Source organism: Myodes glareolus, chromosome 1 (genome assembly GCF_982192425.1).
Source record: "Myodes glareolus chromosome 1, mMyoGla1.1, whole genome shotgun sequence".
NCBI lineage: Eukaryota > Metazoa > Chordata > Mammalia > Rodentia > Cricetidae > Myodes > Myodes glareolus.
The window spans coordinates 62806258-62877393 of NC_142026.1; the positions used below are offsets into that span (position 1 = coordinate 62806258).

General features: G+C 44.3%; 2 protein-coding genes and 1 pseudogene across 5 annotated transcripts; 2 read left to right on the forward strand and 1 right to left on the reverse strand.

Annotated features, from left to right (window-relative positions):
* Positions 1 to 1302: 1302 nt before the first annotated feature.
* Positions 1303 to 6961, reverse strand: LOC146896024 (uncharacterized). 3 transcript variants are annotated; one of them, XM_087908214.1, is made up of 3 exons: positions 6796 to 6961; positions 4425 to 4587; positions 1303 to 2420 (listed from the first exon to the last, which is right to left on the reverse strand). In XM_087908214.1, exons 1-3 carry the CDS (start codon positions 6834 to 6836, stop codon positions 2229 to 2231), a joined length of 396 nt encoding a protein of 131 aa, XP_087764340.1. In that variant the 5' UTR covers positions 6837 to 6961; the 3' UTR covers positions 1303 to 2228. The 3 variants fall into 3 exon arrangements, with proteins under 3 accessions (XP_087764340.1, XP_085550869.1, XP_085550864.1); XM_085694743.2 differs by having other exon boundaries at positions 4425 to 4606; XM_085694738.2 differs by having other exon boundaries at positions 4425 to 4609; positions 6796 to 6957.
* A 56-nt stretch (positions 6962 to 7017) lies between these two features.
* Positions 7018 to 34486, forward strand: LOC125404583 (cytochrome P450 2B1). Its single transcript, XM_085696165.2, has 9 exons — positions 7018 to 7231; positions 21825 to 21987; positions 22137 to 22286; positions 24076 to 24236; positions 24961 to 25137; positions 25580 to 25721; positions 27172 to 27359; positions 27559 to 27700; positions 33925 to 34486. Exons 1-9 carry the CDS (start codon positions 7061 to 7063, stop codon positions 34104 to 34106), a joined length of 1476 nt encoding a protein of 491 aa, XP_085552291.2. The 5' UTR covers positions 7018 to 7060; the 3' UTR covers positions 34107 to 34486.
* A 15350-nt stretch (positions 34487 to 49836) lies between these two features.
* On the forward strand, positions 49837 to 59900 carry LOC148123404 (cytochrome P450 2B1-like; annotated as a pseudogene). Its single transcript, XR_015739016.1, has 6 exons — positions 49837 to 49911; positions 51990 to 52152; positions 52288 to 52438; positions 54376 to 54536; positions 55785 to 55961; positions 56414 to 59900. The product of XR_015739016.1 is annotated as a cytochrome P450 2B1-like (transcript).
* Positions 59901 to 71136: the final 11236 nt, after the last annotated feature.

Here is a 71136-nt window from a genome sequence, read left to right on the forward strand (position 1 = left end):
TGTGTGTGTGTGTGTGTGTGTTCATGCTTATGTTTAGAGGTTAGATGGTGATGCTAGCATCTTCTTCAGTTGTTGCTCCATTTAATTAATTAGTTTAATTAATTAGTTAATTAGTTTGAGACAGAGGTTTTCACTGTACCTGTAGTTCGCCATTTCTGCTAGACTGGTTGATTGGTCGATGAGACTTGTCTCTACCTGACCCACCCTGCAAATGCTGGGGTTCCATGTATATGCTCCATGTTCATGCTTAGCTTTATGTGGGTAATGGGGATCCAAATTTCAGTTCTTGTGCTTGTGAGGCAGGTACATTTCTGACTGAGCTATTTCCCCATTTAGAGACATAGTCTCTAAAAGAAGACATTATGGTGCAAGATTAGACCTGTTGATCTATCAGGAGGGCCATGTGTGGAATCATCCTTAGTCACTCAGTCATGATAATGTTGATGGTTTCTGGTCCTGGATAATTGAAATTTCTTTTGCTGAAAACACTTGGGGAAAACCATTATTTCTGTATGCATTTTTATGAATTATGTATTTTTAAATGAATTATGTATTTTTAAAGGATCCATTTCCAGAGTGATGGAGTTGTAGGTATGTGCCATCACATCCACTGTGTCCCATGCTGAGGATGAAATTCAGAACTTGGTGAATTCTGGGAAAAGACTCTGTCATCTTAGCCACATCCTCAGCTAATTTTGTCCTATAATGTCCTGTAATGAGCTCATGTAGTGTGATGCTCACACTCACTTTATGCAATGCTGAAGATTAAACCCAGAACTCTGTGCGTGCTAGGCAGGCATTCTACCAACTGAGCTACATCTCCAGCCAATATTGTCCTATGATGCCTCCTTAATTTGAAAGATTCTGTAAATGATAGTGTTATTTATGTGGTTCTTGCTCAGTTTCTATCCCCCTCTTCCTCTGCAGATGAGTCAATGTGACCTCCAATTCTTCATTTGTAATCAATTCTTTTGTAGATATCAGGATAAGAAACAAGTTACAACAGAGAAGATAAAATTCTCATCGGAGGCATACACATATGTACAAGCTCCCATGATCCATATACATGAACTACACAAGTTTATCCCAGTTTCTGTTTTCCTAGGTGAATGATGAATAACAAAGTACAGAAGTAAATGGTTGTGTGAAGGATTGTCAGAAAAAATAAAATTTGGGGCTTATTGGTATGGAATGAACGTATTTTATGTGTGAAAAAACATGAAGGTTGTATGTGTGTCTGTGTGTATATGTCTATGTCCCACGCTACCGTCTCGCCAGCAAGAACCACGCGGGACACTAGGATTCTTCTGCAGAAAAGCTTTAATGCTTCTTGAGAGAGAGAGAGCATAAGCTTACATGGCGGAGACCCCGAAATGAGGGAACCCATCCCTTATATAGGAAACAATCCTCGCTTCAGACTTGTCACTCTTGGATTGGTCCGCTGCCCATTATCCCAGATGATGCCTCGGGAGTAGGCAGGGATGCAGCCGTGGAAAGTTACCAAGCACATGTGCGTTCACCTGGCGGTGAAACCGGATGCCAGCGCCATCTTGTAATGGAATATGTGGTTGCGGTCCTCCACATCTCCCCCTTTTTTACTTCTTTGCAGAAAGGCAACTCCCTCAGAAGGCAAAGATAGAGGTCGCACTTCCCAAAGTGGAAACATTATGATGGACTTGCACGGAATCTGCCCCTAGGTTCATGACACCTGGAACTTATCCGGCCTGCCCTCTGCCATTTTTCTGGGAAAGGGAATATGCGGCAGGAAACCCTTATGCAGGGCGACATATCTCTCAGAGAGGGCCATTCTCTGTGCGATGCTCTTCAGCTCGACAACCTTCAGGGCTAGCTAAGCCAAGCACTCCACCCTGTGCCATGGACCACTGTCCTAGGGGTGCAGGAGCTGGTTGGCATAAACCTTACTGCTTCAACATAGATAACCACATATCAGTAGAGACCCCCTGTTCCAGGGCAGCCAGAGCTTGTGCAATAACTATTTTGTCCCTACAACTTTGGGATTTGAGTCAGCAGACCATCCAGAGGAGAAACACTATTCTACAGCATAGGGCTGTTCCAAACATTTCCACTCCCACCCATTCTTTAAAGTAGGAGATAAAGAACACAACCCAGGACTGGAATTCTTCGGTTAAGCTTATAAATCATCTCTAGGAAGGTAGGGGAGCCCCAGAGTCTTATTGGTTGTAAAAAACCGAGGAAACACTGCCACTCTATGGCTGACTGGTGTCGGCTTCGGGAAGGCTGAGAGTATCCCCCATCGCTGCTCCATCATAACCGTTGTCATCCATCCGCAAAATGGCAGGAGGAACAGAAGCCAAATCTTCAGGCGAGTCCGCATGTTGTGGGTCACTTTTCACCGTTTGGGTCAGTCTCTCTGGCACCCAGAATGGGTTTTCTTGATCCTGTGGGAACACACAAACAGCTCCCCTGGATCTCAATAGAATGGGATCCGGGCCTTTCCATTCATTAGAAAGCACATCTTTCAATTTAACCAAATCCTTGGGCCTCTGCAGATCCAAACAATGTTGTGTTGCAGCATTTTGGCCATTATCATCCAGATTTAAAAAATTTATAGTGAACAGAGCCATGGCAATGGCCAATCTTAGCGTTGGGGGCAACTCCTTCAATATTCCCCCTTTTTTTGTTTTTAACAAGAATTGGTATCCGTATAGGCCATGCCCTTGTCATTGTTTAGAGGGTCATCCTTGTTACTTCCTCATCAGGTTCTCCAGTCCAATTACCTAGAAGATAACTAGACAATTGCTTAATAATCTGGGATCGCAGGGGCGCAATTCTCCAGCTGCATCAAGAAGTCTACCAGAGGCATGTTGGAAACTATGGGCTTTTTTCCCCTAGGCCGCACTCGGCAGGTGTAAACCTCGTTGGACATTGCCCCTTCAGGGAAGCCTCGCCGCCCGCCCTGGGCTCCGTGTATGGGGATGTGGCTTGCCAGCCTCTGTTGAGACCGTCCCCCGGGTACGGTGGCCTCGGGCTCCAGAGCCCGCCCTGCCACCCGAGGGCTGCGCGCGGCCCTGGGCCTGCTCGCTGTGCGGCTCCGGCTCCGCGTGTCCCGGGGCCAGGAAGTGGCGGCTCCACCTCCAGGCGCCCCTGCCTTCCCCGCGGGGCTAGCCTAGTTCTCCGAGGCTGTGTTGGTGGCCGACACCCGGACGGACCGGTAATCGAGGCGGCACAGGCCTCAAGGTCCACGCCGGAGCCGCTACAGCTCACGGGGCAGATGGGAAAGGCACCATAGTCACAGATTTAGCCAATGACCCTATCACCTTAAAAATCCAAGGGCTTTTCACATCTACCTCCCTGCGAATCCTGTAACATTAGATAAACCAAGTGTATATACAGCAATCTTTCGGGAGGACATGAGTTCTTAAAATGCTAAGCAGTTCTTAAAAACTTAAGTACTGCCTGTTTACTGCAGCTAAACCTTGATTGCGCTTTTATTATGATAATTACTACCAGTCCTGCCTGAAGTCAGCACAGTTCAGCTTAGCCAAGTGGAGCAGAAGCCACTCCAGCCTCAGAGCCCCTCCCAGTTCCAGGCACACTGCATTGCTGTGGCATCCGCCAGGCTAGGCACCGACTGGGCTGGGGCAATGTGCCTTTTACCACAGCTACCTAGCAAAGCTCTGCTCCAGCTGCCTTCTAGCCGCAGCTGTATTCACTCTGAGTCCAAACTGGTGCACGGAGTAAAGCAGAATTCAGAGAAGCAGGCTTGCTGCTCTGCAACCATTGAAAGGACCCCATTTAAACAATCTTTTAGGGAATTTGGGCATTGTTAGTCTCTCTGGCTACTTCCTGCTGAATTGGGAGGTTGTATTTTAGGGGTATTCACTACAACATTTCAGGAGGTCTCGGTGATTCAAACCACATAAATCTCAAGTACACCCTTAGGCTCTCATTTTCTGTGGAGACGAAAACAAAACCTCTTTTCCAAAACATCATATCCTTAGGCCCATATTTTAAATTTAAAATACCTTTTTTAGCAGTTCCTAAATTCAAATATCTTTCTCCTGTCCAGTACACAAAAGATAACACAAACAACATAACATACATCTGTCCTTTTTTCTTATTGTTGGTATCAGAAAGCTTTTGACCTTGTAGGTCAGTCTTCTCCCCCATTCTAATTTTCTTAGAACCAACGGGGGGTTGTCCTTTTTTCTTATTTGGGACTGTCCTTTTTTTGCGTGCGCGCCCAACCTCTCACTGCACTCAGTTTCTGATATGCTATCCAGGACTTCCTCTGCTTCTGCAACAACCGCCTGGCAGGATTCATCTTCTAAGCACTTTCAAAGTGATAAGAGACTTGCTAAGAAGTACCAAGGCCTCTATGAAACCTTTCCAAGGCGGGGACAAGTCAAGCCCCAAATAGAAAAGTCCAGGAATAGTCATACCTCTCTGAGCATGCAGACCTGCAGTTCTGAATCCTCCTTGTGTCCAAGGGGTCTCCGGAGGTGCGAGTAGTGGTCAGGGTCTCCCGGCGTCCCAGGTTTCAAGCACCAGGTATCCCACGCTACCGTCTCGCCAGCAAGAACCAAGCAGGACACTAGGATCCTTCTGCAGAAAAGCTTTAATGCTTCTTGAGAGAGAGAGCATAAGCTTACATGGCGGAGACCCCGAAATGAGGGAACCCATCCCTTATATAGGAAACAGTCCTCACTTTAGACGTGTCACTCTTGGATTGGTCTGCTGCCCATTATCCCAGATGATGCCTTGGCAGGGATGCAGCTGTGGAAAGTTACCAAGCACATGTGCGTTCACCTGGCGGTGAAACCGGATGCCAGCGCCATCTTGTAATGGAGTATGTGGTTGCGGTCCTCCACATGTCTATGTGTGCATTCATGTGTGTGTGTGTGCATGCATGCATGTATGTGTTCATGTATGTGTGTTTGGGGGGAGTAAGGTTTAAAGCATCGGTTTGGATGTCATCTCTACAACCCATGTTGAAATTTAAATGTCAATATAACAGTGTTAAGAAGTGAGATCCTCAACGTGTGACAAGGCCCTAAAGCTTTTGCCTTTATGTTACAGGTTGGTTGTGAATGTTGCCCAAAATGTGTGCTTGAGCATTTGGTCCACAGCAGGCAGCTTTGTTTGGAGAATTGTTGGACAGAGGTTTCTGTCCTGCCCAGTCCCACAGCTGTTCAGTCCCAAAGGAATATACAGAGGCCTACATTAGTTATAAACTGGTTGGCCTATTAGCTCAGGCTTCATATTAACTAATTCTTATATTTTAAATTAATCCATAATTCTTATCTGTGTTAGCCATGTGGCTTGGTACCTTTTATCAGTGAGGCATTCTCGTCTTGCTTCCTCTGCGTCTTGGTGATGACTGCAGGCTGAGCTCTTCCTCTTCTCAGAATTCTCCTATTCTGGTTGTCCTGCCTACATTTCCTGACTGGTTACTAGCCAATCAGTGTTTTATTAAACCAATACAGGTGACACATCTTTACAGGGTACAAGGGCATTGTCCCACAGTATTTCCTTTTTTTTCTTTTTAAAACAAAAACTCTAAATCTAATCTCCTTCATTTAGTTTTTTTTTTTTGACCATTATATATGACAACTTGAAATCAACACTCTAAACAAAGACAAATGTCTATAATCTATTTTTTGGGAATGTAGGCATAGTTTTTTTTGGCTACTTTTTGTTGATTGGGGGTGCTGATAATCTTATGGGGCTGTAAAGAAAGTTGAGGATTGTGGTCAAGCTTTGACTGGAGTATTCTGTGAGGCTTGATCATCTTAGCCAGCAGTCTTTAGGCTGTTCTGGATGTAGAACTCAGAGGAAACTCCAACAGAGAGGTTCTCTGAAGCATTGGATTATCTGGACCATCGGCCCCTATTGGAGATTCTTCAGGGAGTCTTCCTTGATCAGACCTGACAAAGTACCATGACTGGAAGCCACTTGAGGAGGAAAGGGTTTATTTTGCCTGCATTCCCACTTTACAGTTCATTGTCCTGGGAGGTCAGGGCCGGAACTTGGAGGCAGGAGCCGATGCAGAGACCATGGAGGGGGCTGCTTACTGCCTTGCTCCTCATGGCTTGCTCAATCCACCTTCTTATAGAACCCAGGACCACCAGCTCAGGGGTGACACCACCTATAGTGGATTGGGCCCTCCATGACAATCAGTAATTAAGAAATTGACAGGCTTCCCATAGTGTGATTTTTATGGATGCATTTTCTCAGCTGAAGTTCCTTCCTCTCAAATGACACAAGCTTGTATCAAGTTCATATAAAAGCTTGCCAGCCCAGACACCTATAGGCCCCAACTGCTCCTCTGCCAGGTGTAAGCCTCTCTCTCTTCCTCATTCCTGAGCCTCACTCCTGAATCTCTTGCCTCTTTTTCCCTCTCCTTCTTTTTCTCCCATCTGTGGCTGTCATGGGCCAGAGAATGCAATGGAGACTCTGGAGAAATCACATCTGCAGCCCCTCAAAGACTCAGGCTGGTGACTGCAGAGACACACAGAGACACACAGAGACACACATAGGACCAAGCAACACTAGTCACTTAAATGTGAACACATTCACATATGAAGCTAAGAACATACAGAAAGGGCTCAATAACTGAAGATTATACATGCAAACACACCTTGTACATGCAAGAATAGACTACCAAGCACATCTAGACTCAAACACAAACTCACAGCTGCACATTCATATTAGAAGTGACCTTTAAGATATAAAAATATGCATAGTGCACACACACAGGTTCACGCCTGAGTAAATAAGCAGACAGAACTGAACTGACATGTGTATACTCACCCTCTGAAATTGAGACACATTGTTCCCAATGTTCCGTGCATCTATTTTCCATGATGTCCTTGCCAACATCTAGGGTAGGAGTAAGGGAATAGGGAGTGATCAGGTCATCGACAGCCCAAGTAGGAAGTATGGGTGTTCACACTGGGGACAATGATGAGACAGGAGGCGGGAACAGCTGAGGTTACATAACTGGGTGGAAGGCCAGGCTCAGCATAAAAGTCCTGCTGGAGTGTGCAGTGAAGTGGACTGTGCTCAGACCAGGACCATGGAGTCCAGTGTCCTGCTCCTCCTCATTGTCCTTGTGGGTTTCTTTCTACTCCTGGTCAGGGGTCACCCAAAGGCCCGTGGTCACCTCCCACCAGGACCCCGTCCCCTGCCCCTCTTGGGAAACCTTCTGCAGATGAACAGAGGAGGCCTCCTCAACTCCTTCATGCAGGTGAGACATGCGCAGGGCCTGTGCACTATGGCTTAGCCCTGTGTTTGCTCCTGGAGATCACTCAGTGTGATGAGCAAGGGACTCCTTCCAGGCCATAACCTCAGGTGGGAAGGTTGCTGAGTGAAAGGTGAGATGCTGATTGGTGATGGATGGTGCTCAGATCGACAGGTGTGCCCTCGCTATGTTGGAATTGTGTGGGGCACTGTGCTTGAAGTGTGAAAGGAGTTTGGGTGTTGAGATGTAAGCGTGTAGAATTTCACTCTGTGGGGCTTATCTGTTCCAGAACAGAAAGTACAATATCAGAGGTGTCAACAACAGACTTTGCTCCTGCCAACAAAAGAGAAGAAAGATTAGCTTGAGGTGTTTGAGGACAAAGGGAAGGAGAGGTAGGGTGAGGGTAGGGGCAGGTAGGGAGAGCTTGTCAGTTTATCCCAGCAGCTAGCACTGTATTCACCAGGCTCCACATTGATGTTTCCCACTCAGGATTCCATGTGTAATTAATCACCACTTGCGGACTAATAATGAGTCGGCGTCTGTGGTTGTTCAGAGGGAGCTGAAGCAGTGACTGTAAATCCCATTCTTTTGCCCCTCCCCACGGCTGTAGAGATCTCCCTCTTGAACCTGTGTTTGTTACCCCCTGACTTCTAAAACAACCCCCCATCGATGGCAAATTTAGTTATTTTAATTTATGTTTTGAGACATGGTCTCTCTGGGTCTTTCAGGTTGGCATCCAACTCATATTTTCCTGCCTTAGTCTCCTGAATGGAATGGCAAGTGTGTATCACCCTACCCTGACATGCGTGCTTGAGTCAACACTCTATTGATTTTGTTTTAAAAATCCTTTGACAATTTAACATATGCATAAGCCGGATCTCTGTCATTTGTGGCCCCCTCCCCACTCTCCTCCCTCTTTCTCCCACAGGAACCCTTCACTTTGCCAACAAGACCCTTCCTGCTTTGATATCCTTCTGTTCTTCCCCACTGAGTTTAATTAGGGCCATTCAGAACGGTCTCATGTGTGACTTATTGCTTGGAGATCACTTAGCATGAAGAGGCAGATGCTTTCTAGGCTCTCGGTTTATTTGAGAAGGTTGGTGTGGAAAAGGCAAGATGCTGACCCTGCCTAAGCATGGGTGGGGCCTATTTACTGGACCATGAGCATCTCATGAGTGACCACAACACTAACGAAATTGACACCCATCCCCAGTACCACTAACTGCCCCCAAACCTGCAGTGAGGTGCGGTAGCATCCTGTCACAGTGTGACCATGCTGCATTTATTTCCTGCAGAGACAGGGGTTTCTTTTTCTCAATGATTTATTATTATGTGTATAGTGTTCTGTGCCTGCCTGCATGCCTGCAGGCCAGAAGAGAGCACCAGATCTCATTATAGATAGTTGTGAGCCACCATGTGCCTTCTGGGAACCAAACCCAGGCCTTCTAGAAGAGCAGCCAGTGCTCTTAATCTCTGGGCCATCTCTTCAGCTGCATGGGGTCAGTTAACATCATTAAGATACAAATACATGTGACAGACCTTGTTGACTCCCGATGGGAGGCCTCACCTTCTCTGCAGAGTGGATGAGGGGTGGGGTGGGGAGAAGATGGGGGGGAGTAGGAGGATGGGAGAGAGAGGGAACTGGGATTGGTATGTAAAAATAAGATTATTTTAAAAATTAAAAGAAGGTGAAAACATACGATCATACAGGGTCTAAAAATGTGCAATTGGGATCCCGGGTAACCCGATAGCTGAGGGTGCCATGGAGAACTTCACGGCGCTGTTCGGAGCTCAAGCCGACCCCCCACCGCCCCCGAGCGCCCTGGGCTTCGGGCCCGGGAAGCCGCCCCCGCCACCTCCGCCTCCTCCGGGAGGGGGTCCTGGCGCGGCCCCGCGAGCTCGGCCCCCGCGGGCGCAGACAAGTCGGCTGCTGGGAGCGGCCCCTTCTACCTGATGCGGGAGTTGCCGGGCAGCACAGAGCTGACGGGCAGCACCAAGTTAATCACACATTACAACCTGGAACAGGCCTATAATAAGTTCTGTGGGAAGAAGGTGAAGGAGAAGCTAAGTAACTTCCTGCCTGACCTGCCAGGGATGATCGACCTCCCTGGCTCCCATGAGAACAGCAGCCTCCGCTCCCTCATCGAGAAGCCTCCTATTCTTAGTAGCTCCTTTAATCCAATCACAGGGACCATGCTGTCTGGCTTCCGCCTCCATACTGGCCCGTTGCCAGAGCGGTGTCGTCTGATGCACATCCAGCCTCCCAAGAAGAAGAACAAGCATAAGCATAAACAGAGCCGTACCCAGGATCCTGTCCCCCCAGAAACGCCATCTGATTCAGATCACAAAAAGAAGAAAAAGAAAAAAGAAGAGGATCCTGAACGGAAAAGGAAAAAGAAAGAAAAGAAGAAGAAGAAGAACCGACATAGTCCAGATCACCCAGGTATGGGCAGCTCCCAGGCCAGCAGCAGCAGCAGCAGCCTCCACTAACAGGACCTTTGAACTCTGCCACATTGAACCTGCTGACAAAAATTGTCTTCCAGGCATTTGGGCACTGCCTTGGGGCATCAACAGCTAGACAGAAGCCAGCTCCTGCTGTGCTAATGATGAATACACTTTTAAAAAGGGCTGTGCTTTTTTATTTGGCTTTTTTCATGGACATCTCTTCTCACAAAAAGCTCTTTTATTTTTTTCTCCCCTTCTTTTGTGCAATTTAGTTTTAGGACTTCATTTGTTAGGGTTTTTCTTTTCTTTCTAAAACAAAAAAACAAACAAACAAAAAAAACCAGCGTGTTTACCAGACTAGCTAGTATGGCTACTTTTTAAGAGGCAAGTGCCATTTGCCATCACATTATTTCCTTAGGTTGGGAAATCAAAATGAGAAAAGAGAACATGGTTGAAAAGCAACACTGATTGCTAGTATTTTGCCCATAATGTTCAGAGCTAAGTGCCTGGATGATCTTCAACCCGTCAGGAAAGCTGGCCCAAATAAGGCTTATGCCTGTGTTGATATACAACAGGGGACTACAAAGAAACACCCATAATCACCAGTATATTTTAGCAGGAAAAAAATGCTGGTGTTTGTTTCATTATGCTCCACCCTTTCTTCTGGGCACTGACTCAAGCCTTGTGTGTGCTAGGTGAACCTCTGGAAGAAATATAATGCTTCTCTATTCTTTAGTTTTTAAAAATGGATTTGGTTGTTTGGGAAAAACAAAGTTTTAGGTTGTGGTTGTTGAGACAGTGTCTCACTTTGTAACCCTGGCAGGCTATAAAGACCTCAAGCTTAGGAGACTTACCTGCCTTTACTTCCCAAGTTCTGGGATCAAAGGCATACAAAAACATCTAGCTTTTTATTTTCTTAAAAAATATAATTTATTAGCCAGGCAGTGGTTGTACATGCCTTTGATCCCAGCACTCGGGAGGCAGAGGCAGGTGAATCTCTGAGTTCGAGGTCAGCCTGGTCTACAAGAGCTACTTCCGGGACAGGCTCCAAAGTTGCAGAGAGACCCTGTCTCAAAAAAAAAAAAAAAGGAAAAATAATAATTTATTTACTTTAAAAAAAATGTGCAGTTGGCAGGAAATTGGGGCCTCTACCAGCTGTAATGTGATGGTTGATTTCCTTTCTAACTGTATATTTTAAATGGTAAGATGTCCCATGATTCAACACATAGCATCATTGTGGTAGGGTTGGGGAGTAGAGCTGCATCCCTGATACCTGATGGCCTGGTTTGAGATAGTTAATTAGATAAATCACCTGTTCATGTGGGTGATATAGAACACTGCCAAAGCAAAATGGTTTGCCTCTTTAAGTTTTATTTTATGTTTATGGGTATTGTTTGCATATATACATATGTACCATGTGCATAGTTGGTGCTCTAAATGGTATTGGATGCCCGGAAATGAGTTACAGATGGTATGAGTGCCATGTGGGTGCTGGGAACCGAACCCTGGTCCTCTGCAAGAAAAGCACGTGCTTTTAAATAACAAGTCATCGTTCCTGCCCTACCCCCAATTGAGTTTTAAGATCATCTGAGGGTCTATAAAGGTCTACATAAAAGATAGGATCTGATGAGATTTCTGAAGACTCTCTGGAAGGAGAATAAATGGGGAAAGAAGCTGTTCTGAGGGGCAAAGGGGGACAGGAGAGGAAGAAATAGTCCCTGGTGAATGAGAACATGATGTAATGGAGGAGAGGTAGGTGCTGAATTCTGGGGTCATGGGGAGGAATGGCTTGACTGAAACCAAGAATGGTACGCTGGGAAATGGTCTACCTAAGCCAGCAAGAAAGATTCTCCTTGTGGGGTTTTTTGTTGTTATCGTTGTTATAACAATAGAAAAGAGGCTCAGTCTTTTATAAAATAATGAGATTTATGTGTCTGGAATAATGGCTCAGTGGTTAAGAATGCTTGCTGCTTTTCCAGAGGACCCAGTTTGATTCCCTGAACCCATGTTTGAGAGCTAACAATTGCCTTTCACTCCAGCTCTCAAGAGGATTTGATGTTTTCCACTAACCTCTGAGAGTACCACCCTGCCCACATACACAGACATACACAGACACACACATACACATACATACACACACATAACACACACACACACAGACTGACACAGACATACACACACACACAAACAGAGAGACACACAGAATCACACAGAGATACAGACACATTCACAGACACACACACATCACACAAGACACACAGACTCACACAGATTCTCACACAGACACAGACACACACAAACTGACACACATTCACACAGACATATACACAGACACACACAGATATACACACACAATGAAAATTAAGTGAAAATTAAAAGCAAGGTGGTTTATTTAGCATATAATCATGACCAGACATTCCAAGATCAAGCACTTCTTTTATCCAGTCTCCAGTGGGAACTGTTCTTATGTGTCACAACATGGTAGAGAGGAGAAAAGAGAATCTGTCACTTGCAGAAGAGGCTAACCACATGTAGTGGCCTTGTTTTATAATAATCCATTCTCCAAGAATCCAGCCCTTTCTATGAGACCAGCATTAACCTATTCTGTGGATCTGCCCTGACGACCCAATGCCTCTCACTAGACTCCAGCTCCCGAGGGCTCTGCCACCTTTCAACACAACCACATTGGGGACCAAGCTTCCAGCAGAGAGTGCACAGAAGACACTTTAACCATGCTCAAGGCATATAACATGGAAACGGCAAGAAGAAAAGGGCAGCTCCAGATAGATGGCTCTGGAAGCCAAGTGGTAGTGATATTCCATGGCGAACCGCAGATGCAACCCGCTCAGCTCTCTCAAATGGGTTGTAGATGAGTTTTGAGCCTGACTCAAATTCAGGTGCTAAAGGCCATGCCAGCTCCGTGAGTTCCAGTTCAATTCCAAATTGCTTGTTTTTGCTGGGTTTGCTGGTATGCAATCTGGAATGTTCTCTGGAAGCTTTAGTTACTCTCCCAGGCAGCTGTGTTGCTGGAAGTGAGTGTGGGCTTTTATCACGAGTATTACTGAGATTGACATCTTAAGTATGATGAAATACTCTTGGCCAGGAGTAGAGAAACAAACCCAGGCTGTGGCCTCCAGTAACTGCCAACATTCGGACTAAATATTCAACTGCCTTTCTAAGTCTTTATTTTTTAAAATTGTTTTGAAGCTCAAGGACAATTTTATTAGCATTTGAGAGGGAAACAGCAAGACAGGCAAGTTGTGAATCTTGGCAGCTGCCAGAGGTGGAAGATGGGTAGGAAGAGGAAGGTCATGCTGTTTGTAGGCTGCCACATAGTGAAAGAGGGTAGGGCAGAATAGCATCAGGGAGAGAGAGAGCAGGCTCAGGGTGCCAGGGAAGGCACACCCAGCCTTTGGTAGAGATCCAGAAAAAGAGATTAAAAAGAAAAGAGAAGGATGAGTGCGACTCTCTTTCTCTCTTGGGGATCGTTGGCTGCTGGTCTACAAAGTGGGAGGGAGCAGAAGTGAGTGAGCAGGGTCGGACAGTTTGAGAGCTCTTGGGGAGATGGTTTAGGTGTTGTCATGAAGCTCCTAATGCAAGTCCTAGTTATCATATGTGGAGTATGGTCCTATGGCAAAGCTCCCGCACAGTGTCTGGTTACCATATGGTCAGCAGGCAGGAGGGCTCTAGCAGGGAACTATGCCAAGGGTCACACTAGAGGTAGATCGAACATCCAGACCTAGAGCCCTTCTCCAGATAAGGGCAGGTGGAGAGCAGGAAGTCTCATTGGAAAGTTACCAAGCTTGGAGAGAGCTGCCAGGCCATGGTAGACTGCAACCTCTGACCAGCAAGGCCTTCCAACAGTGAAGGTAGAGTTTTTCTGCGTGGGCAGCTGCTTCCAAATCACCACACAGTTATATTAACTAATTAAGTAATGCTTGGCCAATAGCTCAGACTTAATATTAACTAGCTCTTACATTTTAAGTTATCCCATGTTCCTTATTTATGCTCTACTCCATGGTGGTACCTTTATTAGCATGGCACATTCATCTTTGGTTCCCTCTGCATCTGGTGGCAACTCCTCTGACTCCGACCTTCCTCAGTCCATCATTCTCAGTCTGACTTTTCAGCTTAACTGTATCCTGTTCAGCTATTGGCCAGTCAGCTTTTGTGTTTATTAAACCAATCACAGCGACATATATTCACACAGTGTATACAGAAGGATTATTTCACAGCACAAGAAAAGAGGAATGATTTTCTGAGTAAGCGCTAGAAAAGCTGCTGATGGAAGTTCTGCAAGTGGCTGCACCAAGGTCAGGGAAGGAGAAGCACACTAGTGCAATAAGAGAATGATGAGTCCTCCCTAGTGAAATAAGGGAATGATGATTCCTCCCTTATCCTTATCATGGTTTATGAGTCAGCTTTTCCCAGAGCTTGTCTCTGTGCTGGGTGATTGATAGGCCCAAATGAATTAACTCTTAAGGAAGGAGTCAATATTTGGAGCAGGTAAGAACATCATGTCTCCTCTCAGGACCAGAGGGAGGAGGGAGGAGAGAGGAGGGAGGATGGATAAGGGATAAGGGTGGAGTCTATTTTAAACTGATTTTTAGGCTCCTTAACACTCTCTTCTTAGGAATAGTGTCTCTAAAATAATTTGGGAGATGGGCTGAAATTTGATGATGGAGCATTTCCAAAGCTGTTCCACAGGGATCAGTGAATCAGTGGATCAGGGATCAGTGACTGGTATCAGTCACATAGCTCCGGGAAAAAAAAAATGTTCATTTAGGAGAAGACATAAGGAGGACATGGGTGGTGGAAGTGGTGGTGGAGAGCTGGCTCAGCAGTTAAAAGCACTGACTGCTGCTTAGAGGAATTGCTTTTGATTCCTAGCACCCAAAAGAAATGGCTCACAACCATCTGTAACTCCAGTTCCAGGGGATCTGGCTCCCTCTTCTGCCCTGCCCTCTGAGGGCACTGAATTAATGTGATGCACTTACATGCAGGCATAGCACACATACAAAATCCATTATACTCCCTTGGTAGGTTCACAAGGACACTTATCTGTGTCTGCTTGCTGGGATCCTCAACAGGCTTTTAAGTGTGGCCTCTGAGGCCTGATTCAAGTGTGATGAACCTGGGATTTATTTTCAAGTGCTCTGATAGCTGTTGGGGTGGCTAGAGACACTGGATTTCCTCACTCCACCTGATTTATCCTAACAAGAACTTCTTTAGAGTCACATCTTATTCACATAAAACAGACTTGAGGGGGAACTCAAGTGCAGTCTTATTAGAGTTTGAGATTAAAAGCAGCAGGGCAGGCAAGTGGTAAATCTTGGCAACTGCTGAAAGAGGAAGATGGGTGAGAGAAATAGAGGAATCTATGCCATTTGTAAGCAGTCACATGGTGAAAAGTGAGTAGATAGGCTTCAGAAAAAGAGGGAAAGCTCAGAATGTTGGGGGAAACATGCCCAGTCTTTGCTTGGTATCTGAAAGAACAAGGGATAGTAAGGAATTTTCGGGAGAATCATGATTTTCTGAGTCAGGACTCAGAAGAGGAGGCAGGTCCTATGGTAGAGGAAGTTCTGAAAGTGACTGCCTAGGATTTGGAAATAAGTGTAAATTATTATTATTATTATTATTATTACTGTATGTCTGAGTGTATGTTTACTTTGTGTGTGGATGTCTGCACCTATTCCTTGGAGGGCAGATGGAGGCACTGGTTGTCCTCTATCATTCTCTGTCTATTCCTTTGAGACAGGGTCTCTCCCTTGACCTGGGTCTGGCATTCTCTCAGCTAGGCTGGAAACCAGCAAGCCCCACCATCCTCCTGTCTCCACCTCCACTTTGGAGCTGGGGTTGCAGGTGTGCTTGGGACACCAGGCTTATAACTGGATATAGTATAGCAGCAAGTGCTCCAGGACACCTCTCCAGCTTCAATTGCACCCTAAAAGGATTTCTTTTAGATTTATTTTTATTTTATGTGTGAGTGTTTCATCTGTACATATTATATGTCGGTGTACTATGTGTATGCCTGGTGCATGCAGGGGTCAAAAGAGGGTATTGGATTCCCTGGAACTGGAGTTAAAGATAGTTCTGAGCTACCATGTGGGTGCTGGGAACTAAACCCGTGTCTTCTGTATGAGATCTTAGCCCCCGAGCTATCTCTCCAGTCATCCCAGTTTTCACTTTTGAGCTACAATATTGTTGAAGTTGATCACTCTGAAACAGTGGTTCTCAACCTGTCTAGTCCCCGTTTTATTCCCCGTTGTTACTATCTTCTCACAATTCCGTCTCAGCATGTTGACGTCACCTGTGCTCCAACTTCATTGAGATAACAGCAGATGTAATCAGAAGTTGTTTTCATGCCAACATTAAGTTTGCGATGATTTCTATCACTGATCTGATAGGCAGATTTTTATTTCATCAGTGGACAAGATTACCTGGTGTGGGCTCATCACTGTTTGTTCTGTGTAACATTTTATTAAGAAGTCTTCCTTCTAGGAATAATCTGGTTCATTCATTTGGTGAATAAGTGTATGTAATTTTGCTGTTGTATAAGCATTTGGAGGTAAAGTTTCTCTGTATGCTTATACTCTGCTTCAAAAATTATAGCTGATTCTCGATAAAGGCAGAATTCCACTCACAGATTCAACCAGCTATGGATTGAAAATACTTAGAAGAAATGCATTCAGGTGTGGCTCACACCTGTCACTCCAGTACTTCTGAGGCAGGAGAATGACAAATTTGAGACAACTTAAGCTACATAGAGAGTCCCAGCTCAGCTTGGCCTACACAGCAAGATCCTGTCTCAAAACATAAACACCTGTAAATCACATATGTATAGAGTTTTTTCTTAGCATTATTTCATCAATAACATCAGGCACTGACCGTTTTCATAGCCTTTCATTTCTATTAGCTCCTGTGCAATCTTGAGAAAATAAAGTTTATAGGAGGACGAGGGAGGGTTATTTGCAAACACAACACCATGCTCCTCAAGGGCTCTCAGCTCTGGAGGGTTGTCATATTCCTGGAACCAATTCCCTGTAGATGCCCCGATGGTTGCATTGCTAGGTATTTTCCCAACAGTCCATACTGTAGTCATGTCTCACATTCAAGACCATCACCAGGGATCATTACTTCCCCTTCCCATGTACCCATTGAATGGGTCAACACTATCTCTTGAATGTTGTCAGGAAGTATTGAACAGGTTGAAGCTGGATCACAGGAAGCATGGTTCTTGATTAAGATTCCAGAGCTGTCCAGTCCGAAGATGTATGGGCAAGGATCTATATCTTTATTTATTGTCCCGCGCTACCGTCTCGCCAGCGAGAACGACGTGGCACACTTAGGATCCTTCTGCAGAAAAGCTTTAATGCGTCTTGAGAGAGAGAGCATAAGCTTCCAAAGCGGAGACCCAGAATGAGGGGAACCCATCCCTTATATAGGAAACAGGCCTCGCTTCAGACGTGTCATTCCTGGATTGGTCCGCTGCCCATTATCCCAGATGACGCCTCGGGAGTAGGCAGGGACGCAGCAGTGGAAAATTACCAATTACATGCGCATTATCTTGTTCACCTGGCGGTGAAACCGAATGCCAGCGCCATCCTGTAATGGAGAATGTGGTTGCGGCCCTCCACATCTCCCCCTTTTTTACTTCTTTGCAGAAAGGCAACTCCCTCAGAAGGCAAAGATAGAGGTCGCACTTCCCAGAGTGGAAACATTATAATGGGCTTGCACGGAATCTGCCCCTAGGTTCATGACACCTGGAACTTATCCAGCCTGCCCTCTGCCATTTTTCTGGGAAAGGGAATATTCGGCAGGAAACCCTTATGCAGGGCGACATTTCTCTCAGAGAGGGCCATTCTCTCTGCGATGCTCTTCAGCTCGACAACCTTCAGGGCTAGCTAAGCCAAGCACTCCACCCTGTGCAATGGACCACTGTCCTAGGGGTGCAGGAGCTGGTTGGCTTAAACCTTACTGCTTTAACATAGATAACCACACATCGGTAGAGGCCCCTGTTCCAGGGCAGCCAGCACTTGTGCAATAACCACTTTGTCCCTACGGCTTTGGGATTTGAGTCAGCAGACCATCCAGAGGAGAAACACTATTCCACAGCATAGGGCTTCTCCAAACATTCCCACCCCCACTCATTCTTTGAAGTAGGAGATGTAGGACACAATCCAGAACTGGAATCCTTCGGCCAAACTTATGTCCACTCGCGCGGAGTTGATTGTCACGATGGACCGTCTCAAGGAGGACAGCAAATCATCAAAATTCTCGGTCCAATTTCCTGCAAGATGCAAAGACAATTCTCGGGACAGGTTAGCCGCTTTTGTAAAGTTCTCATATGGTACACTGGTCACACATAAGGATGGAGTTTTCCATTCACAGTCCAATTGGGCAAGCCGCCATAAGATATCCACCTGTTCTTGCACTAGGTCAATTCTTTGATTAAGAACCATTATTTCACCTCTAATAGATGTATCTATGATAGCCTGCTGATCCAGGGCCATAGCCACTGTGGTAGATAACTGATTGAGGGTCTCTGTTTTCCATGGTATGGGCCGTGCTGCCCCAGTGGCACCTAGGAAAAACCCAGGCCCTGTTTGTTGATATTAGGTTTAGGATTTATTGGCTCCCATATTCCTTGCTTGGAGCGACCCAAGCCCTTTTCTGGCCTATGGCCCATTTTTATCATTATATCTTGGGCCTGAGATGAATAGAGGTAATATGGTACTGCCTGTTTACTGTGTCTAAACCTTAATTGCGCTTTTATTATGATAATTACGACCAGTCCTGCCTGAAGTCAGCACAGTTCAGCTTAGCCAAGTGGAGCAGAAGCCACTCCAGCCTCAGAGCCCCTCCCAGTTCCAGGCACACTGCATTGCTGTGGCATCCGCCAGGCTAGGCACCGACTGGGCTGGGGCAATGTGCCTTTTACCACAGCCACCTAGCAAAGCTCTGCTCCAGCTGCCTTCTAGCCGCAGCTGCATTCATTTTAGGTCCATACTGGTGCACAGGAGTAAAGCAGAATTCAGAGAAGCAGGCTTGCTGCTCTGCAACCATTGAAAGAACCCCATTTAAACAATCTTTCAGGGAATTTGGGCATTGTTAGTCTCTCTGGCTACTTCCTGCTGATTTGGGACGTTGTATTTTAGGGGTATTCACTACAACATTTCAGGAGGTCTTGGTGATTCAAACCACATAAATCTCCATTGTTGTTGTTCTGGAGTCAAGGCCTGAGCGTTAGCTCTGGCCTGTTCCTGGGCCGCCTCATGCCACAGGGATTTCCACTTCAAATATTGACCCATGCTGATTAGCGACGCTTTTATAATTGTCTCCCAGTCAGCCGGAGTCATGGCAGTCAAGGCCAATCTGTCCAATTGGGCTAAGGTAAAATTAGCAGTCACTCCATACTTTCTGACTGACTCTGCTAACTCTTTTATTTGGTTGTACTCCACAGGTGCATGCACCCGCCCGTTCTCCCCTTCGTAAATGGGGAAGGCCAGGTGCAACTTTCTCTTGACCTTGTCAGGGATAAATGAAAAAGTCTTTGGCTCAAGGCATTCCTCATAAGGAGGCGCCGGAGGGGTGGTTGGGGGAGGGCGTGGCTCATAAGGAGGCGGATGGGCCGTTAGAGATAACCTTCTCATGGCCCTACCGCTGGAAGACCGTGCCCCATTATGGGGATATCTTTCCCTCTCATATCTAGCCGCTTCTTCTTCTAATTCTGCCTCCTCCTCTGTATCTAGTTCTTCTACCTCTTCTCCAGAGCCAGAACTTTTGTTCTCATGCTCACTTTCATGGTCACTTTCAATTTGCAGAGCTTCGAGCTCCTGCAGAGAATATAAACTGCTGTTCTTTCCTTTTTTCTTATTGTTGGTATCAGAAAGGTTTTGACCTTGTAGGTCAGTCTTCTCCCCCATTCTTATTTTCTTAGAACCACCTGGGGGTCCTTTTTTCTTATCTGGGACTGTCCTTTTCTTGCGAGCGCCCAACCTCTCTGATATGCTATCCTGGACTTCCTCCCCTTCTGCAACAACCGCCTGGCAGGATTTATTTTCTAAGCAATTCCAAAGTAATCCCAAAAGAACTGCTAAAAGAAGTACCAAGGCCTCTACGAAACCTTCCCAAGGCAGAGACAAGTCAAGCCCCAAATCAAAAAGTCCAGGAATAGTCATACCTCTCTGAGCAAACAGACCTGCAGTTCTGAATCCTCCTTGTGTCCAAGGGGTCTCCGGTGGTGCAAGTAGTGGTTAGTGGTTTTCAGCACCAGATGTCCCGCGCTACTGTCTTGCCAGCAAGAACGACGTGGCACACTTAGGATCCTTCTGCAGAAAAGCTTTAATGCGTCTTGAGAGAGAGAGCATAAGCTTCCAAAGCGGAGACCCAGAATGAGGGGAACCCATCCCTTATATAGGAAATAGTCCTCGCTTCGGACATGTCACTCCTGGATTGGTCCGCTGCCCATCAAACCAGATGACGCCTCGGGAGTAGGCAGGGACGCAGCAGTGGAAAATTACCAATTAGATGCGCATTATCTTGTTCACCTGGCGGTGAAACCAGATGCCAGTGCCATCCTGTAAGGGAGAATGTGATTGCGGCCCTCCACAATTTATATCCATATCATATTCATATCTGTGTCTATACCTATATCTGTGTCTGAAGTAGCAGGTTAAGTTCCCTCTCCTCACCAGTGAGAATTTATTTCAAACACTTGAGAAATAAGGAAAAAAAGTTCTTTAGTAATGCAATAGCTGGTTCTTGCCAACATCCTAGAGAAACTCGCCTCGATGTGAAATTTTTAATAGCTTCTGTAGATCTTGGACACAAGCAATCTGCATGTGCTGTCATTTGTAAATATCTTTTAGGTTTCATCAGACTTTGAGCAGCTAAACATGTTTTACAGAGACAAGAACTGTAAATCTGGCGGTTTTGGATAAGTGAAGATTTATAGCAAAGATATTGTCACCACTTCTTTTAAAGCTGACCATTGTTGTTCCTTTGGAATCATGTTGCTTGTGTCTCAGTCACTGTTCTATTGCTGTGAAGAGACAGCATGACCAAGACAGCTCTTGTAAGAAAGCATTTATTGGGGCTTGATTATAGTCTCAGAGGTTTAGTTCATTATTATCATGGCAGGACCATGAAAGCAGTCATGGTTGATTCTGGATCAGTAGCTGAGAGCCGCATCCTGATCTGTAGGCAGAGAGAAACTCTGGGCTTAGCATGGGTTTTTAAAATCTTAAAGCCCACCCCCCAGTGACACACTTCCTCCAACAACGCCATACCTCCCAGCCCTTCCAATCTTTTCAAATAGTGACACTCCCTGGTGACCAAGCATCAAACATAGGAACCTATGGGGCCATTGTTATTCAAACCACCACACCCAGGTCATCTGTTCTCCTGGCAGAATTATACTCTTTCTGATAAAAGAACCAGGACTTAATGGTGGTTGTTAGCCAGCAGTATCCCCTTTGACCTGCCAAGCAGAACCTTGTTCTTTGATTTGGGAATGGAGCCTAATACCCAACATTCTTACCAAAGAAATATTAAAAATAATATATTCTCAGAAGCCTAAACTGCAGCAAACCTAAACTACAATTATATTCAAGGTACAACTATTTTTGTACCTTTTCTAACAAGTCTGGTTAGTTTAGCCACATATCACGGAGTCAACTTAGAGGCAGCAGCACTGCTTGAGTTAAACCCTACCTTCTGCAACTTAGTATTTCTTAACCAAGTTTATTGCTGAGTCTGCTATAGTGTCAGTTCATCACTCTCAATTTTCCTATACCATATCTTTATCTTGTTTATTTTTTTGAGACAAGATTTCATGTAGCCCCAGACTCAGCTCAACAGCAGCCAGAGATGATCTTGAATTCCTGATTCCCCTCATTTACTCCCCCAGTACTGAGCTTATAGCATGAGCCCCACACTCACAGTTATACTGTAATGTTGTACTGCTCAGAACACCCAACATCAATGCAGACCTTCATGGTGATGGATTAACCCTGAATTGCTAGGTCCTCAGAAGAGGAAGGGTGACCAGCAGAGGGGTACCTATTTACCAGTCTGTGTCTAGGTGTTTTCACCTTGTAACAATAATGTCTGCACTGACTAATCACAACCCTGGTGCCTTTATGTTTGGCAGCTTCGAGAAAAATATGGAGATGTGTTCACAGTGCACCTGGGGCCAAGGCCTGTGGTCATATTGTATGGGACAGAGGCCATAAGGGAGGCTCTGGTGGACCAAGCGGAGGCTTTCTCTGGCCGGGGGACAATTGCTGTGATTCAACCAGTCTTCAAGAACTATGGTAGGAGTCTCAAAGTTTGGGATGATATGGAATAGTGAATGGGCACAGAAAGAGGAGAATCTGATAGAAGGAAGGGCAAGGGGTAGGGAAGGACCCAGGTCTCTGTGAACTTCCTCTGTAACTCACTTATCCTTCCCCTACGTTCTTAGGTGTGATCTTTGCCAATGGGGAACGCTGGAAGGCCCTTCGGCGATTCTCTCTGGCCACCATGAGAGACTTTGGGATGGGAAAGCGGAGTGTGGAGGAGCGGATTCAGGAGGAGGCTCGATGTCTGGTGGAGGAGCTGAGGAAATCCCAGGGTGAGTCCTGGAGAATGAGCAGAAAGGAAGATGGTGACATAGGGACCCGAGTGCAGAGCCTAAGGAAGAGACTAGATATACATGGAGAGAGAAAGTCACACACACACACACACACACACACACACACACACACACACACACACACGCACACACACACAGTGGAGAGGGTGAGGTGGGGGGTAAAGAAATACAAAAATACAGGAAAGTGATGTGAAGTTCATAGTTTCTAAGAATAACTCACATGTGTTTGATTGAGATTGAGTGACCCACATGCTGGATACTTACATTCAGGGAAATCAACGCCTGGGTTAAGACTATGTGTTAGTCTGGCATGATGGCACAGCCTGTCATCCCAATATTCAGGGGGCTGAGGCAGGGGGATCATAAATTCAAAGCCAGCTTAACTACATAATGAGATCTTATCTCAAAGAGGAAAAGCAGTTGTTGCTGTGGGTACAGCTCAGACATGAAGCAACTTGGCCAACTCAAACACAGTTCCCAGTCTGGTCCCTAATACCACAACGTTGGCATGGTGCCACATGCTGGTCGTCTTGGTATACCTGAGGTGGAGGCAGGAGCTTAGATGCTGAGGTATCTTTGACTTTATATGGCATTCAAGACCATCTTGATTACATTAACCAGTCTTAAAACAGGGTCCACGTCAAGGCAAGTGATGGAAGCAGGGAACTGTGTGTCTTCCTTATGGATGTCACGGGGAGTACGGCAGTGAGCAAAGAGGCCCAATGGGATTTTTTACTTTGTGGCAGTAACAGGCATGTCTGGATACTTATAGAAACTTCCTAACAGGGGCATAGTGTGACCTGGTCTGTTTTTAGCACCTTATTTTGTCATGTTGGTGTTTATCATTGCCTAAGATTTTTCGGGAGACACTGATCTGTCCATGCAGAGGCTGAAAATGAACAGAAGGAATCAAGAGACCAAGAAGAAAGAAGGAGAAAGACAGAGGCCAGGAAGCTGAGATAGAGCTAGAGGGACCAAGCAGAAGAGAAAACAGAACGGATAAGGAGTGAGGGGAATGGAGCAGGGAGGAAAGTAGCTGGGGGAGGGAAAAGAGAAAGAGACAGAAATGCTGCAAGACATTTATATAGGAAATCAGAGAGACAGAGAAAGACCGACAAACACAAGGGAAGGATCTGCAGAGTAATCAGGGACACAGGCAAGACCCAGAGAGGGGCAATAATGAACCAGTATTGCTGGACTGCCAACATCCCTCCCACCTTGAGGGCCCATGATAGAATCTGGAATTCAAAGTCTCCAGGTGATGATGGTACTTGGAACGCCACAGAGCCTAAAATTATAGAAGGACTGAATGAAGACTCACAGATGATAGATTCTAAATCCAGAAAGCAACCCCCGACTCCTTCTCTGCACAATTCCTGCCAATGGGAGTTAGCTTTCAGCTCAGAGTCAGAATGTTGCCCTGGGAGGAGGTACAGGGTAGAGACTGACTTACACATGCTCTCCTTCTCCGCTCCCTGGGTCTGAATCCTGACCCCACTCATGCGTAGCTGTGTTACCTTTGTTCAAGTTAGTGACTATTTCTGTGTTTACTAATAGCATTGCGTCTTGTGCATAATATTGAGAGGAAATTAAGTAAAATGGCACATGCAGTCTTGAGTGTAGGACCTGGTGCATCATATGTGCAAATGGGGTACCAGCTGTTGTTATTCTTTGAGTAGTGAGTGGTGGGGACAACTTTACAGAGATAGAGCCAGGCCAAATGTTCCTCTTGATGCCATGTCTCTTGTCCTGCATCCTCCTCCTCCAGGAGCCCCCCTGGACCCCACCTTCCTCTTCCAGTGCATCACAGCCAACATCATCTGCTCCATTGTCTTTGGAGAGCGCTTTGACTACAAAGACCGCCAGTTCCTGCGCCTGTTGGACCTGTTCTATCGGACCTTCTCGCTCATCAGCTCATTGTCCAGCCAGGTCAGTGGGTGGGAAGGGAGGAGCATCCAAGGTAGAGGGGAAAAAGTGGCTGCTCTCTGTGCAAAGAAGGGAACGTCATAGGGCTGAAAGTAAAGGCAGAGAAAGGATGAAGAGGCAAGGATACTGAGGCCTGGAGGGATGGAGAGAGGTAGGAATGAACAAAGGGAGGGAGGGATGTTGTTAAGTAGGGTGGACAGACCCAGATGCAGAAATACAGAGCCATCCAACCTTGAGAAAATGAAGACATGGGGCTCTGGCTGTAGCTAAGATGATAGAGGAGTTGTCTACACAAAATAAGCCAGTTATGGCTGGTATGCCTATGCAATCCCAGTACATGGGAGATCAGAGTTCAGGGTCACCTTTGGATAAGTATTGAGTTTGAGGATAGTCTGAAAGACACAAAATCCTGATAGAAACAACAACAGTAGCAGCAGCAGCAACAACAACAAAATGATGGCTTAGGAAAGAGAGATAGAGAATACAAGACAAGTACTGGAGAAATATCCAAAGGGACAGACTGACAGCATGCTGTATGTGTATGTGCATGAGAGGGGAAACGAAGGAACAGAGAAGATGAGCAAAGGAGTGGGGGAGGATAAAGGAAGGAAAGGGGCGAGGACAGAAAGAGAGAAGGAGGGGTCTCATGGATGTTTGGATCTAGGAACAGCTTGCTTCTTGAGACTTAATAGCTCCAAGTGACTTCCTGGGCCCTTCTTTCTTGCAGGTGTTTGAACTCTTCTCTGGCTTCCTGAAGTACTTTCCTGGTACACACATACAAGTCTCCAAAAACCTGCAGGAAATTCTCGACTACATTGGCCACAGTGTGGAGAAGCACAGGGCAACCTTGGACCCTAACAGTCCTAGAGACTTCATTGATACCTACCTTCTACGCATGGAGAAGGTAAGTCCTGTGTGAATGAGAGGGAATGGCTGAGTGTGAAGGCTGAGGATGTGAGCGGAGGAAAGGGGGGCAGAGGATGGGGAGGAGAGACAGGAAATGGAGTGGAGGAGATGCAGAAGCGTCTGGAAAATGATGAAAATAAAAGGAGGAGAAAGTGAAATAGAGAGAAAGAAGGGTGGTGAAGAAACACAGGGCAAGGGACAAAAGGCAGGAAAGACCACAGAGGAAGAAAGAGCCTGGGAGACAAACCATGCTAAACTACCAGAGAGCACAGTAGAGAGAGAACACAGAACAGACAGAGATCAAGTGATATTAAGGACTGAGAAATGTCATGTGATCCATACAATGTGAGACAGAAGGACAGTTTTCAGGATGTGTGTGCTTCTTCCTGCAAAGCTCCAGTCACCCCTGACCCTCCCTTCTCTCTCCCATGTGGAACCAGGAGAAGTCCAACCAGCACACCGAGTTCCATCACCAGAACCTCATGATCTCCGTGCTGTCTCTCTTCTTTGCTGGCACCGAGACCAGCAGCACCACGCTCCGCTATGGCTTCCTTCTCATGCTCAAATACCCCCATGTTGCAGGTGCGCCACAAACTACCAGTTGGGGAATCTTCTAGCTCCCTATTGACTGTGGATGTTTGTGTGGATAAGAGAGCCATGGGCTTCTTCTATCTGGAGCTCTGAAGGTTTTGATCTACATCTAACCTAAAGCAGTGCTGTGGGTGGTGTGTGAATGAACACTCAGCTGGTCCATTTCCATTGTTTTCTCTTATGACTTAACGATTGATCCATCTGTTCATCCATCCACCTACCCACCCATCCACCTATCTGTCCTTCCTGAATCCTTACACTCATTTCTTCATTCCTCTTTCTATCCATGCACTTCTTCATCCATCTACTTATTCTGTTCATTCAGTCACCTATTTGTCTACCCACCAAGCCAGCTATCACCTACCAATGCTTTCATTCATTTCCACATCCATCTATTTATACAAACACCTATTTACTCAACCATCCTTTTATCTACCCATCTCTAAACACTTATTAGGAATATATACACACACATACCTAGTACCCCACCCACTCAACCATGTATCAATCTACTGTCTAATTTTTAGTGTACTCATAGATCCTTTAATCACCCAACCAGCGATTTAATTCATTTATTTTAATTAGCCAACTCAGTTTTTCCTTTGATCTGTAGAATTGAATATATTGTTTGTCATTGTTCTATTCATACATTTATTCTTTTATCAACTGGTTTCATTTTTTAATCCTTTCGCTAACTGGCCTTTGAATTCATCTTTCCCTTGTTTATCCCTTTCTTCATTTATCCACTATTTGAATCACCTGTTGACTTACAAGTTGAATACATAATCCAGTGTTTAGTTTGTCCATCTATTAACTAATTGATCCATTGATTTTCTTACGTATCCAATTTTGCGTGTATCTGTTGATAGAATCATTTGGTAATCTACTCACTTCTCCATATTATTCCTGAGAATACAGCCTTGAGTTCTTAATATAACATTCCATGTACAGTTATGGCACATATGTGAGTACGAGTGTGTGTTTGTATGTGTGTGTGTATGTTTGCATGTGCATGTGTATCTCTCTCTCTCTCTCTCTCTCTCTCTCTCTCTCTCTCTCTCTGTGTGTGTAAAGAGATGATTCATTCTCTATCAAAGGAGAGAATTTTTACTGTTTTTCTCCTTTACACTCTTGCATCAATAAGATTCCCCCGAAGTCTCCCTATGCAGTAGCCTTTGTTGTCCATTTTTCTTTTTTCTTTTTTTAAACACCCCACTGAAATGGGTTTGAGGCTCATGGACGAGAGCTTTAATATAGTTTTAAGCATGGGCACAGAGAGACAGTCACTTAAGAACAGGACAGTTGTTTGTACCCTCAAGTGCACTGAGTTTTTCAGGAGAGTCTCCTTGCTGCACTCTTTCCTGGGTTGTTGGCTCATAGAATAAAATATCATTGCTTCAAAGCTGGCAAAGTAGACCCACTATTCCCCTTTTCTGTGCAGAGAAGGTCCAAAAGGAGATCGACCAGGTGATCGGCTCACATCGACCACCCAACCTTGATGATCGCACCAAAATGCCTTACACAGATGCGGTCATCCACGAAATTCAGAGATTTTCAGATCTCATCCCAATTGGAGTGCCGCACAAAGTCACTAAAGACACTTCGTTCCGAGGGTACCTGCTCCCCAAGGTGAGACCAGCTGTGATGCCACATCTGTATGTCTTGAACCTCCTGTATTCTCCTCAATCCTAGTACCAGATTGTTTGTGTTTTCCCAGCATTCTCTAGTTCTTTTTGCAAACAATAATCAATAATCTTATTGCAATATGACTGTCTGCATATGGGAGTCAGGGTATGCTAATATCATTGCCTCTCACAATGTCTCCTAGAACACTGAAGTGTATCCCATTCTGAGTTCAGCTCTCCATGACCCAGGGTACTTTGAACAACCAGATGCCTTCAATCCTGACCACTTCCTGGATGCCAATGGGGCTCTGAAAAAAAATGAAGCTTTCATGCCCTTCTCTACAGGTGAGACGGACCTGTGCTTCATTTCCCAGACACTAGAGGGCAGGCTCACCATCCAGGACACAGGACTAGGCTCATGTTTACTGACTCTATTCTAGCTGCTTTGCCTGAATCATCCCTTTCACTCTGGCTACAGTCCCACTAGGGGGCTCTTGAACTAAAGGAGCCCTGACCAGGAGGACTTTGGGGAAGTCTTTATAAACCTGTGAACCTGAGCAAATGCATTTTCTCAAGAAACAGCAGCACTACTATGACTGGGTAGGGTCTGTACACTGGGTAGGGTCTGTACACTGGGTAGGGTCTGTACACTGGGTAGGGTCTGTACACTGGGTAGGGTCTTGTGCACTGGGTAGGGTCTGTGCACTGCTATGAACTGGGTAGGGTCTTGTACACTGGGTAGGGTCTTGTGCACTGCTACGAACTGGGTAGGGCCTTCATTGCTGGGAAAACATTGGTTTTAGGTGTGAGCACTGGGGAGGTGGGGCATATCTTTACATACTTGTCTTGTTAAATTGTAAGAGACTGGCTGGAGAGATGGCTCAGAGGTTAAGAGAACTGACTGCTGTTCCAGAGGTTAAGAGAACTGACTGCTGTTCCAGAGGTCCTGAGTTCAATTCCCAGCCATCACATGATGGCTCTCACCCATCTATAATGAGATATGGTGCCCAGAACACTGTATACATAATAAATAAATTTTAAAATATTGTAAGAGACATCAAAATTACTACCATTTATTTGAGCCAAGAATCCATTCATAATGGATAATCTCTTAGACCAGAGAAAGTTCAGTTATAGCACCCAGCACCATAGTGTCTGTAGACCATAGGGAGCTGGGCATGGTCACACACCTTGATGGGTTTTAGCTCTGCTTTGGTCTTACTTGGCCATGCTGAGGTAGTTGGCAGCCTGGAGCAGGTCAAAGGCTCTGAGTGACTGAGGTTTTTTCTTCACTGGAAGAATATAATCTCAAGTAGTGTGTAGTTGGAGTGACTGTTGTGTTTGGTTAGTTTGTTACATACAGAATCTGCCCCTGACCAAATTTAATTCAGTTGAATGGCCTCTATGTAAATGAGCAAATTTTGTGTTCAGGTTTCTTATCTTTTAGAGAAAGAGAGGTTCTAGAAGGAAGTCCTTAACCTTTAGTTGTCGCCCTTCTCTTACGTCCTCATGTTGGGGGTGGAACCCAGGGCTGAGTATGTGTTAAGTAAGTTCTCTTTGAAAGAGTCCCCAACTCCAGCCTCTTCTTTAGTGCATTCTAGGAGATGCTCTGTTGCTAAACCTCCCTGCACCTAACCCCTCACTGAGGGATTTTAGGCAAGTGTTCTCCTGCTGAGCCATGTGCCAGCTAAGAGTGGTCTGGTTTTGAGTGTCCCAAGTGACTTCAGTCACCCTGTCTGCAGCCTTGCTTCTGGCTCTGTCCAATATAATGGCCTCCTTTCATGTTTTGTCTTCAGAATTGTAGACATGTATTGTTGTATGAGGCTGCTTGTTTCTTTCTGGCTGCCCAGACTCCCAAAATAACCACATAGAAACTGTATTAATTAAATCATTGCTTGACCCATTAGCTCTAACTTCTTATTGATTAACTCTTACATCTTAATTTAATCCATCTCCGCTAATCTGTGTATTGCCACGTGGCTGTGGCTTACTGGCAAAGATTCAGCATGTCTGTCTCTGATGGCAGCTCCATGGCTTCTCTTCCTCTGCCTTTTTTCTCCCAGCATTCAGTTTAGTTTTTCCCACCTAGGTATATTCTGCCCTGTGCAGACTTAAGACCATTTCTTTATTAACCAATGGTATTCACAGCATACAGAGGTGAATACCACATCAATGTGGGCATGAGATATAAGTAAACTATCTTTATAATAATCCCAAGTTTAGAAAGTCAGGGATGTGGAGAAAAAGGATGTAAGAAGAAGACATGAAGAAATGCATGACTAGATATGGTTAGACAGAGAAGGAGGAGGGCTTAGGATGTTGGCTAGGAATTTTAGAAAAAGCAAACAGAAAAGAATAGATAAAAAGACACATAGGAATGATAGTTACAGGCACATGTTCAGGTATACTGCTGTGGGATGCAAGCTGCAAAAAACAAGCAAGCAAGAGAAGGAGCAAGCAAGCAAGAGAATGAGCGAACAAGCCAAAAGGATATGAGAGCCAAAGACACATGAATGGTGTCTAATTTCCCAGTTCCTGGCATGAGGTCATTGTTGAGAGAGAGAGATAACCATTAAGAACTGCTCTGAAAAAATCTGGGTCACAAAACCAGTTCTAGGCGAACCATCTCAGAGAGATACTCCATTTAAGCTCATGCCACCTAAATTCTGGAAAGGTGGTGCCCAAAGGGGTAGGGTTCTTTCCTAGACACTCCCGCACAGGCACAGTTTTCCAGCAACTGGAGGGCATGGGTTCCTGGAAATCCCTCCTCTACCTGGAGACCTGAGGCAGCCAGTTTTAGATTAAGAATCTCTGAGATACAGGGCAGGTGGTGGAGCCTTCGTCTGGGCTTTCAGGTTCCCATTGCTCTGTGATGCTCCATGCCCAAGGATTCAAACCACCACAAGCTTCTTATACCCCTGAGAACCCAGTGAGTGCCATAGACCCTCATCATGTGACCTTGCCCATTTTTAATTGTATGAGCAGTTGTGTTTGGGAACTTGTTGATATCAAGCTGAACAAGAAAGGAAGGAAGGGAGAGTGAAGTTAGGGAGCAGAGGGAGGGAGAGGAGTGTAGCATGATTAATAATCCAGAGACAGATATTGGGGTTCAACCTGAAGATTAGAAAAGCAAGGCAGCCAGCCACTGGCTCTTCCTCTACCTCAGACTGAAAATGAGCGAGATCCTGTCTCCATGAATTCTGAAGAGTTCATGTCCCCTACTTCATAGTCCACTGAGTTCTTGTCTCTTCTTCCATATATACCTCTTTCTGCCCAGTCATATGACTCCTGTCTCTACCTCCCTAGTGCTGGGATTAAAGGTATGTGAGCCAAATTGCTGGGATCATCTTTGTGTGAGCCCTGTTTTCTCTGTCTCTCTCTGTCTCTCTGTCTCTGTTTGTCTGTCTGTCTGTCTGTCTGTCTCTCTCTCTCTCTCTGTGTGTGTGTGTTTTCACACTCTTTGTGACAGAGTTTCTCTGTAGCTTTTGAATCTGTCCTGGAAACTAGCTCTCATAGACCAGGCTGGCATTGAACGCACAGAGATCTGCCTGCCTCTTCCTCTCCAGTGTTGGGATTAAAAGTGTGTGACACCATTACCCAGCTGAGCCCTGTTTCTCTTTTAGGCAAATTCAATCTTGTGTAGCCCAGGGTAACCTTGACCTACCAGAGATTCCTCTGCCTTTGTTTCCTAAATCCTGGGATTAAAAGTGTGTCCCACCACTCTCTGGCCTGTATGTCTGACTAATAGTCTGCTTTGCCCTCTGATCTTCAGACAGGCTTTACTTATTAAAACACAAATAATATACCTCTATATTTCCCCTTTTACTCTAACATAAAAAAGAAGGCCATAACTAATATAAGAAAAACTACATACAGTAAGTACAATAACTATATACAATATATACTGGCAATAAATGCATCAACAATATCTAGTTAATTTGCATTTGAGAAATTCAGAGAAAACACTCTATATCTATCCTATCTTATCTTGTGAGCCCAAAGTCTTTTTTTTTTTTTTTTTTTTTTTTTTACTTTCTATCATACCTTGCTTTCTGCATCTGGTAAACAAGCAAAACTATAATTATCTAGTCTTCAATTCCCTCAGAGACCCAAGAAAGAAATAATATTAACTGAATAAGCAGGAAATGTGAGCAAGCAACTTCCAAAAAATGTGAGAAATGACAGAAACAGCTGGCTGCTTGGATAGTCACCCAAAGTTTCTCTGTAATGTTGGGGTATCCATCTTTACCCTACAGGCTTAGAATATCAGACAGACTTAACTGTGAAGCAGGATATTCTGAAGGGCTGTCTCTCCTTGTCTTGACAATGTTTGGCAGTCACTTTCTTTTGTGTCCTGCTTGCCACAAAGAAAATAAACTCTATGTAGGGTTTCTTTGATGTCTATTATCTTCTCTGAAATAGATTGGTGCTGCCAGGAACAGACATGTTTCATTGTCATAAAAAAGAGCCTATGTGATTAAAACATCTTAAATATCATATTCTGTAAATCTCTGAAGTGTTTGAAGATGACCTGTCTATCTAAAATATATCTTTCTTTGACCTTGAAAACATATCTAATGTGACTATAAGTTTGATTATAATAGGTGATTAACTACTAGCCTGCATTTCCTTTATTATACCAAACAGTTGATAATAATAATTTTCAAGGAGTAGACATTTTCATTACATTGTTAAATGAGTTGTATAGGTATGATACCTTGAATGAGAGTAGAAATATATTTACAGTATGTTCTAACAAAATTAATCTCAAATTTGTATCAATATACATAATTTGTATACAATATGCAAAAGTTCAATTTAATGTAAAACATTTAAAACTAGTAGTTGCTTTTAAAAAGTAGATTCAATAATCAACCTTTTCATCTTATCATATGTATATCTTCCTTTTTTTCTTTTAAAGTAGATTTAGTAATCTACCCTTTCATCCTATCACATCTATATCCCCCTTTTTTTCTTTCAAAACAAGAACCTTGAATCTAATTTCCTTTGTTTAGCTTTTCTCCTGACCATTGCCATTAAGAACTTATAACTAACCCCCTTAAACAATGACAAACATCCATAACCCAATGAAAGACCAACAACCACCCACCCCATCTCTTGGGAATGAAGTGTTTTTAAATTTACTTCCTGCTGTTTGGGTGTGATGGCATCTTTAGGGCATCCTGAAAAGAAAAATTTGGGTTAATTGTCAAGTCCTGGGAGAGGTAGGTGTGTTATTTGTTGAACAGTCTCTGTGTTATGGGAAGTGTAGGACTTGTCTCAAGTCCTGGCTAGAGTAGTCTGCTAGGTTGTATCATCTCAGCTAGACACCTCAAAATTGTTCTGAGTAGTTGTCCAAAGCTGATCTTTAGGTGGTGTTTTTCAGCTTAGTGGTGTTATCATAGTCCTGAGGGAATAATAGTTTTTGGGCCCTACCCTCCTTATGGGGACTCCAAAGGCTGCTGTTAGGCATGCTCATGGTTCACTGCAGAAAACTGTTAGAGTTTGAAACCTGAAACCATGTATAGGGAGGTAGATCAAACCTTTTTATAGAATTAGTTAGTACTCTATATGATCATTAATATCATGACAAAAAGTTTAAATGTATATACTTATAAATCTTATGCCTTAAGAAATGCTGTTCAAGAGTCAATATAAAATCATAGGATTACGAGATTAGTTGTAATATAATAGTCCATAAATATTTGTTTTTCTTCTGTCTCATATCAGGTGGCTCTTCTGATATGAGACAGAGATTTTTGATTTCATTTTAATAAGCATTCTTGGGTTTAGAGAAGGAGAGACAGAAGGAATGTACGCACAGAGATCTTGTTATGTAGTCCAGCCTGTTCTGAACCTATCATCTTCCTTCCGTGGTCTCCCAAGTGCTGTATTTACAGGCGTGTGCCTCCACATCTGGCTCATATAGGACCCTTAACAACATCCAGTTGTTAATCTAAGATTCTTTGTAAACAGTACTTTTACCCTTAGGGCAGCCAATGAGATGGGTACCAATTCCCTCACATGAGAAAGGAGGGACATTAAAGATGCTGCATTATACATATGTACACATTCACACCTCCTTCCTACTCTAAGTGGGTTCTTACAGTCCAGGAACAAAGGACTTTGATAAGCTAATAAAAACTAGAAATTTGTCAGAAGTGACCATGAGAAATTCCCAACAAATTGGAACATGTTATGATTTATTTATTCCTTGTGTACATGGTTGTATGCATATATATGTGTGCTATGGTGGGCATGGGTATGTTCATATTGGAGGACAGCTTGTGGGAGTTGGTTCTCTCTTTCTAACATGTGGGTCCAGAGGATTGAACTCATATTATCAGGACTGATAGCAGGCGACTTTCCATGCTAAGAAGTCTCACTAGCCCTTGAACCAATTCTTTAATATTTTGGGAATCTTTCAACATTCTCACTTGAATTGCAGGGTTAAGAGTCAAACTCATTCTTCTCCATTGCAATGAGAGAGTTGTCTGGGTTTAGGAAGGGACAGTCTGAAGGTTGTACACTGCCCTGGGGCTCACATGTCTCATTCTCTGTGCCCACAGGAAAGCGCATTTGTCTTGGTGAAGGCATAGCCCGCAACGAATTGTTCCTTTTCTTCACCACCATCCTCCAGAACTTCTCTGTGTCCAGTTCCATGACTCCTAAGGACATTGATCTCAGTCCCAAGGAGAGTGGCATCGGCAAAGTGCCCCCAACATACCAGATCTGCTTCTTGGCCCGCTGACTGGGCTGAGGTGGCCAGGTGTCCCCACTCCATTTTTCTTCCTCTGTGAGACCTGCTGCAAACCAGGCCATAGGTCACTGTTCAAACCCTTCCACCTTACTGCAGCTTCTGCAAAGATCCGAGGTGTGTTCTTCTGCCCTGAGAATGGTACTGGAGAAATCAGTCAAGTGTCTTGCTTGATATGTGAACAGAGAGACTTCTGGAGGCCACATCTCATGCTGGGTCAGTCCCCTATAGCAACTCCTAACAGCCACAGTCCCCATGTAATACCTCTGGTGCTCCATGAGCTAATCTAATGGACTCTGTACATGGTCTGAATTCTGTGTCTATGAACTTGCCTAATATGTATGGTTCACATAAACAGAGTCACATAGCTGTGATATTTGGTGTCTGGTGTCTTTTACTTCATATAGTATTTTCTAGGTTCCTGTGTTTTGCAGCCCACAGTTACATACCTTCACATGCTTTTGTCATGATCTTTCTTAGCAAAAGCACAATACCTTCTTTAATGTGTCCTGCCAGCAGAAGTGGTCCAGATTTAGGGTGGGTCTTTCTGTTTCTAATAATCTAATATGAAAACCCTTACTGGATGCCCAGCAGCAGCAGCCACCATGGTGCCCAGTCCCCTGATCTCCCTGCTATTCTTACATGCCACCTCCTGATTGTCTGGTAACGAAGGTTTTCTCCGGAAGGGCTTCTTACTGCCAACTCCATCGCATTCATGCCAGGTTTGGGGAAGGACAACTTGTTGCCTTGTTCCCTGTTCCACTGTGGGAACCCGGAATGGCAGGTGGCTGATGCCAGATGTTTAATTCTGGGGAACAGTAACCAATAAGTAAATAAACATCTCGATAAAGTGACACAACCAGTCATTCTTTAAACTTGTCCTATGCACAGACCTCATCTGTCTCCAGTCTCTATACTGTCTTCTGGCGACCAGAGTAAATCCTCATCCCCAAATGTCTAGGTGGACCCCAGCTCATGTTTCTGTTGCTGGTGGAGGACACTGCCTTGACGAAGTTCCTGGTAACTCCCCCTGGCCTACAGAGAGCTTGATGATGCCATGCTCTGACACAAGTATCTGGGCACCACCCTTTGAGCAATGTCCCAGGAAAACAAACTACACACCACACTGCTGGGACAAGCAGGTGCTTGTGGGAAATGCCATTCATTTAACACCATCACCTAGGAAGATGTCTCTTGGCAGCCATTGGCCAATCAGCAGGCAGTTCTCAACTCACCTCTGAGATTCTAGATTTCCACCTGCCTCATCAAGCCCTCTGTAGCCCAGGGAGAGTTACCAGAAACTTTGCTAAGGCAGAATCCTGGCACACCCTCCTGTACCACTAGAAACAGGACAACAAACAGAGCAGCCAACTCTTCAAGAAAAACAGGGGAATGTGCAGCATGCCAAGGTAGGACCATGGCGCTCTACCTTCTCCTGGATCTTAATAGTCTGGACTTGGGGTGACTCCAGCTCAAGGGCTGTCTTTCTCCTGAACAATGGCTTCTGGTTTGCTTGAGAATATTTTGCTAGCAAACCCCATGAGCTTACTCAAATCTTTCCAAAGGTGAGATGTGGAGGAAGTCAGGGTGAGGAGGCAGGAGGTAGGAGGAAGGAAGCGATGCTCACAGGGAGCAAAGAGTTGCAGGCTTATGGTTCAACAGGCATCTCCAGATCAGGTTGGGCATTCTCTTCTTCCAGCCATGCTGTGGTACTAGAGAAGCTTCTAGAATTCTTTTGAGAAGAAACAGAGGGAAGGTTGGTAGGGAGATAGGTTCTGGTAGGTGTACTGTTGTCTCTATCGTGGAGAGCAGCATTTCACGTGTGGAGTCTGAAACTCAAAGTGTCCAAACCTGAGAAGGTTCTCAGAAAACCTGGGACCAGACCCTCAGGGAAGGGTATGATAGAGATGGTCATGTGAAACCACAGAGATCAGGATAGGGTTTTAACCTGATGAGACCCAGACAACCTAACACCGGGGAGTGTGATCCAGTCAGAAGAAGGACCCATCACTAGGGTCAGCTTGTGAGGTCTGGGTCTTGATTCTGCAGTTGAGGGGAAATATGGAGATACTGTCACAGCCTACATGGGCCTCAGCTTATTCTAGCCCTGGGTGGACATGAGGTGATATGGGAGGCCCTAATGGGTCTGGCTGAGGCTTTCTGTGGACAGAGACTCATGACCATTATTGATTCATCTTCCAGAAAGTGGTGAGTGGGGCATAGTCTGGAAGGTAGGGGGAGAGATGATCCCACCAACCCCACTCTTAGGTATAATTGTTTTAATATTATTTCATTTTTTGGACAAAGACAGACTTGGAACTTCCTCAAGCACTCTGTCTGATCACCACAAAGGACTTTGTATCAGAAAATGAAGCATGGAGAATGGAATCAGGCTGGAGACTCTGGGTCTGGTGGCACAGGTTTGGAAAACCTGGGCTGAGTTCCAGGGGTCTGTGCAGGAGATCACCATGGTGAAGACATAGAAATGGAGAGTGTGATTGCTACAGATCTGGACAGAGTGACATAGAGACAGGGTCAAGCGTGTGGGAGAACGACAAGCTAAAGATGCAGGGATATATTTCAATATAGAAATTTCACAGAAAAAATAGAACTAAAATATGTGATACTAGAAAGAGTCAACAGAGACACAAATGTCTTAGTGGGAAGGACAGATGGATGTGAGAGTAACAGGTTGTGGTGGTTTGAATGAGAATACCCCCCATGGCTCTGATCTTTGAATACCTGGTCTCTAGTTGGTGAAAATGTTTGGGGCAGGTTAGGAGGTGTGGCCTTGTTGGAGATGTGTCACTGGGGGTGGATTTTGAGGTTTCCAAAGCCCAAGCCCTTCCCTGTTAGTGCTCAGTCCACCTCCTAATATGAATGAGATCTATGCTCTTAGCTACTGCTTCATCATCATGACTGTCCGCTTGATTTCATGTTCCTGAACAAGATGGTCACAGACTCACCTCTGAATCTGTAAGCCCCGAAAAATCCTGTAAATGGAGACTGTGCTTTTGTTTCCTGGCCACCCGGACCTGAATTATCACACAAAACTATATTAATTACAACACTGTTTGGCCAGTGACTCAGGTGTATTCCTAGCTAGCTCTTACATCTTACATTAACCAATTTCTATTGACCTGTGCATTGCCACAACTCTGTGGATTATGGTCAGGTTCTGATGTCTCTCTCCTTTGTCAGCTACATAGCGTCTGCCTTACTCCACCTTCTTTCTCCCTGCATTCAGTTGAGATGTCCTGCCTAGCTATATTCTGTCCTGACATAGACATAAGAAGCTTCTTTATTAACCAGTGGTAATAACACATATTCATAGCACACAGAGGGGAATCCCACGCCTCTTGGCTGAGGTGGTAATTGTGTCTTAGTAGCGCAATGGAAGAGTAACTAAGGCAAAGGGCATGAAGGAAGACAGACTCTCAAAGAGAGAGTCAGAGATGAGACCAGAGAGAGAGATGCACAGGGAGTCACCCCATGGCAGATGCTTGGAGAATAATTGACACAGCACGGTTACAGAAATACAGGCAAAGCAGGATATGGCCCAAGCCAGGTGAGAGCCAGTCAGAGGGACAGGGTAGGGTACACCTAGGGCTCGGTGGTATACCTCTTGTTCCCAGGGACCTTTCTAAGCTTCTTTTACTCTGTCATGGCCAACATTATCTGCTTTATGATTTTTAGTGAGTGCTTTAATTTCTAGGATCTCAAATTTGTACATTCACTAAGTTCACTGAGTGAAAGATTCACTTTCATCAGCTCTTTGAATAACTAGCTAAGGTCAGAGATTCCACCATGAGCCAGGCACCAGTGTGGGTGGATTCTGGGAAGAGACCAGGGTTCTAGAAAAAAGAGACAAGAAAGCCTCAGAGGTCAGATTCCCAGAGAAGTAGAGATTATATTAGTCTGTCCATGCATCTGAGTGTGGATTCACTCAGTGGGTAACCAGCAGCATCCATAGCGACCGAGGAAAAGGAGATGTGCTAAGGCATGATCAGATGAAAGAGTGTGCACAGCTGCATGGAGCCCTGGGTTTGAGTCATGGGACCACATAAAGGGATTGTGCTGGGGCAACTTTATTATTCTAGGATTTGGAAGGTTGAGGCCGGGGCTTGGAGTTCAATGTTATCCTCAATTCCTTACGTGGAGGCAAGCCTGGAATACACGAAACTCTATCTGAAAAAAATATACAAAATCCTTTCCTTTTTCAAGGAAATACATTGCTTACTTGCTTATAGAAATCTGAGATAGCATTTCTGGTTCCGGTTTGCCTATTCCCATATCCATAGACTCCCATGAAAATACTTTACCTTCCAAGTGGGGTGACAAGTCATACTGGGCATAGATTTAGGCATCCAAAGGATGGACTGTGGGAGAAGCGGCTGTAGTGATCTCGTGGTGATTCTAGGTAGCTGGAGCTGTAGAGGTAGCAGTGTGTGTGTGTGTGTGTGTGTGTGTGTGTGTGTGTGTGTGTATACCCACATGACCACCTACACTCAGCTGGGAGCACACTCCCCAAGTTTCTGAGGTGTTCTTGAGATGTTGTGTTGTGCAAGGCACAGGCTTAAGCGCTAGCCATTTATGGGATCAAAACGTGTTTTTAGGGATCAAAACACTTCCTCTGGGTGTGTGAACTCCTTCCTGGCATCTTGAAGCACTTCCCTGGGCCCCATACCTGCTTGTACAGCAACCATTGAGAACTGAACAGCTTCACTACTAAGCATGTGAGAGGTGCCAGGAATCACTGAGCCCCAGTGCTCATCAGATTCCCACTGACCCCTCCTTCACATTAACTCTTGGATGAGAAAAGGAGCAGAGGTCTCCACAGACACAAAAGCTCCCTCCTGGATTCCTGTGCTGATCTCTTCAAACTGGACTCGGAAAGATCCGTGTCAAATCAAAACTCTTTATTTTATTAAGGAATATAACACCTTTAGGGGAAGTGATTTATCCAAGGTCACACAGCGAAGTCAGTGTGAAAAAGGGCTGGGATCTTCATCTTATCCACAGTTCATTCTCGATAAAACACAAGGGGCCTGGGTTAATGTCCACCCACTAACCATTCCGTAAGCAAATCTTTCTCACAGGTAGAACAGAAACCACTAGACTAGGCATTTCAAAGAGTCCACTGGCGGTCCTAGGTGTTATGCTGACAGTGACAACCAGCATCTTAGAAAAGAGTTCCTTTCTATCTCCCACTCTCTCTCCCTCCTTCCCTTTCTCCTTTCCTTCCTTCCTTCTTCCTTCCTTCCTTCCTTCCTTCCTTCCTTCCTTCCTTCCTTCCTTCCTTCCTTCCTTTCTCCTTTTCTCCCTCCCTCCCTTCCTTCCTTCCTGTGGTGTTTGAAAGAAAATGGCCCTCAAAGGGTATGGCACTATTAGGAAGTAAGGTCTTATTGGAGGAAGTGTGTCACTGTGCACACAAATGTTGAGGTTTTTCAGTGTGACAATCATTCGACTTCCTGCTGATTGCAAGATGTAGCACTCTCAGACCCAGAGCCATGTCTTCCTGCACGCTGCCATGCTCCCTGTCATGCTGATAATGCATGGAACCTCTAGAACTGTAAGTCAACCACCCTAATGAAATGTTTTTCTTTTTTCCTTCTTTTATTTTTTTAAAAAGAAAACAATCTTTTTTCATTTTATATACCAACCCCAGTTCTCACTCCCTCCCCTTCTCCCATTCTGCCATCTTCCTCCCTACCTCACCCCCACATCCACTCCTCAGAGAGATTAAGTCACATTGCTTTGGGGAAGGTCCAAGGCCCTCCCTACCATACCTAGGCTGAGCAAGGTGTCCATCCAAAGAGAATGGGTTTCCAAAAAGCCAGTACAAGTAGTAGGGATAAATCCTGTTACCACTGTCAGTGGCCTCACAGTCTGCCCTAGTCATACAACTGTCAACCACATTCAGAGGGTTTAGTTTGGTCCTGTGTTGGTTACTTTCCTGTTCGGCTGGAGTTGTTGAGTTCCCATCAGCTCAGGTAAACTGTTCAGTGGGTGTCCCCATCATGGTCTTGGCTTCTATGCTCATATTCTCCCTCCTACTGCTCTTCAACTGGACTTTGTGAGCTCAGCCCAGTGCTCCAGTGTGGGTCTCTGCTTCTGTTTCCATCGGTTGCTGGATTAAGGTTCTATGGTGACATTTAAAATATCCATCAATCTGACTATGGGACAAGGGCAGTTGAGGCACCCTCTCCTCTATTGCTTAGGGTCTTACCTGGGGTCATCCTTGTGGATTCCTGGGAAATTCTCCAGTGCCAGGTTTCTTGCTAGCACTGTAATGGCTTCCTCAAACAAGTTATCTCTTTCCTTGCTCTCATCTCTGTCCTCCCTCCATCTCGATTATCCCATTCCCTCAAGTTACCTTTTTCCTCCCCTTTTCTGCTCCTCTTTCCCTTCCATCTTCTCTTTTCCCCCATCCCCTGTGCTCCCAGTTTTGTCAGGTGATCTTGTCTATTTCCTCTTTCCAGATGGATCTATATATGTTTTTCCTAGGGTTCACCGTGTTACTTAGCTTCTCTAGGATCACAAACTATAGTCTCAATATTCTTTACTTTACAGCTAGTATCCACTTATGAGTGAGTACATACCATGTTCATCTTTCTGTGTCTGGGTTACCTCACTCAGGATGTTTTTTTTTCTAGTTTCATCCATTTGCATTCAAGTTTTAAGATGTCATTTTTTTTCAACCACTGAGCAGTACTCCATTGTGTAAACGTATCACAATTTCTTTACCCATTCTTTGGTTGAGGGGCATCTAGGTTGTTCCCAGATTCTGGCTATTACAAATAATGCTGCTATGAACATAGTTGAACAGATGTCCTTGTAGTATGATTGAACATTCTTTGATTATATGCCCAAGAGTGGTATTGCTGAGTCCTGAGGTCCGTTGATTCCCAGTTTTCTGAGAAACTGCCATATTGATTTCCAAAGTGGTTGTACAAGTTTATATTCCCGCGAGCAATGGATGAGTGTCCCCCTTACTCCACATCGTCTTCAGCATAAACCATCATTGGTGTTTTTAATCTTAGTCATTCTGACTGATATAAGATGGTATCTCAGAGTCGTTTTAATTTTTATTTCACTGATAGCAAAGAAGGTTGAACATTTCCTTTAGTGTCTTTCAGCCATTTGAGATTTGTCTGTTGAGAATTCTCTGTTTATTCTGTCCTCCATTTTTAATTGGGTTATTTGGAATTTTGATATCTAATTTCTTAAGTTATTTATATATTTTGGAGATCAGTACTTTGTTGATGTGGGGTTGGTGAAGATCTTTTCTCATTCAGTGGGCTGCCTTATTTACTGTGTCCTTTGCTTTACATAAGCGTCTCAGTTTCAGAAGGTTCCATTTATTTATTTTCTCTCAGTGTCTATGCAACTGGGGTTATATTTGGGAAGTGGTCTCTGGTGCCCATACACTGAAGGTTACTTTCTACTGTCTCTTCCCTCAGGTTCAGTGTGGTTGGTTTTATATTGAGGTCTTTAATTCATTTGGACTTGAGTTTTGTGCATGGGGATAGATATAGATCTATTTTCATTCTTCTGCCTGTTGATATCCAGTTATGCCAGCACCGTTTGTTGAAGATGCTTTCTTTTTTCCATTGTATAATTTTAGCTTCTTTGTAAAAAATCAGGTGTTTATAGGTATGTGCATTAATATCCGGGTCTTTGATGTGATTCCATTGATCAACCTGTCTGTTTTTATGCCCATACCAAGCTGTTTTCATTACTGTAGCTCTATAATAGAGCTTGATATCAGGGATAATGATGCCTCTGGAAACTCCTTTATTGTACAGGATTGTTGTGACTATTCTGGGTTTTTTGTTTTTCCATATAAAGTTGATTATTGTTCTTTCAAGGTCTGTGAAGAATTGTGTTGGAATTTTAATGAGGATTGCATTGAATCTATAGATTGCTTTTGGTAGAATTTCCATATTTATTGTTGATCCTACCTATCCAAGAGCATAGGAGATCTTTCCATTTTCTTTTTTTTCTTCAATTTCTTCTTTCAAAGACTTAGATTTCTTGTTGAACAGGCTTTTTACTTCTTTGGCTAGTGTTACCCCAAAGATGCTTTATATTATTTGTGGTTATTGTAAAAGGTGATGCTTCTCTGATTTCTTTCTTAGCTTCTTTATCATTTGTATATAGGAAGGCTACTGATTTTTTGAGTTAATCTTGTATTCTGCCACATTACTGAAGGTATTTATTAACTGTAGGAATTCCCTGGTTGAGTTTTTGGGGTCACTTATGTATACTATTATATCATCTGCAAATGACGAAAGTTTGACTTCTTCCTTTCCTATTTGAATCCTCTTGACCTCTTTTTGTTGTCTTATTGCTCTAGCCAGAACTTTAAGAACTATGTTGAATAGATATGAAGAGAGCAGACAGCCTTGTCTTCTTCCTGATTTTAGTGGAATTGCTTTGAGTTTCTCTTCATTTAATTTGATGCTGGCTGTCAGCTTGCATTTTATTATGTTTAGATCATTTCTTCTATCCCCAAGACCTTCATCATGAAGGGGTATTGGATTTTGTCGAATGCTTTCTCAGTATCTAATGAGGTGATCATATGGTTCTTTCAGTTTATTTCTATGGTGGATTACATCGATAGATTTTTTGTATGTTGAACCATCCCTTCAATTCTGGGATGAATTCGACTTGACCATAGTGGATGATTTTTTTTTTGATGTGTTCTTGAATTCGGTTTGCCAGTATTTTATTGAGTATTTATACTTCTATGTTCTTGAGTGAGATTGATATGTAATTCTCTTTCTTGGTTGAGTCTTTGTATGCTTTCAGTATTAGAATAACTGTAGCCTCATAAAAAGAGTTTGATGATGCTCCTTCTGCTTCTTTATGTGGAATACTTTGAGGAGTATAGGTTTTAGCTCTTTTTTGAAGTTCTGGTACAATTCTGCACTGAAACTGTCCAGCCCTGGTCTGTTTTTGGTTGAGAGGCTTTTGATGAAAGCTTCTATTTCCTTTCAGTTTGTAGGTCTATTTAAATCATTCACCTAGTCTTGATGTAATTTTGGTATGTGGTACCTATCCAGAAATTGTCCATTTCTTTTATATTTTCCAATTTTGTGGAGTACAGGTTTTTGTAGTATGACCTAATGATTCTCTGGATTTCCTTGGTGTCTGTTGTTATGTCTTTCTTTTCATTTATGATTTTGTTAATTTGGATGTTCTCTTTCTGCCTTTTGATTAGTTTGTATAAGATTTTCTCTATGTTGTTTACTTTCTCAAAGAACCAGTTCTTTTTTTGATTGATTCTTTGTATTGTTTTCTTTGTTTCTATTTTATTGATTTCAACCTCCAATTTGATAATTTTTTTTGTCATCTACTCCTCCTGAGTGAGTCTTCTTTTTGTTCTAGAGCTTTCAGGTGTGTTGTTAAGTCATTAGTGTGAGATTTCTCCACTGTCTTTATGTAGGCACTTGGAGCTATGAACTTTCCTCTCAGCACTGCTTTTTAGTGTCCAGTAGGTTTGGGTATGTTGTGCATTCATTTTTGTTGAATTTTAGGAAGTCTTTAGTTTCTTTTTTTTATTTTTTCCTTGACACAGGGGTGGTTCAATTGAGTGCTGTTCAATTTCCATGAGTTTGTAGGCTTTCTGCAATTAGTATTGTTGTTAAATTATAGCTTTAAACCATGGTGATCTGATAAAATACAGGGGATTATTACAATTTTTTTTGTATCTGCTGAGGTTTGCTTTGTTACCAGGTATGTGACCAATTTTAGAGATTGTTTCATGAGGTGCTTCTTCTAGAAGGTATATTCTTTTGTGTTTAGATGGAATGTTCTGCAAATGTCTGTTAAGTCCTTTTGAGTTATGACATCTGTTAGTTCTCTTATTTCTCTGTTAAGTTTCTGTCTGGTTGACCTGTCCATTGTGGAGAGTTGAGTGTTGACATCTCCTACTATTAATGTATGGGGTTTGATGTGCAACTTAAGCTTTAGTAATGTTTTTTGTTTGTTTGTTTGTTTGTTTTTTACATATGTGGGTGGTCTTGTATTTGGACCATAGATGTTCAGAATTGAAACTTCATCTTGATTGATTGTTCCTGTTATGAGTATAAAATGTCCTTCTCCATCTCTTCTGATTGATTTTAGTTTAAAGTCTATTTTGTTAGATATTAGAATAGCTACACCCACTTGTCTCTTAGGTCTGTTTGATTGGAAAATCTTTTCCCAACCCTTTACTCTGAGGTAATGTATGTCTTTGAGTTTGATGCATGTTTTTATATACAGCAGAAGGATGGGTCCTATTTTCATATCCATTCTCGTAGCCTGTGTCTTTTTATTTTAAGGTGAATTGAGTTCGTTGATATTAAGAGATATTAATGACCAGTGATTGTTAATTCCTGTTATTTTTCAGTGGTAGTGTGTTTGTGTATTTCCCTTTTTGGGGGTTTGCTGGTATGAGGTTATCTGTTTTCTGTGTTTTTATGGATGCAACTGCTTCCTTTGGTTGGAGTTTTCCTTCTATTAGTTTCTGTAGGACTGAATTTGTAGATAGGTATTGTTTAAATCTGGTTGTATTATGGAATATCTTGTTTTTTTTCCATCAATGATTATTGAAATCTTTGCTGGGTAAAGTAGTCTAGACTTGCATCTGTGGTCTCTTAGTGTCTGTAGCACATCTGTCCAGGACTTTCTGACTTTCATTGTTTCCACTGAGAAGTCAGGTATATTTCTGATAGGTTTATCTTTATATGTTACTTGATCTTTTTCCTTTGCAACTCTTAATATTCTTTCTTTATTCTGTACATTTTGTGTTTTGAATATTGTATGGTGAGGGGCCTTTTGTTTTTTTGGTCCAGTCCATTTGGTGTTCTGTAAGCTACTTGTACCTTCATAGGAATATCCTTCTTTAGTTTGGGAAAGTTTTCTTCTATGATTTTGTTGAATAAATTTTCTGTGCCTTTGAGTTGGAGTTCTTCCCCTTCTTCTATTTCTACTATTCTTAGGTTTGGTCTTTTCATGGCGTCCCAGATTTCCTGGATGTTTTTTGTTAAGAATTTGTTGGATTTAATGTTTTCTTTGACAGATGAATCTATTTCCTCTATAGTATCTTTAACCCCTGAGATTCTCTCTACAATCTCTTATATCCTTTTGGTTATGCTAGCCTCTGTAGTTCCCGTTCATTTACCCAGAATTTCCATATCCAGAATTCCTTCAGCTTATGCTTTCTTTATTGCCTCTATTTCAGTCTTCAAGTCTTGAACTGTTTGTACTTTTTGCTGCAGTTGTTTGATTGTTTTTTTTTTTTTTTGGTTTTCTTGGAGAGATTTATTGATTTCTTTCATTTTTTTTGTTTGTCTTTTCCTCCATTTCCTTAAGAGAATTTTTCATTTCCTTATTAAAGGTCTCCATCATCCTCATAAAGTACATTTAAAATCATTTTCTTTTACCTTTTCTATGTTAGAGTGATCAAGTCTTCCTGTTGTGTGACCACTGGCTTCTGGTGTTACCGTGTTGGGTCCTGGTGTGATCATGTTGCTTTTTAAGTTGTTGAATGAATTTTTGCATTGGCACATACCCATCTCTTCCTCCAATTGGTGCCAACAGGGTTTTTGCCTCTTGGTCCAATCCTTGCAGTTGCTGTCTGTGTCTTTGGGAACTGTTCTTGGTCTACTCTGTACTGTCGCTGTCTGTGGCTCAGGGAGTCACTGTGATCTCTCTTAGGCCACTCTTGGACTGCTCTCTTGGTCTGTTCTCTTGGTCACAGCTCAAGAGTTCCTCTCTCTCTTTCCTCTCTTTGTAGTTGCAGGTTGTGTTTCAAAGTTCCTCTGAGATTGCAGGGGATAGGAGAGTTTGGAGGTGGAGTGGGACTTGTAGCTTGCCGGGTCTAATCGATAGGATGGGGATGTTGGAACAGCCTACGTATAGGAAACTTGCAGGCTGACTTGCTAAAGAAGCTGATGCAGGTGGAGGAGGGACCCAGGATTTTGCCCTTGTAGGAGGGCCTAGATAGTGAGGTGTTCTGTCAGGTAGGTGGTCACTCACCCCTTGGTCCTCTCTGTGTAGTAGCTGGCTGTGTTGCAGAGTTCCACTGAAGTTGAAGGTGTAGGAGGGTTTGGGGACAGAATGGGACTTGTAGCTTGCAGGGTCTCATCTTTGGGGTGGGAGTGTTGGAGAAGGCTACCTGCAGGAAGCTTGCCTGCTGACTGGTTAGAGAAACTCAAAATGTGTTTCTGAGAAGAGTTACTGTGGACTGGGCAGTGTTGGTGCATACCTTTAATCTTAACATTCAGGAGGCAGAGACAGGCAGATTTCTATGAGTTCGAGGCCAGTCTGGCCTACAAGAGCTAGTTCCAGGACAACCAGGTCTGTAAAACAGAAAAACCTTGTTTTGAAAAAATAAAAAAAAACCCAGCAAACAAACAAAAGAAGATTTGCTGTGGTCATGGTGTCTCTTCACAGCAATGGAAACCCTAACTAAGATACTTTCTTCCTTTCTTTCCTTGGTACATGTGTGTTGTATACATGCATGTGTGTTTGTGTGGTTTTCATGTATGTAGGTGCACCTGTGAATGGAAGTTCAAGTCCATATTCACGTTTGCCTGCTGGCCCGAAGTTAGCATCAGATCTTCCTTGATGGTGCCCTCTTCACTGAGGCAGGGTCGCACTGGACCCAGGGCCATTTCTCCCCCAGAGGTCCCATGTCTGTCTTCCAAGTATTGGGGTTACACAGGGAGCCAAAGATTCCTGGCTTTTATGTGACTTGTGTGTTCTGAACTTTAGTCCTTATGTTTGCATGGCAAGCACTTTATTGGTAGAGCCATCTTCCCAGTCCCGCTGTGAAGAGTTCTGAGGACTCACCTCAGTGACGAATGTGTGTGTGTGTGTATCTGCATGTGTTTATATATGTGTATGTTGATGTAGTCCAGGTTTTCTTGAGCTTTCAGTAGCCCTGGCTAGGTTCAATCTCATGACAACTCTCCAGTCTCACCCTTTAGAACGCTAGGATCAGAAGTGTGAGCCACAATGCCTGCTGCTTGTCAATTCTAGGAACCTTTGTTGAGCACTGTTATTAGTGCTTGCTCATGTGCCTCTTCCCCTGTCTATCCATCTCAGGAAAATTACAGGCAGAAACTGATAGTGTGGTTAGCAGCCACCAGTGTTCCAGCCTTTGAACATTGGGTAAAATATGCTTCCTATTCTTGCTGCTACCCTTCCAGAGTTACAGTGACCTCATCCCAGTTGGTCTCTCACTGTGTCATCCAGAACATACTTCCAGGTGCATATGAATATCTTTAGAGGTAATTGATTCCTCTAGCATCTAATGCAAACATGTTGCTTTCCTATAAGCCCCGTAGGCCAGGTGTCTTAATCATGGTCTATTGCTCTGAAGAGACACCATGACCCTGGTAACCCTTTTTGTAAAAAATTTTTAATTGATTTTATTGAGCTATATATTTCCTCTGTTCCCTTTCTCTCCCCTCCTGTTCTACCTTTTCCTATGGTCCCCACGCTCCCAATTTACTCAGGAGCTCTTGTCTTTTTCTACTTCCATTGTCAATTAGATCCATTTATGTCTCTCTTAAGGTCCTCTTTGTTGTCTAGGTTCTCTGGGCCTGAAAATTGTAGACTGGTTTTTCTTTGCTTTATGTCTTATGAGTGAGTACATATGATATTTGTATTTCTGGCTCTGGGTTACCTCAGTCAATATGATATCTTCTAGATCCATCCATTTGCCATGACCACGGTATCCCTTATACAGGAAAACATTTAATTGGGGCTGGCTTACAGTTTCAGATGTTTAGTTCATTATCATCATGGTAGTACATGGTGGCATGCAGGTAAGCATGATTCTGAGAAGGAGCTGAGATTTCCACATCTTGATCCATTGGCAGCAGGAAGTGAACTGCCACAGCGGGCTTGACTTGGGCATGTAGGAGATCTAAAAGCCCATCTTCACAGTGACACACTCTCCAGCAAGGCATACTTCCTATTAGTGTCACTCCCTGCTGTGCTGTTGGTGAGGCCTGGATAGATGAGATTAGCGGGGGTGGGAGGTGCTGGGATTGAGACACAGAGACTTTTTTTTCAGGTGGAAAAACAGCAGCCTTTATTTTGCCCTAACCTAAAGCCTTTTATACGTCTACTGCTTCTGTGGAAAACCCACTGGCCAGAAAGAACACAAACATCCTTGTCAATTACAGACCACAAGGAAGTTCTGCTGTCAGTCAGGGGGGTGAGGGCAGCAGGATCACAACAAGTCCTCCCATTTTATTTTATAAAATAAATAGTGCCTGTCTTGTTACTTTGGGTGGAATACCTTACCTGACACGGGGAATAACCCTCTAATATTCCCTGTCTTAAGTGGCATCCTGCCTCTGTGGCTATGCACACACATAGCCCCAAACCAAGTATCCCCAGGACTGACAGTGCCAATGAGCCAGACCAGTGCTGCAACCATCTAGCATGCACTAACTGGGTGGTAAAATTCACAAAAGCTGTATTCCAAACCCCTCTCATATGACGGTTGATTCCATAACAGTAGCAGAAGCATGCAATACAGTGCCATGAGTAACACACATAACATGATTAACTGTTGAAAAGTCCAAAGATAGTCCACTTGCTCCTGAATCAGAGCCACTTGTTGGTTATGTCCTTTAAGATCATTTTGAATGTCCAAAGCATTGCTGACTCTTTCAGTCATCTGGTTGACAGTCTCAGTCATCTGCACAGTCTGGGAAAGAGCAACTCTGGCAGCAGTAGCTGTGGTGGCAGGGATAACAATAACAGCAACCACAGCTGTGGTGATTTCAAGGTCTCTCTTCTGCCATTCTTCTGTGGTCTAGCACTTGTTGCCATATTTACTGATACTCCTGACACCACTGTGGTGTCCCCCAGACTGGGCCAGGGCAACATGCCTTTTGCCTCAGCCACCTATCAAAGCTCTGCTCCAGCTTCCTTCTGGCGCCAGCCACACACTCTCTCGGTCCAAACTGCTGCATGGAGCAGAGCAGAACTCAGGGAAGCAGGCTCACTGTTCCTGCTCTGGAACCATTGAATGGGCCCCACTTTTAGGATCTTTTAGGGAATTTGGGCATCTTCAACCTGTCTGCAGCTACTTCCTACTGCATTCTTGGGTATTTTACATCAACACTGCAACAGGGGGTCTCAGTGATTCAAACCACATAAATGTGCAATGAATGCTCAGGTTCTCATCCTCTGTGGATTCAAAAGCAGAACCTCTTTTCCAAAGCATCAAATCTTTAGGCCCATATTTTAAAGTCAAAATACCTTTCTTAGCAGTTCCCAGAATCAAATGTCTTTCTCCAGTCCAGAACACAAAAGACAACACAATCAACACAATAACACATATCTGTACACATATCTTTTGGAGGCCCTCAATTCACCTTCCTGCCTCCTCTTTATTACTTCCCAACTGGCCAGTCTTCCAGAGGGCATCTCTCAGAGCATCTCTGGGGATAAAGAAACATATATTCCTTTTATTCTGACTTGGCTTGTTCCCAGTCTGGAACATTTAAACCCCCTCCTGTACAAATCTTTGGCTGTCTTTCTTGTTACTTCTGTGCCTTGTTGCAGCGTTGTGTTTCAGCAAATGGTGGGAGTTGGTGACACAATGTCTTGCTTTGCTTGTGAACAAAAATTCTGAGAGACACAGATAGTGGCACCGAGGTAGTCAGGTGCTGAAGAAAGGACCTGAAGGGGAACAGGGTCAGGGAGCAACATGGGGCTGGTGGAAAAGAGGAACAAGGGAGGAACGGAGAAGCAGAGGAGTGATGGGACCCTGTCAGGCACAGCTGTGCCATCATGATAGGGACCTTGATCTTATTTTCAGCAGCATGGGTACAGTGAGGGGCCTGGGGAAGGCTCAGGGTATTAAGTGAGGTATGTTTCAGTGAATGTTGTGACTTGGGTTGTGGTGAAACTGTTCTTAGGGATGTAAGAGCAGAAGTAGGGAACCAGGAGGGGGCTTGCAGAGGGCAGTGCACAGCATTTAAAGTAACCTTAACCTAACTTCTAAAACATGCAATTTTATGAGTGAGTTGGTCTGTATGTCTGTCTGTATGAGTATATTTCTAACTGTGTGCACACACCTCTTCATGGGGGCAGAGGCCAGAGGAGGGTGCCAGGTGTCCTTCTCCATCAATTCTTCTAATTACTTTGAGGAAGGATCCCTCCCTGAAACTGGTTCTGGAAGTCAACAAGTCCCAGAAATCCTATCTTCACTGTCCAACACTTTTCTCAGAAGTCATAGGTATGCATGAATGCCCTGTCTTGTTATATTGGTGCTGAGATCCAAACCCTGGTCATCACAACTGGCCAAGTGCCCTTATCTGTTGTGCCCAAAGTACAATGTTTACAAATGATCTATATGTCTGTCTATCCATTCATCCACCTACCTACTTATTTACTTATCCATCCATCCATCCATCCATCCATCCACCCATCCACCCACCCTCTATCTATTTTTATCTTCATCATCATCGTTTTGCGTGTGTTTATGTGTGTGTTTAAGTGGTCCTTATGCATGTATGATACCTGAAGAAGCTAGAGAATGTCAAATCCCAAGATGTTGGCATTACAGGCAGTTGTTAGCTATCTGACACGGGAGGTAGGACTAAACTCTCTGCAATAAAGGCAGTATTCTTAACCACTGAGCCACCTCTCCAGCTCCAACCATTAAATTTTGAGTTAAGATATGGTTGAAGTGGGTCATCTTTCAAAAAGCACACCTCAATAAATTTGAAAGAGGAACAGATTCTTATCACCGATGTGCAGACCGGCTAACATCAAGACTGGTCCCTGTTTCAGCCCCTTGTAGTCACTACCTTCCCACTATTCTGACACACCATCAACCACACCTGTGTTTGAACATCATTTAGGTGCAGCAGATGGAATCAAAGCTTGCTTTTGTGTCAACATTAAGTTGGCAAATTTCATCTACATTGTTGATCTTGTCTGAGAATTGTTAGTTCATTGTTGCATAAGATCCGATGATGTGACCCCATCTAAAAACATAAATATATCAACATCAAATATGTATAGAGCTTTATCTTAGGATTGCCCCCTAAACAACACTGGGCACTGATCATTTTCATAGCCTTTCATTTCTATTAGCTGCAGTGTAATTTAGAGAGAGTAAAGGTTACAAGAGGACAAGGGGGGGTTGTTTGTAAACTCCTCACCATGCTCCTCAAGGACTCTCAGCACTGGAAGGTTGTCATGTTCCTGGGACAAATTCCCTGTAGATGCCCTGATGGTTGCATTGCCAGGCATTTTCCCAACTGTTCATACTGCAGTCAGACTCACATTCAGGACCACTACTAGGTGACTATCACTTTCCCTTCCCATGTAACCCAGTGGGTTGGTCAGGGCCTTTCTCTCTGAACGTTGTCAGGAGGCATTGGACAGCCTTAGTGACAGAAAACATGGTTCTTGATTGAGAGTTCAGCGATAAACAGCCAGTCTGAAGACTATGGGCATGGAACTACATGTATATCTGCATACATATCTGTATCTATCTTTTTTTTTTTTGAGATAGGGTCATGTGTAGCTGAAGTTGGCTTCAATTTGGATGTGTAGCCAAGGATGACTACTGCTTGTCTGGTCTCTGTCTTCCTAGTGCCAGGATTATAAACAAGTGTTGCCCTGTCTCCCTACTCTACAGTGCTGGTAAAATGATTAGGAAATCCAACCAACCAATCAATGCAAATCCTGAATATCTGGTGAATTAACCCTTCACCTCTTAGGTCCTCAAACGGAAGGGGTGGCTGGGGGTGTGTGTGTAACTATTTACCAGTCTGTGTCTAGGTGTTTTCACAGTGTAACAACGTCTGCACTGACTAACCCCAATCCTGGTGTAATTATGTTTGACAGATTCGAGAAAAATATGGAGACGTGTTCACAGTGCACCTGGGACCGAGGCCTGTGGTCATGCTGTGTGGGACAGAGGCCATAAGGGAGGCTCTGGTGGACCAAGCTGAGGCTTTCTCTGGCAGAGGGACAGTTGCTGTGGTTGAGCCAATTGTACAGGGATATGGTGAGATACGGGACAGGGTGGAATGGAGGATGTGGTCAGGGAAGATATGTGAGAGGTGGAGCCCGAGCCGTGGGGAAGGACTCAGGGTCTTTGAACTTCCATTGTAATCCACCCATGCTTCCCCTACATTCTTAGGTGTGATCTTTGCCAATAGGGGAACAATGGAAGATCCTTCAGCGGTTCTCTCTGACCACCATGAGAGACTTTGGGATGGGGAAGAGAGATGTGGAGGAGCGGATTCAGGAGGAGGCCCAATGTCTGGTGGAGGATCTGAGGAAATCCCAGGGTGAGTCCTGGAGAATGAGCAGAAAGGAAGATGGTGACACAGGGACCCGAGTGCAGAGCCAAAGAAAGAGAAAGAGACATAGAAGGGTAGAGAAACAGACAGACAGACAGACACACACACCACACACACACACACACACATGATGTATGGGGAGGATGAGATAAGGGCAGAGGTGGAAAGACAAGGGCAGGGAAAGGAATGTCAGATATCTTGTGTCCAAAATAACTCAGAAATATGTACTGACCATAGTGGTCACTTTTCTTCAGAAAATCAATCTGTGAATTAATTTTCTGTCAACTAGTGCACACTTATCCTCTCCGAGCTCCGAAGGTGAGACAAGATGGTCATATGTTCAAGGCCAGTCCTGTCTATGTTTTTAGGTCCTGTCTTAGAATGTGACTGTGGCTGGGCTGTAGAGCTTCTAGCATCATATACAGTGGGCATGGTCCTGCACATTTGTAATCCTGGCACATCAGTGGTAAAGACAGGAGGCTGAGTTCCAAGGTCCTCTTCTATTGCACATAGAGTTCAAAGTCACTTTGACTCAACCATCGTAGTTGACCCCCTATTCCTGCCCCCCCCACGGTCTTATCAAAGACAAATGCAGACTCTAGGTCAACGAAGGGAATGGAGCAGGAGGACCTGCAGACATGGTCTAAGCAGGGAACTGTGTTTTCTTCCTTGTGAGTGTGCTGATGAACAGAGAGCACAGAGGCTCATTGGAGTTTGACTTTGATAGAACTCAAAGGACCCCTGGGTACTTTAAGGTTTGTTATATCAAGGGCACATTGATGACATGAGTGTTGTTTGCACCTCTATTTCTTTACACGGGGTATTTGTCATCTCTTATTGACCTTTCTCTGGAGATCTGAGAGGTCAGTGTGGAGGGGGGAGGGAAGAAAGGTGCAGAGAAGAATGATGGGAGAAAGAAGTTAGTGATGGGGGACCCAGAGGAAGAGAAGCAATCTCCAAGGCTGAGAGTGAAGCCCCTGAGCCCCAGGGAAGGATCCACACAGGATCAGAGGTTACAGACAAGCCAGCCGCAGGGTCAGCAGCAACAGTGGCCCAATACTGTTAGACTGACAACAGCCCTCCAACCACCAGGGTCCATGACTGAACCTGGCACACAAAGGCAGCAAGCTGATGGCTTCTAGAACACCACAGAGCTCAGAAGTGAGAGAGGAAGAGTGAAGGAAGTCAGAGGAGGGATGGAGGACATCAGAGAAGGGATGGAGGACATCAGAGAAGGGATGGAGGAAGTCAGAAGAGGGATGGAGGAAGTCAGAGAAGGGATGGAGGATGTCAGAGAAGGGATGGAAGAAGTCAGAGAGGGATGGAGGACATCAGAGGAGGGATGGAGGAAGTCAGAGGAGGGATGGAGGACATCAGAGGAGGGATGGAAGAAGTCAGAGAGGGATGGAGGAAGATTGACAGAGTGGGTATGGAGTGTGCAGGGCTTGTAAATTCTCCCAGCCATCCCTGAACCCTTCTCTGTACCATTCCTGCCAGAGGGAGTTAACTATCAGCTCGGAGTCAGGATGTTGTCCTGGGAGGAGAAGCAGTGTGGAGACTGACTACACACATGCCACCTCTCGGTCCCAGCATCCTAGCTCCAATCATGATTATCTGAGCTTCCTTGGTGAAGGTGCCTCCCCTTCTGTGTCTATGGATAGCATCTCATAATCTGTATACTATTGTATACATAATATCTACATTATATATATAACAGATATACATAATCTGTTAGTTACATAAAAGAATACATGCATCTCTGAGTGCAGACTCATATGTGCATCATATGTGCAAATGTGGTAGCAGCTGTTGCTGTTCATTGAGCGGTGGGTGAGTGGGGGGGGTTCATCTTTACAGAGATGGGGCCGAAGGCAAATGTTCCCTGGTTCTATATCCCCTGTCTCTTGTCCTGCATCTTCCTCCAGGAGCCCCCCTGGACCCCACCTTCCTCTTCCAGTGCATCACAGCCAACATCATTTGCTCCATTGTCTTTGGAGAGCGCTTTGACTACAAAGACCGCCAGTTCCTGTGCCTGCTGGACCTGTTCTATCAGACCTTCTCGCTCATCAGTTCATTCTCCAGCCAGGTCAGTGGGCGGGAAGGGAGGAGCATCCAAGGCAGAGGAAAGAAGACGCTGCTAGGTGGGTGAAGAAGGGAGCATCTCAGGGTTGGACGAAAGGCAGAGACAACTTTGAGAAGCAAAGAGCTTGTGAGCAGGTGGGAGATAGGATGGGGAGCAGGGCAGAGATGCAAATGCAGAAATACAGAGTCCTTTACACATGCAGAAAATGTTGATGTGGGTGCTGCAGCTGTAGCTCTGAGGGTAGAGGACTTGGTTTTCATGCGTGAGGTCCTCATGGGCATTTCCTGGGTGTGGTGGCACACCACTCATGCAGTTCCAGAACATGGAGGCAGAGAGATGAGAAATTCAAGGTGATCCTTTGTTATACTGAGTTTAAGGCCACTCATGCAAGTATGAGACCTTGTATACATAAGCAAAACCCCAAATTAAAACACACAATGACAATTCAGCACAGGGTATTGGGAGAGAGAGCAGAGGAGAGGAAAATGGAGACACAGAGTACAAGGCCAAGGTGAGAGACAGATTTAGAGATAAAGCTCAGAAGCATGCATGTGTGTATAGTGTATACATATGAGAGAGATGTGTATATTTATGTGTGTGTGTTGTGCACTTATCCCTTTAACATGGGGACCTAAGGGCACGAGGTGGTTTGAGTGAGATTGCCCTTCATAGGGTAGTGTATTTGCATGTTTGAAGAGCTGTTTGCAAGGATTAGGATTTGTGTCCTCATTGGAGGAGATGTTTTGCTAGGAGTGAACTTTGAATTTCCAAATCCCATGCAAAGCCAGGGTTCTAGTTCTACTCGTCTGCCTGTATACCATGGTGTCGTCTCTCAGACACATGCCCTTCTGCTTGTACATCATGATGTCAGCTCTCAGGCACATGCCTTTCTGCATGTATATCATGTCAGCTCTCAGGCACATGCCTGTCTTCATGGGTATCATGAAGTCAGCTCTCAGGCATATGCCCTTCTGCTTGTACATCATGATGTCAGTTCTTAGGCACGTGTCTGTCTACACGTATGTCATGATGAAAGCTCACAGGCACATGCCAGGCCTGTCTGCTTCCTGCCATGATGATAATAGACTAATTTCAGATACTGTAAGCAAGCCCTCAAAAATGCCTTTTTTTGTAAGAGTTGCCTTGGTTATCTCTTCTCTGGGCATGGTGCAGCAGCAGAGCACTAAGAGCACTTCCACTTCCTGTGACCGAAAAGCTCCAGAGAACCTCCTGGGCCCTTCTTTCTTGCAGGTGTTTGAGCTCTTCTCTGGCTTCCTGAAGTACTTTCCTGGTGCCCACAAGCAAATCTTCAAAAACGTGCAAGAAATCCTCAACTACATTGGCCACAATGTGGAGAAGCACCGGACAACCTTGGACCCCAGTAATCCTAGAGACTTCATCGATACCCACCTTCTACGCATGGAGAAGGTAAGTCCTGTGTGAATGAGAGGGGATGGCTGAGAGTGAAGGCTGAGGATGTGAGTGGAGGAAAGGGGGGCAGAGGATGGGGAGGAGAGACAGGAAATGGAGTAGAGGAGATACAGAAGCGTCTGGAAAACGATGAAAATAAAAGGAGGAGAAAATGTGATAGGGAGAAAGAAGGGTGGGGAAGAAACACAGGGCAAGGGACAAAAAGCAGAAAAGACCACAGTGGAAGAAAGAGCCTGGAAGAGAAACCGTGCCAGAGAAACCACTACCAGAGAGCACAGTAGAGAGAGAAGGCAGAACAGACAGAGATCAAGCAATATTATTAAGGACTGAGAAATGTCATGTGGTCCATATAATGTGAGACAGAAGGACAGTTCCCAGGATGTGTGTGCCTCTCCCTGCAAGGCTCCAGTCACCCCTGACCCTCCCTTCTCTCTCCCATCTGGAACCAGGAGAAGTCCAACCAACACACCGAGTTCCATCACCAGAACCTCATGATGTCCGTGCTGTCTCTCTTCTTTGCTGGCACTGAGACCAGCAGCACCACGCTCCGCTATGGCTTCCTTCTCATGCTCAAATACCCCCATGTTGCAGGTGTGCCACATGCAACCAGTTGGGGAATCTTCTAGCTTCCTATTGGCTAGGAAGTTTGTGTGGATGGGAGAGTACCTGATATTCCAACCATTAGACAAAATTAGATAAGATCCCCAGATATCCCTGAGCCCAGGACTCACCTATTCCCCTTTTGCCAACATCCCTAGACAAATGTAAGCCAATCAGGGTCCTGAACCCTGGAAATCCCCTCACCCCAACCTCTACTATGATTAAAAAAAAAAAAAAACCCTATCCCAAATATCCCAGACACTCTCTGCTCTCGGAGAGACGGAGAGGCAGAGAGTTCAAGCTTCAACTTGAATAAAGGCTGTAATGGATTAAGTAAAATGCTGCAGGTCCCCGAGGGGCTACAGCGGACAGCGGGCCATGAGACCACACCTAGGTTCAATTTCCAGCATCCATGTGGTGGCTCAAAATCATCTATAATCCTAGTCCCAGGGGATCCATTGCCCTCTGCTGGCCTCCAAGGACAATGATGCAAGTATAATACATGTATATATTCAGGCAAAATACTCGTACACCTTAAATGAAAATAAATGAGTAATCTAAAAAAACAAAACAAAACAAAACAATAAAACTCCATAAGATCAGAACATTCAAAAGATGAGCAAGTCCAGGGGAGGACTTGACATCATAGTAGGTCATGAGTGTCCCATCCCTTTTAAGAGACAGGCCCCGCCCACTCCCCCTTCTACTGAGGCAAGGGGATCCTTCCTCCCTGCTGACAGCCTGCACTCTTTCTGCCCAGTCTCTCCTCGGGAAAGGAAAAGGTGGCTGTGATTTCTATCCCTCTCTCTCTCTCTCTCTCTCTCTCTCTCTCTCTCTCTCTCTCTCTCTCCTCCTCCTCCTCCTCTTCCTCCTCCTCCTCCTCCTCTCTCCCTCTTACCTTTTACTGAATAAACTATATCCAACCTCACTCTGCATGGTGTGCCTATCCAGGTCTGTCTCTCATCCATCGCTAGCCGGCTGTCCCTTGTGGCCGGCTGCCTGCTCCACCCCCAGGAACTGTACCACAGCTTTTATCTAAACCACTACAATGAGGCTCTATCTCAGGCTGCCTTGTACCATGAATACACTTGATTTGTAAGAAGGAAGAGCAAGAGAGGGGAACTCCTTTTAAGCGACTCTTACCTTTAGCTGTGGAACACACATGTCCATGTTGGTTGAAACAGCCTTGAATGTTCTAGCAGCCTGTAGCCCTTTGGATAGTTCCCCAGGCATATCCTCTTTAGCTGTGCCAAGAAGACATCTTGAGACTCGAGTTGTATCTAGTGCCTTCTGTGGGCAGCATCTCACCCAGGAGCCCCTGCACCTGATCCTGCTCTTTAAATATCTATATGTTTCTATTGCATGTGTATGAAACTATGTATTTGCCTGAATCTGCATCTGCACACCATGTTTGCTTAAGTTTCTAGGACCTTCCAAAATAGTGCCACTAGCTGGAAGCCAAGCTCCCTACTAGCAAGCTTTGTCCTCCCCCGCCACCATCACACACTTCTTTTGTGAGGTAAGGGCATTTTCCATGTAAATCCTAACATGTACACGCACACACAAATAAATAAATAAATAGATAGATAGATAGATAGATAGATAAATCTAATTAAAAATATAAATGCCTAGCCAAGCCATAGTGGCACACACCTTTAATCCCAGCACTTGGGAGGTAGAGGTAGTCAGATTTCTGTCAGTTTGAGTCAAGCCTGCTCTACATAGTGAGTTCCAAAACAGCCAGAGCTACATAGTGAGACCCTGTATTGCAAACAAACAAAAACAAACAAACAAAATGACAATGTGACTGTGAGCTTGCGGAACACTATGTTTGGACCCTCACCGTGCCTGCGCAGTCCTCAGCAAGTCTTGCCATATCCCATGTCTCAGTTTGTCAGCTGTAAAGTAGGTGTCAGGGTGAGCAGATCTGCAGTAATTGCTTGTTATGATCTAGACAGAGAGTGCCCTGGCCTTCATCACTACCACAATTGGCAGGGTTTCGTTCTTGGTGGTGGTGGCTGAATAGTACTCTATAGTGCATAGCAATCACGTTTCCTTATGAGTTCATTGGCTGGTGGCCATGAAAGTTATTTCAATTTCTTATTTATTGTACCTGGTGCTGTACTGAACACAGGAGGACAGAGGCACCTTCAGTGGTTAGATTTGATTTTCTTTGGATATATACCAGGAGTGGGATTGCTGAACCATGTCTTTTCTTGTGTATGCTCTTTACTGCTTGACACAACCAGCCACAAAATAAAATACTTAATTCTTGTGAAACAGAATGTGGAAATTCTGAGAGGTAGGTGTCAAAGACTGACAAGCAGAAGACTGTATGTCGTGGCACATGTTATAGACTTTTGTCTATAACTTTTGTGCAGATTTCCAATTCAGTTCTCTTGAATATTCAGTGGTTTTTGGAACGTGGTTTGAGAAATCAGCCACTTGCTGATTTTCCAGAGGATTTAGGTTTGGTTTTCAGTGAAGGGTCCAAGAATAAGAATATAAAAATGTAGATTTCAGAAATAGGAATGTAGAAATAAATATAAAGATATAAGTCTAGGAAAATGGCAACAGACTGTCAGCAGCTTTCTCAGTAGCTTAAGGATTAACTATTAACAGTGGGTTACTCCGCTTTATAACCCACACCTCTATTCACAAGGCCAAAGCATCTCTCTGCAAACTGAGAGCTAGCCTACGGATACAAGCTGAGTCAACTTTTAGGAAATAGATATCTGACCTCTGGGTTACACATCATCCCTGCTATGTGAAACTGGCAGCCTCAAAGGGGAGAGCACAGGGCTTCAGTAAACACCACCTGAAAGTACCAGGGGAGACAATAGATTAAGTACAAATACTAGTTTAACTGAAAGACTCTATTTATTTATTTATTTATTTATTTTCGAGACAGGGTTTCTCTGTAGTTTTGGAGCCTGTCCTGGAACTAGTAGGCCAGGCTGGTCTCGAACTCACAGAGATCTGCCTGCCTCTGCCTCCTGAGTGCTGGGATTTAAAAGCATGCGCCACCGCTGCCCAGCCTGAAAGACTCTGTTAATGGAGATTGTAAAGCAAGACAATCTGTATCTGAGTTTTACCTTGAGATTGTAAAAATTCCTTTGTTCAGATCTAATGCTTGGTGCCCCTACTATAAAAAGGTGGGTTCAGAAACTGGCCTTTGACACAGCCTTACAAAATGCATCTCTGGCTGTGGTCTCAGCTAGCTGATAAGTTTTTGTGCCCCATGGAGATTTATTTTATTTTATTTTATTTTATTTTATTTTATTTTATTTCCTGGATTCTGTTTTCTGGAATAAAGTTTGCTTCTGGTTTATTAGATTTTGGTGGTCTGTCCCCATCTTTGCACGTCCCCCCTGGACCCAACATTCATTATCCGCATAGTGGCTCACAATCATCCTTACCTCGGGTTCCTGGGGATTTGGCACCCTCTTCTAGCCTCTGACGTCACCAGGCATTCATGTGCTGCACATGCAGGCAAAAACTTATACACATAAAATAAAAAGAATAGATACAACTTTAAATTACATTTAAAAATAAAAAGAATAAATATAACCTTAAAATTTAAAACAAAAATCTTTATTTATTTATGGGGGCATGTGTTCAGGTCAGCGGATAGTTTGTGGGCATCAGCTCTCTTCTTCTACTGTGTGGGAATTGGGGGTCAGATTCAGGTTACCAGACTGGGCAGCAAGCACCCACTGAGTCTTTTTTGCCAAGTCTGAAATCCAACCTTTTGACATTGCAATACAATGCCACAATCTCCAAAGTTCCTACCCCAAGAAAGTACTATCGAATTGCAAAAAAAATTTATTTCATTATTTTAAAAAATTTCATATGTGTGTATGCATACACACACTCAGTATAATCTTCTCTCTTCGCCTTATTCCTATCCCACTGAGTCCCTTCTTCTTCCCACATCTCTGACCTTATCTTTTTGCTTTGTGGGTGTCCTCCTGCTTTTAATAAGGGCTACTGTTTGAGGATGGATGGGGGCTATTGGCCTGTGGGGTAGTGGATTGGGCACAGGGGCGAAATACTGAAAGGCAGGGAGTGAGAGGGTGGGTGGGGGTGGTGATCTGACTCTGAAGCAGACAGCCTGGAGGAGGTAGATGTCAATCACAGTTTCAGATTTCCTTAGGCGCTTTCAGGTTTACACCTGCTTTGTCCAGTGTTTGTGTCTCCAAAGGCGGGCATGAAAGCAATGCATAAGAGAATGCCAAAAGTTTTGGCTGCAAGCCAAGACTGCTCCCTCTTCTAATTCCATTGGCCACAGCCTGTACAGGGGCAGTACACAAGGTCCTTCTCTTCCTACAGTCCCGACAAGTGCCAGAGTAAAGGAGGTGTCCTGTCTACCATTCCTCTGTCAAGCAGGAAGACAGCTTTGCTACTGCTACCTGCTTGCTGGTGGCCTTGTACAAAAGCTTAGCTTCTCTTGCTACCAGAATTTTTGTCTATGGAATGGGAGCCGGTTTACACCATGCCTTGGCAAACATCTAGGCAGCAGTGACTCACAGTGCCATAGTAAGGCCATTTTTGGTATGACTGTTTTAAAGATGTCAATGTTGGGTCAGGTATGGTAATTCACCCTTGAAATCCCAGCACTTGGGAGGCAGAGGCAGGAGTGTCACCACAGATTTGAAGTCAGCCTGGTCTACATAATGAGTTCTAGGAAAGTCAGAACTTCATAATGAGACCACGTTTCAAACCCCAAGAATGGGGTTTGGGCATCCATGTTGGGCTGTGTGAATGGTGGATCATGCTTGTATGCCCAGCTATTTGGGAGACTGAAGTATGAGGATTACTTGAGTCAAGGGTATAGAGCGAGCCTTGGCAATGCTGGAGCCGCAAGCAAAGTCTCCAAAGAAATTCCCTTTAACTCAGCTAGCTAGACCTGATGCAAATCAAACGCTTTTAGCTTCCTCCCAGGCCTGTGGGTTACCATGGTTACCACTGCTGCATTTTTCTACAAACTTCTAGCCTAACTAGTTACACTTAAGAAATGTAGTTAGTGCACAGAAACTTCTTAGAATATTGTATTGATTCTTAATCAGTCCTCTCTGTATCTGCTGGGGAGCTTCACAGCCATGCCCGCTCTGAGACGTAAGGCCCCTCCTTGCCAGATTCACCCGTGTTTTGTGATCCTGTGAAAAGCATGCTTGTTAACGATCTGTGTGGGTCTATAAACGGGAAACCATGTGTGATGGGCAGAACAAACAATAATGAAGAGGAACAGGCAAGAGAACAGTGAAGCGGAAGAGTGAATTAGAGAAAGCATAGGAAGAATAAATGAGCCACGACAAAAAGACTTATATGAGCTAATTTATTTTATTTACCCTCAGATATCTTAGCCAGTTTTCACCTGCGATAGTGCTCTTTCTGAACCCTGAGAGGTTTAGTGGGCGTAACTGTAATGGTTTAGATAAAGTGGCACAGTTCCCCAGGGGTGGTGGGTCCCAGGCAGGAGTCACAGCACACAACAGGCCACTGTCAGGGAGCTGAGGTCAAGGCAGCTGCCCTCAGCAGGTGAGAGATGGATAGACATCCTGTGCAGAGAAAGTGGGTATAGTTTATTTAGTGGGTTATGGAAGGGAAGGGGAAGGGTGGGGGAGAGAGAAACAGGGAGAGAGGGAGAGAGACACAGAGAGAGAGGAGAAAGAGAGGAGAAGGGAGAGGAGAAGAGGCAGAAGCCACCTCTTTTGAAGAGAGAGGGAAAAAACACGCTCGAGCAGAAGGAGGGAGGAGTGGGCAGGGCTTGTCTCTTAAAGGGACAAGACAGACCATTACATTCCTATCTCTCTCTCTTTTTTTTAATGATAAAAAGACAGGAAGTTAGGCACAACAGGCTAAAGGAATTGGGATGGCAAATTCTCAAGGCTGCTTCCTGCTTATTTGTGGGTGTTGTCTTGAGGGGGACCTGAGAAAGCTGGGTGCTGGTCACATCCAGGGGTAACTGGTCTCTTTACTCTTGTCTGGTGTTTGTGGTATGGAAATGTCTGGTGTCTCTTACACCTGTTTAAGGTATTGGCAGAACAGAAGACAAAGTTAAGTTTAGGAAGAAAAAAAATTAGGACCAGGGAATTGAGAGGGATGTATCTGTATCTGACCTGTTTAAGGTGGATCTTTAATTTGGCTCCTTGAACTCACAAAAATATTTTGGGTTTGTGAAAATGTAAGTTTTAAACAGCAGCATATTTATATTAGAAGGACTGTGATAGATATTTTTGCACAATGAAAAGTATCTTTAAGACTATGAAAGGCAGTGTGAGAGAGATTTTTGTTAACTTGTAGCTTATTGAAATTTGTTCGGTGAGTTTGTCCTTTTAAGCCGACAAAACCTCTCAGCTGTCAGACTGCATCAGAGATCTTTGGGTAGGATAAAATTTTACTTGAGTTATTGATTAAAAAGCAACAGAGAACTTACTTGGTTGGCACTTAGACTTACTCCTCAGGGTCCTCCATGGTCACTGAGGGTTGTATTTGCCTTTTGCTGTTTAGTACAGGGCCTGTCAGGCTCCAGAAGATCCTGTGGGCTAAGATATCTGTAGGAAGACAAGCCTATCTTGACCTGAGCAGTTAGGCTGTAGATTCTACCAGTTCTTTCTACTGCCTGGTGATCTTTAGTTTAGATGAAAGGCAGTTTTTTTCAGTGGTCAGTGCTTGGCAGTTGAAGTGAATTATAGATGGACATTGTCCTGTGCCCATCTGTCTTCTGTCTTCTTTGGAGGAAATAGAGTGCTGCTGCTAGGAGCCAACCTGTCTCTTTCTGTTATGAAACATCTTCTGATAATTAAATACTTAAATGCTGTATTCCCCAGATCTCTGAGCAGTTGAGGGCCGTTTGTTGGGTCTAGATGAGTTATAACTACAGTTTAGAATCTGCCTGGAAAGCTGGATCCAAGATTGACTGTACTGACTTTCAACAGGTATGATTTACACTTGTAAAAGACAGAAAGAAGAAAAAACTGCTTGTGATAGAAGCTTAACAGTAGGTCTGACAATAGTAGAGAACAACTTAATATATTTTAAATCAGGGTTGGATTAAATATATAGTATTTTTGTAAGAGACTTAAAAGTATATACCAATTTAAAACATGAAACTTATTGTTTTGTAGTGTGGAATGAGATATAATGGGCAGACAATTATAACATTTACCAGTAAACACACATGCATTTAAGTCACATGTATGCACACACACACACACACACACACACACACACACACACACACACACAAACACATTAAACAGGAATTAGGTGAAGTGGATGTTCTTGGTGGGCCCTACTAAAGGCATGCCACTGTACAAAACATGCATGTAACAGAGTCAGTACTGGGGGACCAGGCAGGAAATACCTCAGTAAAGATGGTGGGGCTTGGTCACCTGACCTGGCTCTCAGTTAAGATGGTGGTGAGGTCACCTGACCTCAGTTAAAATGATGGTGGTCACGTGTTGTATGGAGAAGTTATGTTTTTTTTGAGCTGCGGGAGTTTTATATAATAACAAGAGAGACATAGAGGCTGTGTAGACCATATATTTAAAACAGAATTACATCCGTGTGGCCACACCATTCACACATTCTTTTATACATGAAATAGAGTACTATTTCAGTACTGTGATCCGCCCTGTCTCCGAGCTGCCATGCCACCAGCCATGGTGGGGAGCCAAGACTAGACCTGAAAACAGTTGCCTCATGCATCCGACTAATCTTGTTGTTTTCTGCAGGACCAGCAGTAGTGGTGGCAGGGATAGAACAGAAGAAATGGGAGTGAGAGAAAAAGAGCATCTTTAGATGGGTGGGGAAGGGGCTGCCCTGCATAAGGAAAAGCGGAGTCAGCAGGACCCTGGCAGAGCATTTACAGGTGGGTGGCTGATAGTTTGAGGGTTTATTTTCCATAGCTCAAAACATGGAAACCCGTGAAAACAGCAAACACCTCAAGGCCTGTAGGAGAATATTTCTCTATATGCAGGGTGTTAATGAAGCCTGGCTGGCTTTGATCTGGGCGACTTGGAAGTCAGAGGTTAGAGGCCACACCAGGGGGTCTTTCACAGCAGGGACCACTTATGAGCAGTCCAAAAGAAAATAAACAAAACCAAAACCAAAAAAATCCGAGGGACCCTGGGTCCCAAAGCAAATGTACCACTCAGCGTGTGCAGTGCTAACACTGACGACCACCCCGGGTGGTCCTGTCATGATTTGAGCTATGGGAAACAACCAGAGATGAATGTCAGTGAAGGGCTCACTACCTGTAGAGGCTGTGTTTGGGGCCTTTACCCTTGTTTCTAGGAACACCAGAGGGTTTCCAGGAGCTCAATGGTCAAGAATTTGAGTTTGGAGAAATAGTTAAGCTGACTGGAAGGGGAAAACTCACCAATCAAAGCAGCTGGTGTGTGGGGGGGTCAGCGGTCAGGCAGATAGAATGTGGTGCTGTTGTGAAACCTGGTACCTGAGCCTAGGGCTCCACATGTCCTCAGCCAGCCCACCCATGGGAGGGAGGGAATGTGGAGAGAGCCTGGCTGAGCACCAATGTTATGGTTTAGATAAAACACTTCCCTGAGGGTCAGTGGGAATATATGGTCTGTCCTTTCCCTTTAAGATACAAGCCCTGCCCACTCCCCCTCCTTTAGCCAGGGCAAGCAGAGCTTCCATCTGAGTGGGCTTTCTCTCTCTCTCCATCACTCTTTGGAAGAGGTGACTGCTGCTTTTTCTCCTCCCCCTCCCCTTCTCTCTGTTTCTCTCTCCCTTTCACTCTGTTTCTCTGTCTCTGTCTCTCTATTTCTCTCTCTCCCTCCCCTTCCCTTGTATAATCCACTAAATAAACTATACCCACTTTCCTTGCATGGCATGTCTATCTGTCTCTCACCCACCGAGGGCCACCGCTGTGACTTCGGGTTACCCACAGTGGCCCACTACGATCCTCCATCCCTTCTGGCCCACTGCCACCCCTGGGGACCTGTGTCACTTTATTTTTATCATTACATTAACCCCACCATAAACCCCAATATCTAGGTTGCCAGGCAAATCTCTCTCACTTTCACTTCCTAAGTCAGGTAAAAATTATCCATCTCAGAACTCTGATGCTGTTTGATGAACTTGGCTAGTGGTAGCTTTGCCAATTTGGCAGCTGCAACCAGGGCCTCAGCTGCCTTCTCAGTTCTCTGTGTAAAATTAAGATCACAGGCTTAAGTCTCCTAGAGCTAATACTAAGTCCAGACACATCTACCTCATTACCAGATCAGCAAAGAGAGATAAACTCACAAATTTCAGTGCAGCTCTTACTATTCCTTCATTTAAAGGAACTGACTTTGCAGTGACTGCCTTCAGCAATCAACCACTTGTATCGCCTGAGTGTTAAGGTGACTCCCATGATGATAGAAAGGAACAGGTACTTTGAGGGTTATGTATGTAAAGATAGAAAAGCTTAAGATATGAGCATCTAAGAACATTTTAGGGTCTAAGAAGGTGTTTAAAGGTGTGCAAACGCACGTTATAAAGGTGTACAAATGCATTTTATGAAAATGTGAAAATGCATGTCATGAAGGTGTGCAAATTCACATTATGAAGGTGTGCAAATGCACGTTATGAAGGTGTGCAAATTCAAGTTATAAAGGTCTAAGGATAAAAAAGCTTAAGTGATGACAAAGGCAAGTAATTTAAGACCTTTAAAAGAATAAAACATGATCCAGATTTCTCTCATTATGCTGCTGTTATACTAAGCTCCAAAAGTTCATAGTCTTAACATTAATTAATAAAATTCTGATAAGCTATTAATCTACCTCTGGCAGAGTACTGTCACTATCATCATAGTCACAAGCTCAAGATTGTCTTTGGTTGTTTCCTAACTACAGACTTTAAGGCTGCTTTTCATTGTCCTAAAAATATCTGTTTGGATGGTGGTGGTGAACGCTTTTAAACTCAGCAGTCAGGAGGCAGAGGCAGAGGCAGAGGCAGAGGCAGAGGCAGAGGCAGAGGCAGAGGCAGAGGCAGAGGCAGAGGCAGAGGCAGAGGCAGAGGCAGAGGCAGAGGCAGAGGCAGAGGCAGAGGCAGGCAGATCTTTGTGAGTTTGAGGGCAGCCTGGTCTTACAAGAGCTATTTCTAGGACAGTCTCCAAAGCTACAGAGAAACCCTGTCTTGAAAAACAAAACAAACAAACAAACAACCTCCCCCAACCAATCAAAAAACCCAAAACCAAAACCAAAACCAAAAACTATCTGTCACAGTTTTTTTGGATAGAAAAAAGAGGGTTAATGCTTTCAATCACTTCTGACATGAGTATACTGCATTTCTACAATGTAAATTTCAGTAGAGATCATATAGAGTGGGGATGCGAATGTGTCTAAAGCTTATCTTTTCACACACTCAAAGAATTCTTGTAAGTTCCAGGAAATCAATTCGGATTTACCTCAAACAGGTAGATGCACACCAGATAAGTACTGCCAATCGAAAGTCCAAGCCTCATCACCTTTCCTTGGTCTTGTGACCCTCCCTCCTGCAATTACCAGGACCTAAGAAATTTTTTTCCCTAAACTTAACCTTGTCCTCTGCTCTGCTAGTACCATACCAGGCCCAAGAGGCAACAAACAGTTCCACAGAGCCTGGTCAGAAGTGAGCCAACCAGATATCCCAGGACATGGCCAGCACCCCAGATTTCTCAGGTCCTAAAAGATTTTGATGCCCACAGATCAGCAAGGAGCAGTCTTGAGAATCCAGCACCCCATCTCTGTCCCACCCGATATCCCCTTTAATTGCTCCTTCTTTTTATAATAAGGGAAAGGTGAGAATGTTAGGATTCAGGCATTGTGCTGGCCTGCTCCCTGTCATCTGGCAGGATGCACTCAGTCAGTAGCTTGGCCAGCCCAGGGTCCTATGGCTGCTATGCCACTACTGTTGTCTGTATGCAGGCACAAAAGACTCCTTTAAGAGACAAACTCTGCCTATTCCTGCTCTCTCTTTCCTGCTGCTCCTCTGAAAAGGCAGGTAGATTTTTGTGCCCACTTCTCTCTCTACCTCTCTCTGTCTCTCTCTGTCTCTTTGCCTGTCTCCCTGTCTTTCTTTCTCTTTGCTTCTTTCTTCTCTTCTGTCACTTCTGTCCCCAGAGACCAAGCTACCCCCTTTTCTATTCCTTCTCTCAAAATAAGAACCCCCTCTGTGAATGCGTTCTACCTGGCGTGTCTGTCTCACCAGTTGTCTCTCACCCATCATGGGGCCCCTTGGCTACAATCTGCCAAGGTCCGTCTTGTGCTATATCATAACACATGTGAGAACATAACACCAAAGAAATCAAAACAAAACAAAACTTGGCACTTTAGAATTGGTGATGTATTAGTACTTGTCTAGTTGTTATAACAAAAACTCCTGATCAGAGCCACTGTAGGAAGAAAGGAAGGAAAGAAGGAAGGAAGGAAGGAAGGAAGGAAGGAAGAAAGGTTTATCTTGGCTCACAGTTCACAGGTACAGTCCATCATGAAGTCAGGGTGGGATGGCAGCTGGAGCTTGAGGGCATGTGTCCTTCAAAGTCAGGAAGCAGAGGGTGCTGGATGCTGGTGCTTAGCTGGTCTCCTTCTTCCCATTGAAAAACAAAACAAGGCTCTCTTTCTGTTCCTGTTCTGAAGAGTTAACTCCTGCCTCCCTCTCTCCCTCTCCCTCTGCCCCACTTCTCTCTTTATGCACCAACTTTCTCAGGCCTGTGCATGTGTCTTCCTCTTAATAAACTCTTAAAGTGGGAAAAAACAAAAAAAAGTTTTGCTCCATTTTCCAGTGTATGTGTTGTGCATGTATGTACACGCATGTTTGCATATGTGTGTTCGTGCCTGTGGTGTGCATGTGTGCATGCTTTCATGTATGTGTTCATGCCTGTGGTGGGCATGTGTGCATATTTGCATGTGTGTGTGCATGTGTGCATGCAACTGTGAGGCTGATATCAGGAGTCATCCTCCATCATCTTCCCATCTTATTCACTGAGGCAAGTCTCTCAAACCCAGAGCTTGCTGATATGACTGATATCTCTTTAATCTGCTTGCTCTGGGATCCTCTATCTTTGCTTTCTGAGGCCGGATTGTAATCCATTGGACCCCCCGTCCTGGCATTTTATGTAGGAAGAAGGGATCTGAACTGTAGTCTAAACACTTGCTAAAAGTAGCTGATTTTCCGTGTCTGTGATAAAACACTGTAGAGAGCTGCTTTGTGCCACGTCTTAAAGATGGTGCTGGCTTTTGCCTTCCATCCCTGAATGGTGAGGGCTCTTGGTTGTAAATAACTCCATACATGGCTAAGGCTAAGGATCTGGCTTGCTTCTGCGTTTCTGGACCTATCTGCATTTCCCACGTAGCATGCTGGGGTTGGCTCCTCAAAGACAGTGAGGAGGAGCAGGACACTGGGCTCCATGGTCCTGGTCTGAGCACAGTCCACTTCACTGCACACTCCAGCAGGACTTTTATGCTGAGCCTGGCCTTCTGCCCAGTTATGTGACTTCAGCTGTTCCTGCCTCCTGTCTCATCATTGTCCCCGACTATGAGCACCCATACTTCCTGCTTGGGCTGTCAGTGACCTGATCACTCCTTATTTCTTTATCCCTCCCTGGATATTGGCAAGGACATCATGGAAAATAGATACACAGGACATAGGGAACAATGCGTCTCAATTTCTGGGGGTGAATATATACATGTCAGTTCAGTTCTGTCTGCTTATTTACTCAGACATGAACCTGTGTGTGTGCACTATGCATATTTTTATATCTTAAAGATCACTTCTAATGTGAATGTGCAGCTGTGTGTTTCTGTGCTTGAGTCTAGATGTGCTTGGGAGTCTACTCTTGCATGTACACGGTGTGTTTGCATGTATAAAATCTTCAGTTATGGAGCCTTTCTTATGTGAATGTGTTCACATTTAAGTGACTAGTGTTGCATGGTCTTATGCGTGTCTCTGTGTGTCTCTGCAATCCCCAGTCCGAGTCTTTGAGGGGCTGCAGATGTGATTTCTCCAGAGTCTCCATTGCATTCTCTGGCCCATGACAGCCACAGATAGGAGAAAAAGAAGGAGAGGGAAAAAGAGGCAAGAGATTCAGGAGTGGTGAGGCTCAGGAATGAGGAGGAGAGAGAGGCTTAAACCTGGCAGAGAAGCAGTTGAGGCCCATGGGTGTCTGGGCTGGCAAGCTTTTATGTGAACTTGATACAAGCTTGTGTCATTTGAGAGGAAGGAACTTCAGAAAATGCATCCATAAAAATCACACTATGGGAAGCCTGTTGCACAATTCCTTAATTACTGATTGTCATGGAGGGCCCAACCCACTATAGGTGTTGCCACACCTGAGCTGGTGGTCCTAGGTTCTATAAGAAGGTGGATTGAGCAAGCCATGAGGAGCAAGGCAGTAAGCAGCCTCCTCCATGGTCTCTGCATTGGCTCCTGCCTTCAAGTTCCGGCCCTGACCTCCCAAGACAATGAACTGTAAAGTGGGAATGCAGGCAAAATAAACCCTTTCCTCCTCAAGTGGCTTCCAGTCATGGTGCTTTGTCAGGTTTGATCAAGGAAGACTCCCTGAAGAATCTCCAATAGGAGCCAATGGTCCAGATGATTCAACGCTTCAGAGGACCTCTCTGTTGGAGTTTCCTCTGAGTTCTACATCTAGAACAGCCTAAAGACTGCTGTCTAAAATGATCAAGCCTCACAGAATACTCCAGTCAAAACTTGACCATAATCCTCAACTTTCTTTACAGCCCCATAAGATTATCAGCACCCCCAATCAGCAAAAAGTAGCCAAAAAACTACGCCCACATTCCCAAAAAATAGATTATGGATATTTGTCTTTGTTTAGAGTGTTGATTTCAAGTTGTCATATATAATGGTCAAAAAAAAAAGAAGTAAATGAAGCAGATTAAATTCAGAGTTTTTGTTTTAAAAAGAAAAAAAGGGAAATACTGTGGGACAATAGCCCTGTACCCTGTAAAGATGTGTCACTTGTATTGGTTTAATAAAACACTGATTGGCTAGTAACCAGTCAGAAAATATAAGTAGGACAACCAGAATAGGAGAATTCTGAGAAGAGGAAGAGCTCAGCCTGTAGTCATCACCAAGACGCAGAGGAAGCAAAAAGAGAATGCCTCACTGATAAAAGGTACCAAGTCACACGGCTAACACAGACAAAAATTATGGATGAATTTAAAATATAGGAATTAGTTAATATGAAGCCTGAGCTAATAGGCCAACCAGTTTATAATTAATGAAGGCCTCTGTATATTCCTGGGAGCTGAACAGCTGTGGGACTGGGCAGGACAGAAACCTCTACCCAACAAGTTTCCAAACAAAGCTGCTTGCTGGGGACCAAATGCTCAAGCACACATTTTGGGCAACATTCACAACCAACCTGTAACATAAAGGCAAAAGCTTTAGGGCCTTGTCACATGTTGAAGATCTCACTTCTTAACACTGTTATAATGACATTTAAATTTCAACATGGTTGTAGAGATGACATTCAAACCAATGCTTTCTGCCCTACTCCCCCAAAACACACATACATAGACACATACATGCATGCACACACACACACATGAACGCACACATA

What these genes read in the sequence shown, in the direction of transcription:
- LOC146896024 (XM_085694738.2), bottom strand. Translation starts at nt 6,847, where the DNA reads ATGGAAAATAGATGCACGGAACATTGGGAACAATGTGTCTCAATTTCA. An exon ending in ATGTGTCTCAATTTCAGAGG is followed by an intron (nt 4,610 to 6,795) that starts GTGAGTATACAC and finishes CTCTCTCTCAAG; the next exon opens with AAGCATTAAAGCTTTTCTGC. An exon ending in AGGTCTGCATGCTCAGAGAG is followed by an intron (nt 2,421 to 4,424) that starts GTATGACTATTC and finishes GTGTTCCCACAG; the next exon opens with GATCAAGAAAACCCATTCTG.
- LOC125404583 (XM_085696165.2), top strand. Translation starts at nt 7,061, where the DNA reads ATGGAGTCCAGTGTCCTGCTCCTCCTCATTGTCCTTGTGGGTTTCTTT. An exon ending in GGAGCTGAGGAAATCCCAGG is followed by an intron (nt 22,287 to 24,075) that starts GTGAGTCCTGGA and finishes CTCCTCCTCCAG; the next exon opens with GAGCCCCCCTGGACCCCACC. An exon ending in TTTCATGCCCTTCTCTACAG is followed by an intron (nt 27,701 to 33,924) that starts GTGAGACGGACC and finishes CTGTGCCCACAG; the next exon opens with GAAAGCGCATTTGTCTTGGT.